Source organism: Miscanthus floridulus, chromosome 8 (genome assembly GCF_019320115.1).
Source record: "Miscanthus floridulus cultivar M001 chromosome 8, ASM1932011v1, whole genome shotgun sequence".
Lineage (NCBI taxonomy): Eukaryota > Viridiplantae > Streptophyta > Magnoliopsida > Poales > Poaceae > Miscanthus > Miscanthus floridulus.
The window spans coordinates 204,348,579-204,420,667 of NC_089587.1; the positions used below are offsets into that span (position 1 = coordinate 204,348,579).

The following is a 72,089-nucleotide window of genomic DNA, read 5'->3' on the forward strand; positions in this document are numbered from 1 at the left end:
AGCCAAAGGGTGGAACATGCATGTGTGCAATAGTGGAAACCTAGCCGCAGCCGACCGAAGCCGGCCATCGTGAGGCCAAGGCGCTGTGAGGCATGACCCGAGCGTGCGAGCTAGCCAGAGGCAACAGGCCGGCCATGGCATGAGCCTAGCACCAGTAGCACCCACACATGCGATGTCCGTGAACTCAGACCGAGAGGTATCAACTGGTGTCATGCACACATTTTAAAGCGAAGCAAAAGCCGCTAACAATCATGATCGAGGCTCAACTAATTCCCCTAACCTAAAGTGATACTAACACCTAGCTAATGAAGCAAACCTCATGTCCAAGGAGCAACCAGATGGGGAGATACAAGGATGCCAACTTGGGTTTGTCACGCTGAACGCCGGTTCAAGAACCGAGCTCCGAATCAGGGTTCACAACGCGTTCTAGTGAAGTTAGGGCAATTTTAGAGCGGACAATGTGACATCCAACACAATGTCGACCTATGCCATGCTCAAGCACTCACTTTGATGCAATCAACAATACCAAAACGTGCAACTAGTGTTTAAACATTTTTGTTAGAAATTAAATGTCAAAATAGCATTGTCTTACTACTTTTCCATACTAGGAAAGCTAAGGATTTCAATTGAGGTTAAGTAACCATTAACTCTTTTGTTGCAATTTTAAATAGATTTAAACCTTGTTAACTTCAACCAACAATTACTTTATGCAATAGTCCATACCTTATACTAACCCATAGAAGCAAAATATTTAAGCACCATTTAACTAATTCGCTCAATATAATTCGCCAAAAATGGTATTTTAACAATCGTTCAAGTGCTTGCCGACTTAACGAAAAGAGCTTATCTTAACGTCAAGTTTGATTTTTGGGCTCCCAAAACACCAGTTAACAACATCTATTTTTGAAAAGTTAAAGTTGCATTGTCATCTACCAAGTTCGTACTTCCAACTTTATTTAAGTTTCACATACATGTTCTATAGTATTTTTGCTTAATAAAAATTAGTTTTAAACCCTAAGTGATATAACATGACTATTGAATCAACTTTCGTTTAGCATTTTTATTGATCATTTTGAGTTATGGAAATTGATCTACACACTTTCACATGCATTGACACATAAACATGATGCTCATGACAGTTTAGCAAGTTGTTTAAGCGGTAACACCGAGGGTGTTACATCCTCCTACTTCAAGAAATATAGTTTTTCTACATTATTTCAAAGTATTCTTTTTTAATTGATGGTGTCTTATTTGAACTTACATCATAATCTCTTGAGAAACTAAAAATTGTTTGGTTGGTGTTCTCACTGTTTTCTTGCAGTGCTGCTTGGTCTGCCTGCATGTTAATAAACATTTTTGAGTCGATTAGTTTCCTACTAGTCATTTTGTTCTTCAAATTGTTTGTCTTCGGGTATCTCACCTCATTTCCATTTGTTGTTGTATTCTATATTTCATCAGTTGATGTCCTGTTGTATATTTGTATCCCCTGGTGGTCCCAGTTTTCCTGCACATCAAGAAATCAGGTATAACTATTAGCAAACATCAAGTAAAGATGTATTGTTGTTCCATTAGGAATATGTGTTACCACCTGTACTGTGTCCCTAATTATATGTTCTTCCTGAGAAGAAGACCATGTTTGCTACATGAGTAGTGCTGTTAGTGGTCCCTGCAAAATAGATTTTTTTAGAATTTTTGATATTTGGAGTTCATTTTTTGGGTTTTTCTTTCTTAAGCTCAACCTGGTAGATTAGCAGCTGTGCAGTTTGTGGATCATATTCTTAATTGGCCTCCATTCCTTGGTTCTCTAATTGAGTACTTGGTGTCATTGAATATATCCATGGTCCTGGTACCTATTTTGCATTATATGCAAATTTTGAAAAATTGTTAATAAGTGTGTTTAGTTGTATTTTGTAGAAATAGATAATTTTCATTACAACCTATACCTTTTTAGTTGTTGACCTATCTTGTGGATTTCTGTTGTTTTGCCCATCTCTATGGCCCTGCATCAAAAAGATATTCAGTCAGTTAGTCCATTCATCTTGTGTTAGTGTTTAGTTATGTTTTATAAGGTTTTTGATTCTTTTTATGCAATAGACAATCATACATGTATACTGAGAAAATCTTTTGATCTGATCTATTTTGTTGTTTCTATTATACTCAAAGTAGTTTTGATCTAATTGAGTTATTTACTTGTATTGGTTCTCCATCATTTTCTTTCTCTTCTCCTAACATCTTTTTGTATGCTTGATTTCAATCTGTTGTCTTCATAGATCTGATCCCCTTTCTCCCATGGATCTGGAGCTTCTTGTGTTTATTTTCTATGGTGCTTTTCACGTTGGTGCTTTAGATCTGATTGCTTTTTAGATCCAGGTACTTTATTCCTTTTCATTTTTGCATATATCCCCTTGTGTATATTTTCTTTCATGCCCTTCAAGTTGGTTCTAATGGTAACTGGGTTTCTTCTTGTGGGCTTCTTTTTATGTGGGCCTATTACTTTATGTTATGGCCCATTTTTTATGTGTTGAATCCTGTCTGTATTGGGTGGATTTGTCTATGCAGTTACATTTTTTTGTCATGTGCCTTTATTGCCCTTTCACTTTGGTTGGTGCAGTAAATGTTAGCTTCTGTTCTACCTTCCCCCATTTACATCTTCGTTCCTCTGTGATCCTTGCCTTTAAATATTTTCTTCTCCTACCTCTTATTCGTGTACTCTATTCTTCTACTTCTTCCTCCTTTTTTGCCATTTCCTCTCATGTTCTTGGATTATACATGGTGAGTTTGTTGTACTTTTTTAACCTGAATCCCTTGTGTTTGAGATTGTAACACCCTAAAATTTGTATCATTTTGAAATAGGTGAATTTGATTTAATTATGCATTTTGTGAGCATGTAAACTTAGAAAAATAATAACGTTGTTAAAATTAAAGTCAAATATAAGGTCTACATACATATTTGTGCATTCATGCTGATGCATATTTATTTTGTGATGCTTTGGTTTGATTGAAATTTTTAAAAGAATTTGAATTTGATTTGAATTTGGATTTGAAAATGTGCTTAAGAAAAAGAAAAGAAAATATTTTCCCTTTCTCTCTTTTCTATTGGTTTTTGGCCCACTCCCTCACCTCCATTCCATGGCCTGGTTTCTTCTCCCCGCTTGGCCTAGTCTGACGTCGAAGCCTAGCTTCACATCGGCCCAAGCCGCGCACCAACCTAGCGTAGCATCGGCTGTGTCCGTCCATTTTCTTCCCCACGGCCCAACAAGTAGGCCTGCCCAGCAATGCGCGGATGCCGCTCTCTCCTCTCTCTCCTATCACTGATGATCCGGGTCCACGTGTTAGCCGCACCATCATCTTCCGTTTCCACACTGGACTCTGCTCCAGAGTCCATCGTCGCCCCGCTTCCGAGCGATGTGGCATGCGCCCCACGCCGCTGTCCTCATAAATAGTGGACCCCACACCGCGTCGCCTCCCAATCCCGCCCTAGCGTCAGTTGCCGCCTCCAATCAAGCTCGCATCCACCGTAACCCTAAGCACCGCCATCGTCGTCGAGCACGTTCTGCTATCCCGAGCCACGCGCCACCTCCATTCACTCCACACCGCTGTTTTTCGCCATGGTAAGTTCGCCTTGGCCTCCTCTTGCTCTCTGTATCTTTCCCAAGTTGAACCATGGCCCATAGGCCATTTTCCGCATGCACCGCTCACCGTCGGCCATGGCACCACCGCCAAAGCTCGCCGCCGATAGCCTCTCTCCCTCGTTCTCTCTCTTTGCTATAATCTAAACCGTCCGTATCAGATCCAACGGCCGAGACCGGCCGCTACCCTTTCGCCGAGGCCTTTTTGCAAAAGAGTCCTTTAGTTTCTTAGAATTCAAACCCGTTGTCCCTGCATTTTTTCTAAAGAACCCCTGTACTTCTTCTTTATCATGCCAGATGTCCCTGGCTTAGTTTAAAATCCAATTTTATTAATTTAAATTCTAAAATCAAGTTCCAACTATTTACAGAAGTGCCACTGGTCTTGTTTTAGCCATAAAATATCTATTTTAGCTCTGATTTGACCCGTTCAAGTTGCATTAGATTCGTAATTATGTAATCTACATGTTCATCCTACTGTTAGACATGTTTTCAACTTTTGAAATTCGAGGTTAGATTTAATCTATTATTTTATTAAAGGAAATCTTGTTTAATTCATAACTTCTTCGTTATAGCTCTAATTTTCATGATCTTCGCATTTGTGTGTTCGTAGCAAGACATAGATTTGTTTTACAAACTTTTTATCTTGATTTTATGCTAGTTGGTTGTGGGGGTATGGCCCCCAAGACATGGGCCGCACCATCGGAGGTGGCCCGGCCCACAAGATCAAGGTGTGCACGGCGCTGCTCGGCATACACCGCAAGACATTATATAGTACCAAATAGGTTATTTTACTTGTAACCCTACCCCTCCAGAGTATATAAGGAGAGGCAGGGGTCCTCTACTCGACATCATGTATTCAATACAATACACCAAAGACACAGGACATAGGGTATTACGTCGATCAGACGGCCCGAACCTGTCTAAATCGCTGTCTCTGCGCCTTGTGTCACCATCCGGTTCCTAATTACGCGCATCCCCACCGACAAATCTACCATCGTGGGATACCCCTCGGTGGACTGCCGAGCATATTCTGTCGATAGTTGGCGCGCTAGGTAGGGGTGTGCGCTTGATCCATGGCGAGCCAGATGGACCTCAAATCAACAACGCGTTCTCATCGTCAATCTCATGGAGATCCATCCCGGTCCACGACGACGATTCATCGCTGCTACACCAGCCCCTGCGACAGCAGATCCGATCTCGGAACCACCTCCGAGGTCGTCTTCACCAACAACTCACCGCCCGCCAGGTGCTCACCGTCAACGCTGACCAGACAACGCCATACGCCGCCGACCAGACACTCCGTCTAAAGCTAAGTCACGTTTCAACATTCTTCTAAATATTCTCCAATCTCCGTATATCGTCATAATGTTTTTCTGAACTGTTTTCTCTATATTTGCTCTCCAAACGATTTTCCGAACCCTCGAACAGTCACGTTGATGCTCGGACGCCTCCAGAGAAGGCCCTGTCTCCGGCTCCTCCCTACACATGATACGGGCTCCGCGCTCTACGTTATGGGTGGTCGGCAGCGGCTCCTTGGTCACGCCGGTTCCTCCTACATGTGCACGGGCTCCGCGCTCGACATTATGGACTATGGGCTAGCTAGGGCTGGAGACTCAGCTACACACTAACTATTCGGGCAGTTTATATTAAACATAAATGTATTTTCACACCAACTGATCGCCGAACTGCATATGCCGTTTCATCACCATTGCTGATTTTTCTCCGGAGTTTATTTATTTGTGCATCGTGTACTACCCGTTCTACATGTTTGTATTGCAGGATCATCGTCCACCTGGTGCTCGGACTTCTCCACCGATCAACTGGTCGAACCGCTTGGTTCATGGACTCCGTCGCCGACCAGTTGATCGAACTAATCACCAGCTACGCCGGTTACTCCACGGCGCATGGATACTTCATGCTCGAGGACTAAGTGGGCACACTTCACCGCACGGACGTCGTCAGCTATGTCGGTGCTCGGACCTCGCCGCCTACGCCGGGGACTCCTCAGTGCTCGGACCTCGCCGCCTAAGCCGAGGACTCCTCGGTGCTCGGACATCGCCGCCTACGCCGGGGACTCCTCGGTGCTTGGTCATCGCCAGCGACGCCGGGGACTCCTCGCTCCTCAGTGCTCGGACATCGCCAGAGACGCCGAGGACTCCACGCTCCTCGGTGCTCGGTCATCGCCAGCGACGCTAGGGACTCCACGCTCCTCGGTGCTTGGATTTTGCCAGCGACGCCGGGGACTCCTCGCTCCTCGGTGCTCGGTCATCACCAGCGACGCCGGGGACTCCTTGCTCCTTGGTGCTCGGTCATCGCCAATGATGCCGGGGACTCCACGCTCCTCGGTGCTCGGTCATCGCTAGCGACGCTGGGGACTCCTTGCTCCTCGGTGCTCGGTCATCGCCAGCGATGCCGGGGACTCTTTGCTCCTCGGTGCTCGGTCATCGCCAGCGACGCCGGGGACTCCTTGATCCTCGGTGCTCGATCATCGCCAGCGACGCCGGGGACTCCTCGCTCCTCGGATCTTGCTACATCTCATCGGTGTGCTATCAAGCTGCTCCATGCTGTTCGGATTAGGGTGCTGATCTTGGGCAGCACGTGTGGGGTCTTGATACGCGCATGTCAGACGACGTTGGTAAGCTTTCAGACTTCTTTGACCCTGCTACAAGATTCATTATTCATCTTCTAGCAGGCTCGGGGACTAAGTGGGCACACTTCACCTTGCGGTGAATGTGCTTGTTCTCATCTCGAAGCTATGCCCGGAGACTGACTGCCTGCTCGGCTGGTCTTCTACTTTATGACCCTGGCACCACGTGACTGCGTCACCTACTGTCAGGCTCGGGGACTAACTATGGGGGTATGGCCCCCAAGACATGGGCCGCACCATCGGAGGTGGCCCGGCCCACAAGATCAAGGCGTGCACGGCGCTGCTCGACGTGCACCGCAAGACATTATATAGTACTAAATAGGTTATTTTACTTGTAACTCTACCCCTCCAGAGTATATAAGGAGAGGCAGGGGTCCTCTACTCGACATCATGTATTCAATATAATACACCAAAGACACAGGACGTAGGGTATTACGTCGATCAGACGGCCCGAACCTATCTAAATCGTTGTCTCTGCGCCTTGTGTCACCATCCGGTTCCTGATTATGCGCATCCCCACTGACAAATCTACCATCGTGGGATACCCCTCGGTGGACTGCCGAGCATATTCTGTCGACATTGGTGTACTATTCTAATCTATAGCTTTTGTTTGCTATGCATGATTGCTTCTGGATGCTTGTATATTGCTGTGATTATCGAGTATAGACGGTGAGCAATTCGTGGGTGATCAAGAGTACTACTTTGATGAGCAGGATCAACAGAAACACTTTGTTCAAGGCAAGTATAGCATGGGATCATCCTTGCTACCTATCAACTTTAATACATTTAATCCATATTTGCATGTGTCACCTTGATAGGGATTCCCTAGAATTGGACTTATACCTTGTCTCCTATGGGATATGCATTGGGTAGCTTTGCTAGTGCTCAACTAAACCATGATCTTGTAACTTGACTAATGGTATATGCAATAAACATTAAAATATGACTTTCTAGCAACTTGGAAACAGGGGGCTGAGGTATTTAGCTACTTTCTAAATGCTTTAGATTCCTCTCCCTAAGGACTTATATGTAGGTGATCATCCGGGACTTACAGTACAACTATGAGGGCTACATGGCTCTGGCTTTAGCTCAGAATGAGGACCTTTTATAGCTTGTTAGTGGTTACCTTTATGGCGTAAGAATGACTTGACGAATCGGGTATATGACAGCCTCTACTCTTATGTGTATAGCCGTGATGGAATTGTGACATTCGATAGGGGGGTTCATATATTTGTTTGCCGAGTGAATCTAATGGCCCTAACTTGTTAGACGAACCTTTGAAAGGCTTCATAGTGAACCCTGCCTACTCACCTTGGAAGTGTTTTGGGAGTAATTAACCTGGGCATATGGGTATCATGACTCACAGTGAAAGTGTACAACCTCTACATAGTGTAAAACTGGTATATCAACTGTGCTCATGGTCACGATCGGCCTTGGAACCCTTATGGAATAGATGATCACTATTAATTATCAGTTTATGCTATTCATTATTCCTGTTTACATTGATCATGTGTTTCAATTGGGGTTATGACAACTTGTTGCCACTCTTATGCTAAAATTGTGACAATTAAAAGTTGAATGTTGTTAAACCTGTGTCAAGCCTTTTGAGCCTCATGAACCCCATGTTACACTTGTTGAGTACGACACGTACTTATGCTTGTTTATTTTCATTATTTGGATAAAAATCCCGGATGGGTAACAGATGGCTATGGTAATGATGACTTTCCTATGGATTACTAGACTTGTGGTCAATCAGTTGACGTCCATGTGATATGGAGTTTCCACGAGAGATTTTTATTTATACTTCCGCTTCATTTATGTGAAGACTATGTCTTATTATACGTGATGTAATAAACACTTGTGATGATACTATCTATAATTTGTCGGCTTAAGTGTGTGACTAATCTCTGGGCGCACATAAGATTATGCATCCCATTTTATCCTTAAAATCGGGTGTGACAGAGATGCATGCGTGTAGTTTAGAAACTGCCCAATCAGTTTTAGTTGATTTCCCACTTTCCATTTTGCAATTTGTTGTGGTCGTAGTCCCCTTCCAATTCAACAGTTTCCATTTGATGGACGTGATTTCCCAACCTTCCTCTCTTGGTAATTGTCTGCACTTATTACTCGGTCCTCCTTTTGACTTTTTCGTTTCCCATTCTAACGTGTACAGTTGTGTGGCTATTTCGACTTCACCTTGTCTATTTATTCCTATCTCCCATCTGTATCTTTTTGTATTCCATTGTCTCTCTGTTCATTCTTCTTGGCTTCCATGATTCCTTCTAGTCTTCGAATAAGTGAGTTATCCTTCCTTGTTCTTGTTCCTCTTCTTTGCTATCCATCCTTTTACATGCAGTGTCATTTTTTGTTTATTAGATAATTTTTCTCTCGTCTCCTCCAGTATTTTAGGTAGTTAGTTTTCTGCCTTTTTTCAAGTCCATTTCTATTGTATGTTCTTAGTATCCATTTTTTTTGTACATGATCTGTAAGCGATTATTTCACACTCATTTGATGAGAGGCTGGATTACAATCTATGGTTAACCAATATGTTTAGTGTTTATGTGTTCATATCTAATTTGTAGGTAGTAGTATTGTAGTTCTCTTTTTATTTACATCTGAGATATGTTCTAGTTACTCTTATTTATGTGGTATAATTGTTGTCTATTATGACTGTAATTGTATTATAATTATATGTATTGATATATTTTTGTCCTGTGTATAGATTTCATATATGCATATATATTTTATGAAATTAATTTTATTTTTTGCAGGGTGCTATTTGTTGTTAGTTTTGCCCCCCTTTGTGGTTGTTTCTTCAGGATCAAGGTTTGTTTCTTTTATTTATTTTTTGTCTAATTATTTTCTTATTTTTCCTATATTCTAAGTCGTTTGTTCCTGGTCCTACCATTTTTTAGTTACTATATGTTTGTGATGATTGGTTCTCTCTTTTGGGCATTGGATCTTGTTAGTTTCTTTATTCTTGTATATTAGTCATACTCTTCTCTCCTATAAGTTATTGAATTTGATCTTAAGTTACTATGATTTTTATACTAGATTTACACTTTACTTGTATCGAAGTTATGGTGATTACTATTGTATAACTGTTAGTTCTGATCAGTGTAAATTAAGATTTATATCCCTCATTTATTTATGTTTCCGTATTTTTACATGTTTCAATATGCCTTGATTTTTTTCCTTTTTTATTTGTATGTCCATGCTGTAAAAAATAGTTCCATCAGGCACTATCAATTTTTACCTACAGATTGTCTTTTTTTTGCTCTTTTTGTATGGAGCCTCTGAGTTTTACATATTTGGGACTGCTCTATATAATTTATTTTTGTTCTTTTTTTAGATGTCTAGTAACATGGAAAACAGGCCTGTTTCTGCGTATGTGGTTGAGGTTTTAGGTTTGACTGTTGGTGAGCAGTCTCGTTTGATTGCAGTTAGGCGGTCGATGCCTAGTGGTGATGCAGTGTCTAGTGTTGCTCGTGGTTTGAAACATATTGAGCACAAGCCACTAACCATGAGAACGATGGTGAATGAGAGCAAATTCTATGTTGATGATCATAACGGTGTTGTCTATATTTTGGCTAGGTATGATCATCTTCCTCGAGTACTTAACAAGCGTATGATTCAAGTTGGTGACGGTGCTCTTCATGTGCATCAAGTGAAAAGTATTGTCTGGAGGACTGGCTCTTGTAAAGCTTTCTTGGATATTCCAATAAGGATCAAGATACTTTTCTTTTAATCTTTGTATTTTTTTAAAAATGTTCTAGAAATTTAGTTGTTTGCTTGTTGGCCTTTCTTATTTTAATTATTTTAGGATTTGTCACTGATTTATTGATAAGTTAATCTTTATTTGGATTTTATCATGTTCATCTTTTTTTTCTAGGTTGTTTCTCAACAAAATTCAATTGCTCCTGAAGTTGCAGTTCCATTTACTCTGGAAGATGAAGTTGTTTCTTTGTTTATTGTTGATAATCTGGATCTAGTTGTTTGAGAGCAATCTCAGCTACTTGCTGCTAAGGGTTTGACCAGTGACAATCCAGTTAAATTAGTGGCTCAGGTTGTTAAGCAGAACGATTTTCAGCATACTTGCAAGTTTGCATATGATCCAACAAAAGGTACTGTGTATGTAAAGGTGGATAAAGAATCGGATGCAAATCTAATGGCTGGGCGTTCTTTTGAGGTTGCAGGTGAAAGAATGTCCTTCTATTGTATTCTCAGTTTAAGGGTTCGTGCAGAAGAAGAAGATATCTATCAGACTGTGAAATGTCGTCAGTTGTTTCCTGATATTGGCGAGTAGTAGGTTGTCATCGGTAGCAGCATTATGTTTCTGGATCTTTTGTTTAAGTGACAAGTTGTTTATGTAATAACTGAACAATTTATGTTTGTGGAACTACAGTTTGTATGGAACTTTATTATCTGAGTGCTTGCAATATAAATTAGTGCTTTTTTAATTTTTGTATATTTTTCTCTGTTTGCCTACTTATGAGTTTGTGAGGTTTACATTTGTCTTTGTGATCTACTGCCTTATCAACATGGTCAGGTTATTAGGTAATATTCTATCTTTAATTTGTTTTTTTATTTTGTTTAGTACAATTGTGCTTATGTTTGCCCTGTGGATTGTAATAATGGTGGCCATGGTGATTGTGATGATGATGAGTGGAGGTTTTGATAATGATAGAGATAAGTTACTCTCTCTCTCTCTTGTGATTTCTTTTTTCTTTTATTTTAAAATGTTGATTTAAATTTGTTATTTTAGGTAGTAGTTGATGCCCTGTAGGCAGTTATGAGGTTAATCAGTTAGCTGTGATATGAGCTAACTCACAAATCCCTTGTGTTTCTTTTTCCATTTGGAAGTTTAAAAGCAATTTTGTAGTACATGTTCATATGGTTGATCTAAGCTTCTTGTGTTCCCTGTTTGTAGTACATTTGCCTTAAAGTTGGTAGTTATTCATGTATGCATAGTTGCCAAGGCAATAGAGAAAATGAGTTTGTGGTGAATATTGAGTTTCACATATTTGGGACTGCTCTATAATTTTTTTTTGTTTTTTAGATGGCTGGCATCCTGGAAAAATGGGCTATGTTCTGAATATGTTATTGAGGTCCTTGGTCTCACGGTTGGTGAGCAGTCTAATCTGGTTGCACTAATTTATATTACATTTTTTGCTATGCAGTCGTTGTTGGCGACACGGCATGTTTTTTTGTGTTCATGAAATAGGTGAGTTTTGTTTGTGTTAAACATGATTTCTTTGGTGTCCATTAGTCTGAATCTAATTACTTTTTTTGTGGTATGTTGAGCTGTATCTATAGCTCAAGGTTGAGGAAGAGGTGGTTGCACAGTTGTTTTTGAATCGTTCATTTGCTTTCATTGGTGAGTATTTTGCTCACAGCTTTCATTTCTCTTAGCTTTTGCATTTCTATTTTGATTTATGTTGTATTTTACTGTAGAGTTGAACTGTACTTATAGTTGTTGGTTTAGTGTAATTCGTAGGTATCTTTGATGTAATTTTGCTAAATTGTTAGGTTTTATTTTTTTCCAACATTGCTGAGTTCTATCTGCATGTGTATTAGAAGGCAAAGTTTTAGTTTTATCAGTAGGTGCATTTTTTTATTTGGTTTTTGGTTGTTTTTTCTGTGTATTTACTTGGTCATTTGTATAGTTGTCAAAGTTGTTTTAGGTTACTTAGTTGGATGCCCTAGTTCATTTTATTATTTTGGTTTGTCGAATAAATTTTGTTTAGGATTTCTGCCTGCGATTGCCTGTTGCTCCAGTTGATAGAATGTGTGTGTGTTATTTGGTAGTTTCGATTCATTAAGCAGCTGGTTAGTGTGCATGCCCACCTGTTGAATTCGTGTCGTTTTGCTGACTGACTGTTACCCCGCCGGGTGCAGATTAGCTTCTGAATAACTAGCATATGCGTTTGTGTGTGTTCCTGCGTGGACCTGTTTTGGCTGCTCTGAGCCTCTTTTCATGTTTGTTATTCCAAGTCTGTGTTCAACTATTAGGCAGCTGTTTGTGTGGTTCACTGATACTTCTGCTGTTTGCTTTGATTTTTTATCAGTATTTATCTATGATATATCAACTTTCTGCTTAGTGTCTTTTTATCTTGGGTAGCATCGGTTGTCTGGTGTTTTAGTGTCTATATCCATGCATATATTTCCTATTTCTACTTTCTATTATGCTATATTACAGGATCTGTGGTACTGTTCTACCTCTAAACAATGTGTTCCTTTGTTATAGGTATCCTACTTACTGTAGAGTTCAACTTCACATACAGGTGTCCATCATGTGTAATTTATTGGTATGATATTATGTAAGTTCTTTTCTTCTTTTTTATTATTATCATTCTTTCTAGTTCTCTCAGTTTTTTTAATTTGCTTTTCATAGAATATTTATCTGAGATTTATCTACATCTGGATAGTTGTTAAAGTGGTTCCAAGCAACTTAGTTAGATGCCCTAGTTGATTTTATTAGTTCTTTCCTGGATTTGTGGCTGCACTTGTGTTGCGCTCAGGGGTGGGCAATGCCTGGTGCACAATCTGTTCGAATGTGTGTGTGATTTGCAAGTTTTGATTCATGAAGCAACAGTTGGGTTTGCTGAGTGCCTGGTACCCTGCTATTGGTGGAGTAGATTTTGAATATCTTGGACATGTGTCTGTGTCTGTTTTTGTGTCGGGGACCAATACTAGGGTATCCGAAGAGGAGAAGCTAATGACCATCAACATTGATTCATCCGAGCAGTCAAGAGCGTGACTACAACTCCAACGGACACATAGGCACACAAACTCCGCCTCGCCCGACCTCTGGAGGAGGGCTCCGCCTCGCCCGACCCGAGGCCACGGGCTCTGCCTCGCCCGACCCCGAGACCGCGGTCTCCGCCTCGCCTGACCTCGGGGCCACGGGCTCCGCCTCGCCCAACCTCTGGAGGCAGGCTCCGCCACGCCCGATGGGGTCCCATACCACCCCAACCACTTAGGATCCAAGCGTATGGGCCTAGGTCAAAACTTTGACGCCAAGGAAGAGACCGGCATGCCCCGATGTAAATTGTGGCCACGACGGGCATACATGAGGATTCACATCAAGAACAGCGCCGGGCGTACCGTTACTGTTCTGCCTAACCCTCGTACGAACACTGACAGGCCATATCCCTATGAACGGGATGCCGGAGCCCCACTCGAACTAGCCCATTAACAGCTCACCGAGCACCATGATTCGTCCATAGAGAAAAAAATCATGGCATGGCTCGGCCCCTCCGTTTTTATCAGGAAAAATACTTGAGGGAAGACAATCACAAAGACAAGCCGATCCTCGACCAAACCCCTGCTACGGGCGGTGGGTTCAAGGAAAGTTGGGCTCACACGGAGACCGGACGCACGGTCGCAGAACGACAGACCCCCATCGAGATCGAAATCAGGAAAGACCCTTTCCAAACCCACCAAATCTCACAGCCATACCCCCGAAGGGTCCGACCTCAACGAAAGGGAATCACCGTCCCTGGGTCACGCCGTGGGCGATAAAAGAAGGCCCTCAGAGTCCTCCCATTTGGAAAAACCTCCGAAGGGATTTCTACTCCTCTGCGGGCTCAGAGGCTACTGTCGCGGACCAATACTAGGGTACCCGAAGAGGAGGAGCTAATGACCATCAACATTGATTCATCTGAGCAGTCAAGAGCACGACTACAGCTCCAACTGACCCTCAGTCATGCAAACTCTGCCTCGCCCGACCTCTGGAGAAGGGCTCCACCTCGCCCGACCTCGAGGCCGCGGGCGCCGCCTCGCCTGACCCCAAGGTCGCAGGCTCTGCCTCGCCTGACCTCTAGAGGCGGGCTCTGCCTTGCCCGACCCCGGGGCCGCGGGCTCCACCTCGCCCGACCTCTGGGGGCAGGCTCCGCCTCGCCTGACCCCTCGGGTGCGGGCTCTGCATCACCCGATGGGGTCCCATACCGCCGCCAACCACTCTGGGTCCAAGCGTATGGGCCTGGGTCAAAACTCTGACGCCAAGGAAGAGACTAGCATGCCCTGATGTAACCCGTGGCCACGATGGGCCATACCTGAGGATTCACATCAAGAACAGTGTCGGACGTACCGGTACTGTTCTGCCTAACCCTCGTACGAACACTGACAGGCACGTCGGTTCACCACAACATCCACCAGGACATAGTGGAGCGCCATGACCGACAGATGACACCTGCGCATGGCGCCAGTGATGGACAAGACCGCGACGTGGCGCCATCCCTGTTGACATCTATAGTGTCGGTGGGACCCACGTGAAGGAGAAGAAGGACCCAGCGATCCTGAAGGCCTTCAGCTCTATCTCTCTCGTTCTCCTCTTTCCCTCCGCTGTAACCCGTGCTTTCCCCTGGCCTATAAAAGGGAAAGCAGGGCGCTCCATTAAAAGGCATCGGATCGATTCAAGTCAGGTCCGAATAAACCCATCGAACCCCGAACACACGACTGAGTAGCAACCGAGCTCTCTCAGCACCCGTTCACTTCTTTCACCAGAGACTTGGGACCCGTCCCTCTCTCGCCCGTTTGTAATCCCTACTACGAACTTTCAGTGCTAGTAACACGAGCAGCAGCAACGAACTGGACGTAGGGACATTCTGCCCGAACCAGTATAAACCTCGTGTCCTCTAAACACAACATCCGAGCCAGACGCGCAATATTAGAAATTTACTTGTTAGTGATGACTCGAAACACCAACATTTTGTGTGTACCTGTCTTGGCTGCTCTGAGCTTGCAGGTAGCTGATTGTGTGCTTGCCTCATACCGCTGCCGGTTTCTGTGATTTTTGAACTGTATGGCAACAATGATATATGAACTTTGTACTGTGTGTCATTTATTCTTGGGAGCATCGGTGGTCAGGCGTTTGAGTGTCTATATCCATGCATATGTTCCAATTTCTACTTTTTGAATTATGGAATGTTTTTTTCAGGCAGTTCCTTCAGTAGGATGTATCTTTTTTAGGCAGTTCCCTATGTTTCTTTTTCATGTTTTCGGTGAGATGATGGCTGCATAGAATCACCCCATGGCTTGTTACTAAAGTTGTAGGTTTGTTGAATGCCTTGAATATGCCCCCACCTTCCTTTCATGCTATGAATTTTAAAATTGCAGCTCATGTGTGTGATGGATTTTTTGCCCTGCTTGACAGTTCTGGTTGGTTATGGCTTCACAATTCCTGACCTTGTAGTTTGGTTAAATCTTGCTGCTAAGTTGTGTGTTTGTTCTCTATTCTTCTTTCATTCTGAATTTTTAAATGGCGGCTCATGTTTCTTCTTGTTAATTTTCTATTTACAGTAGATTTCATTTGCACTTACTGTTGTTGATTAGTTGTAATTTATAGGTATAACTCATGTAGCTTAGGTTTTAGTGAGTGTGTTCTTTTGTACATTTTCTGTATTAGCTTGGTTGACTTTTATTTTTTTTCTTGTTTCTTGTCATATTTTCTTTGCTTAAATTATCCTTTGATCTTGGATTTAATTTGTATTAATTTTTTACTTATAGTACTTTTGAATTTCAATTACAGTTGTTCATCATGTGTAATTGATAGGATATTTTGTAGTAACTAGTACCATTAATTTTTTCTTTGTTTTTTCTTACTTTTTGGAATTTGGTATTTGCCCTGTTTGTTTCATGAAATGGTCTCAAAGAGTTTTTATTTTTTGCAATGCATAGAAATATTTGGTTTTTGTTTATTTGCTTTTCTGATATTTTTGTGGAATTTGTTATTTGCCCTTTTTGCTTCCTGAAATGGTCTCAAAGAGTTTTTATTTTTTGCAATGCATAGAATTTTTTGTTTTTGTATTTATTTGCTTTTCTGATATTTTGTGGAATTTGTTATTTGCCCTTTTTGCTTCCTAAAATGGTCTCTAAGAGTTTTTTTTCCATTGCATAGATTTTTTATTGTATTTTATGATTTTTATGTTATTTTTGCTATGTTTGGCTATTCGAATGGTCTTAGATTTTTTTTTGTTTTTTTGCAATGCATAGTATCTTTTCGTTTTTTTTTCATGTCCTATTTTTTTATTTTATTTCTGGTTTTTTCCTTCCTGTAATGGTCTCATTTTAATTCTAGTTTTTTTATTAAAAAAATCGTGCTTCAAGCTTGCTTTTTTAGGGAATACAGAATTCGTGTGATTTGGTTCTTTGTTTCACTCGAATTCTGTCCTTTTTGTGTGTGTGATTTGCCCCTTCTTTTACTCGTGTGACCAAATGGAATGAATCACACAGTTTTTGTGTTTGGTCTAACATTTGTGTGATTTGTACCGTCTATTTTCTTGAGTGATCAAATTGGTCAAATCACTCAAGTTCCAAGTAGACAGATCCATTGTTTTTTATAGGCTCCTTCCCAACTTTTGTATGACCCATTTTGAACGGAAAGCTGCTTTGGCTTTCAGTTTCGCTAAACACCATACAGGTAACGCTTTAGCATACTTGTACTAAAAACTAGAGAAGACAAATGCTCGGTGATGCACGAAAATTCTCCAGATTGTGCCAGTTTCTTTCGAGGAGCAAAAGGACAAACACCATAGCCATAACTTCGTGCGCTAAAAAAACACATGAGATGAGAAATAGTCACCCAAATTTAGTCCTAGAGAGGACTTGAACCTGGGTGGTTTAGATGCATGACTACACCTCTCGCCCAACTAGTTGAGCTAGGCTCACTTCCTCACGCTTAGAAGCACCATATGTGTGGCGTAGCTGGTTTTGTCATTTTGATGCTGTTGTTAAAATCCTCTAATTCTCCTCTAACCCACTACTACTAATATTTGACGCAACCAAACTGAACTCGCACCGCATCGGCATGATGCATGCACAACACTACGTTTATATTTAGATCGTAGAGATCAACTTATAGCCACAAGTTTGTAAGGGCATGCACCATACCTAACCCCAACGCGATCATCGGTTGAGCAAATATAGGTAGATGGCATGCTAGGGGGCACACGCGGAAGGCCTGGCCGGCCGGAGCCCGGTGATCCATCGTCGGTTAATTGGATGAGATGGATGACGAAGCCAAATGCTCCGTCGATGTCGCCGAGGGCGCCTACATCATGGCCAGCATCATGGCCGTCTCCGGCATCATGGTCACCGTCCTCGTGCTCTCCAGCCTCTTCCATTCTGTGCTTCGACGTCTCGGACAGCCCAGCGTTATCTCGCACATCCTGGTGCGCACGTGTTTATTTATGTTGATTGCTGGTTGATCAATCCACGAAATTATTATGCTCATCATTTTTTTCTTAATAATGACCATATGGGCAGGCAGGCATCGTGGTTGGCCCGACGGTGCTTGGCCGTGCCATAAACCTCCGCCAGCTGGGCATGCGCGACGCCGGCGACGCGCTTGGCGGCACAATTCGCTTCGTCCGCATGGTGTTCATGTTCTTCATCGGCCTCAAGTTGGACCTACGCTACTTGCGTCGCAACCTACGTCGCTCGCTAGTTGTGGCCTGCGGCGGCTCCGGGATCTGCTTCGTCCTTGCCGTGCTGGCTGGGCCCTTCTCCTACGGCTTCTTGCACCCGAGGCAGGGCCACTTCCAGCCCAGCAACATCTATGCCTCCACCGCGCTCTTCACAATCGTGCTCACCAGCACCGCCTCACCCGTCCTCATCCGCATCGTCACCGAGCTCAAGTTGACCGGTTCCGAGACCGGACAGATCGCCATCGGCGCTGCCTTCGCCAATGACATGGCCAGCCTCACCGCTCTAAGCATCATCATTGTCACCCACACCCTGTACGGCAAGGTGCCCACGGAGAAGGAGTCCTCGCCGCCGGCCAAGGCCGCGGTGGTGGTGTGGATGGCGCTGACAGTGTGGATGGTTGTTAACCTTGCGGCATGGGTGGCTCGCATGCTCAACCGGCTCAAGCGCGGGAGGCAGTACATCAGCAAGTACGAGCTATGTGGTATGCTGCTCCTTGTCGTGGGTCTCTCGATGCTAGAGCAGATCATGGGCTACAGCACCTCCATGACGGCCTTCCTCATCGGCCTCGCCATGCCACGCGAGGGCCCCACCGCGCGAACGCTAATGGACCGCCTCGCCTACCCTGTGCACCAGCTCTTCATGCCACTCTGCTTCGGTGCCATCGGTGCTCGCCTCGACTTCGCTAAGATTGGGAACTTCACGGTGGTCCAGCTCGTTGTGGCTGTTACCTTCACCGCGTTGTTGAGCACGGCGGGGAAGGTGGCCGGCACCGTGCTGGTAGGGCGGGCGTTGGGCATCACCACCCGAGAGGCCGTCGTGCTGGGTGCACTGCTCAACGTCAAGGGTTACTCAGATATCCTTGCCATCAACTTTGGGAACAAGATCAATGTATGGGGCGAGACCATGCAGGTGGTGCTTCTCATATCATCCATCATCAACACATTCATGGCCGGGCCTGCGTCCGCCACCATCGTCCGCCAGCAGCATCGCGCCTCCTGCTATCGCTCGCGTTGCCTCGAGGACCTTAGCGTGGACCATGAGCTCCGCATGCTCGTATGCATTCACGACGCCACTAGCGTCTACTCGATGCTCACGCTCAGTGACCTCTCCAAGGGCAGGGCACCGGTCACCGTGTACCTGTTGCACCTTGTCGAGCTCATGACATCGCACAAGTACGCCATCACGCAACAACTGTACCATGCCCGAGACGGTGGCTAGGATGAGGACGAGTGGGGCTACGCGCGTGAGATCGAGCAGGTGGCCTCCGCCGTGGCGACCTTCACCTATGACAATGCCATCCTCGTGCGGCAGATGACGGCCATATCCAACTTGGGTTCCATGGATATAGATGTGCGCAACTGTGTGGAGGATGCGCGTGCGTCGCTAGTGATCATGCCCTTCCACAAGGAGCAACGTTACGATGGGCGCATGGTGTGCCGGCATGAGGGGCGGCGCCAACTGAACCAACGGATCCTACATAGGGCTCCATGCACGGTGGGGATCCTTGTGGAGCGTTGTTTTGCTAATGAGGTCACGGGAGAGAATCATCATGTGGTGGCGTTGTTCCTAGGCGGTGCTGATGACAGGGAGGCAGTGTCATATGCAATACGCCTGGCAGTGCAACCGTCAGTGACAGTGACTGTGTGCAGGTTCCTTCTTCCAAGCGGAAGGGGTTTATCGGGCAACCCGAAGGTGATGGAGGAGGCCATGGAAGATGAGGAATTCATGGCAGACCTATACGCGAGGTTTGTGGCACCAGGTCACGTATCATACATGGAGAAGTACGTGAGCAATGGCGCGGAGACAGTAAATGCGCTTAGCTCCATGGTGGGTACATGCTCACTCTTCGTCGTGGGAAAGGGTGATAGGGCCCACGGCAGCAGAGGTGTGATGACGAGTGACATGGGAGATTGGGATGAAGAATGCCAGGAGCTAGGGCCCATTGGTGAGCTCCTGTCCTCGGACGACTTGGTAGGTTGTGGTTCCGTTCTAGTGCTGCAGCAGCATATCAAGCACAAGATGAAGACATGGAACAAGGACAACCAACAACAACAATGTCATCAAGCTCAGGACCACCAAGCTAGTGTAGTCGATGCCGATGCTGTTGTTGACATCATTGGATCCTTCTCCAGCAGAAGTAGTAGTAGTTATTATTCACAGCAAGCAAATTGAACTTGCTGCATGTACACGAATATGTATTATATTTAGTTAGTAGAGATTATTTGAATTGTAGCCACAAGTTTGTAAGGGAATTTACAATCCAACCTAGCAATGTACATCCATTGAGTAAACTAGAAGATGCCCCGCGCGTTGCTGTGAGGATTGCGAAGCATTTGGAAAAAAAAATTAAGTGAAGATGATATGGAAAGCTTGAATTATTTGGAGTGAAATTAAGTGGAGATGATATGGATAGCTTGAATTAAAAGGTTGAAAATTAGTAGGATGACATGGCTATTAGTGTGAGATAGACTTCTAGTGGCGCTTAGCTATATGGATAGCTTGCATTTGAGATAGACTTCTACTGAGGATTAACTTTATAAGAGGTAGATATAGGGGGCGCATGACGCCGCATGTACTATAGAAGGGTTCGCAAAACCAGAGCTGAGGTTCCATTTTCATTGATTGGAAACAGTTGCGGTCCCTTTTGTATGAAAACAGTGAAACTGCTGCAATGCTTAACTTTGGTTTTCATGGGCCATGACCCAGCCGATTTGAGGTCCACTACAGCCCATGCCATGACGGGTCCATGGTATGAACATGCTTTTGGTAATTGGCTATATATGTGGCTAGTTAGTTTTCGGCGCAGAAATGCAATTCTACCGCACGTCATGTTTTAGTATATTATGTCTGACCAATTATAGATAAAATAGTAGTAATAACTATGATATCAAATAAATACTATTAGATCAACTATGAAATATATGTTCATAATAAATAATTTAGACTCGTAAATGTGAATACCATTTACTATAAATTTGGTTAAACATAAACCGCTTTAACTGGCAATTAACCCATAATTGCATTCTTTTTTGACAGAGGGAGTACGTAAAGAATCACTTTTGTCACGGTCAGAGTCCTTGATTCTTTTGCGATGCAATATAAGTATGCTTTTGATTTAAGCTGGAACAATTTTGTTTAAATAGAATATTTCTCTCACAAAGCAGAAACATTTTGTTGTAAGGATGGGGCATTCTCACGTGAAGCGGGAACATCTTATTGTGGAGTTGGTACATGTACATTTCCTGATGAACCTTGAACATTTCTATAGTCTCTTTACATATGCAGATTTAACATTTTTTAGTTAAGTTATAGCATTATTTTTATTGAGTTCAAATCACTCACCAGGCTCTTGATCCGTGCTCGTCACATTACAACTGATGCTCTTGGTTAAGGAAAAAGTCCAACTCTATAAGCTGGCGCACTCCCCCAAATATTTCGTGCTAAGAGTAGTCCTGCTAAGATTTTTGTTCGGGATAGGTCTATGGTCAATCTGTTTAACTGTTAAGAGGGTGTGAGAATGCTTGCATGTATCCACCTAGTTATAGCTATTCCCTTTTCATCTATTTCATTTTCCTTTTTCTTGTTATTTTGGTTGTGCTCTTGTTGTTCCTTTGTGTGCAGTGTCTTTTCATCCTAATATAAAACCGCTAAGCAAATCTCTTGCTGAGTTTTTTTTTTTGAAAAAGGGATTTTGGGGACGGTTGTGAGGGAAATAGTCTCTTCCAAGGACTAACCGATCCATTTGTACTGTCCTGTCACGTGATCCAAATGCTAAGTCCAGTTAAACACGTAAACTGCTCTGATCTACTTTTTTTTTTAGAGAGGAAACTGCTCTGATCTACTTGGGTATGCGGTTTGCCGTATGCGAAAAGCATTTCAGTTCCCATCTCGGCTTGCACTTGTTTACTTCGCGCGACTTCCATGGACCACGGTGTTGGGGATTCGACCCTCGCGCTTGACCAAGGCCGCTACGCGTTGCTACCAAAATCGTTCATCCAAACGCAATCCGTTAATAAATAATCAACGCCCATGATGATCAGCGACGTGTTAGTAGCGCTCCCTAGTACTAGTTTTCTAATTCGTTTTTCGGCCGCCGTGCAACGTACTGTGAATCGCTATATACCCACTGACACCTGGGCCTCACCGGCTGCATATGCTACGCTCGGGCCCATGTGTCAGTGGCGACGAGACCGGGGCGAGACTGTTTTCGGCTGGGAAGAAGCCGGCCTGTTCGGCTTATTTTTCTAGCCGAAGCAGTGTTTTTCTCTCACAACGTTCCAGCATAAACAGTTTTCTTGAACACAGTAAATAATATATACAAACCGAACACTCTCGTCAGTTTCTCTTGTACGGAGACGGAGCACCCCCGTTTTCTACTGGACCTCCAAGTCCAACTGTCAAACAGCTTCGGCTGACGCGCACCACCACAGCCACCAGTCGGAACCCACGCATACAAAATGCCAAGGTGTTTGACCCGTTTGACACAAGGCTCCAAGCCCTGTACGCTGTACCAAAGCGGTGGCTTTCAACTTTCAAGATGGCTGTTCATCACGTACGTACACACCGAACTGACCAACCAACAACACCATCATATGCCGCGCTAGCTGTAGCTGTAGCTGTAGCATCATGTTTCGTCAAAAGGCACAAGCACACTCCCATTCCTTTACTCGATAATACACAAACCTCACCCAGGCACGCACGTCTCAACCCTCAACATGGCCGGGGAGAAAAATAATGCAGCTGGGCCTGCGTTCCTGCTCAATTGCATATAACACCTCCTAGCTCGCACGAAATTGCGAACAAGTACCTGTGTTTTTTTTAAGGGGGGATGGGGGCTTGGTTTAATTTAACAATGATAGTGGTTCACATCGCACCCCCAACTGCGTCATTAGATTATGCAGCCGGATGAGAAATCTGTTGGAAGAAACCGGGCTGAAAGACGAGTGTTATGTAAGGGAACAAAAGCCAAGAACAAAAGAGAAGCATCCAGGAACCACTATGCAGTTATCCACTGCCGTCCCGTGTCACAAAACAAAAGACAAGTCCCCCCACATCCATAAATGCTATGTTCACTTGGCTGATAAACCATGACTGAAAATACTGTTGACTGATTTGTTGTGAGAGAAAAATATTATTCATTGATTGAAAAAGTACGATTTATAAGCCTAACGAACAGGGTGAAAGAAAAGGGTGGTTTCAGACGTTTTTATGGTCCTGCTTGTATGGTCAACCCCCACATTTGGCAGTCCTGGAAGGACTAGCCTGTTCGCTTGCTCGTAAACGATCGTAAATTTTCAGCCGAGAATAGTGTTTTTCTCTCACACCAAATCAGCCAGCAGTAAATAATCCACGATCGTTTACGGCCTCCCGAACAAGCCGATGAAATATTGGCAGGAACCTTTTCTAAAATTTAAAAACCAGCTCATCCAGGAGCCATCAGGGGCGAGGCACCCCTCCCTCTCCGTCCCCATCCCTGCCTTCCTCTCAACAACCTGCACAGAGCTACGTATATGCCTCGATACATAATTTTGCTTGAGAGCCACCACAACATTAGCACTAAGAGCATCTCCAGCATGGCCTCTACTTGGGCTCCATAGCTAAATATAGGAGCTCAGGTAAAAAAATCCAACTCCAGCAGGGCCCCTACTACGGACCCCAAATTTGTGTGGGCATCCAAATCCTCTCACCAGACCCCATTTTGGTTGGGCCAACAACCCGGCCCCCATCCGTGCGGGCGCTGCAACTCTCCCTCCGGTGGCTTCCTCCGACGAGCGTCGCGGTGTCCCAGTGCGGCAGCGAGCACTGGCGGCGCGGCTCCCTCTCCTCCCTCGCGCGGAAGCGAGATCGAGCACCGGCGGCGCGGCTCCTCTCCCTCCGGTGGCTTCCTCCGACGAGCTCCGCGCGACCAGATCCACGGAAGTCAGGGACAGAGGGCTCGGCTCCTCCCCTTCGCGCCGCGCCCCTTCTCCTCCACCCGGGCATGCACAAGCTTGAGCGCGCGCCCCCTGCCATGGCGTCCGCGACCTTTCCTCCCCGGCGTCGGCCCCTTCTCCTCCGCCGCCGCCGCGTGCGCACGGGCCCGCTGCTCCCCTCTGCTCCGCCGTGCGGGCCTCCCTCTACTCCGCCGTGCGGGCTCGGTACCCTCTGCATGGCCGCGCGAGCTCGGCCCTCGCAGCCCTGCCGGCACAGGCGAGCGCTCGTTCTGCACGCGTCATGGTATGTGGGGTGGATTTCAGGGGAAGAAGATAGATTTGACCCAATGACAAGTAGGCCCCTTATGTCATTGTCTACTAATATGAATTTGGGGGCCTTTGTTTTAGGGCTACTGCTGGAGTGGAAGCACAAATTTAGACCAATAAAAATAGGGATAGGCACCCAAATATAAAATGGGGGCTCTAATTTATGGGCTACTGCTGGAGTTGCTCTAACAAATCCCAAAAGTCTAGCTACAGCAATTCTCCAACGACCCCAGAGGCCAGAGCTTAGATATCTGCATATATGCAGAGCTGAGCGCTGCCATTAATTCTCCCTCGCAGAGCTCCAAGATCGATGGAGGAACATATGGCTCGGCCGCTGTACCACCTCCGACATCGCCGGCTGATGGACATAGCACCTGCAAGCGCAAGCGATTCAGGTACACGTACATCCCAGAGTTCTTCCTTGCTGCCGATCGATGCTACAGTGTTTTCCGGAATTTGGGTGATTGAGTTGTTGAGGGTGTTCTTGCTGCTGCTCCAGGGCATTCCGGCTCCAATGGGATGACCATCATGGTGTCGATTCTGGCGATGGTCATCGCCTGCACTCTCTTCTACTGCGTCTACTGCTGGAGATGGAGGAAGCGCAACGGTGAGCTACCTTTCATCAGTTCGTCGAACATGATGCAATTGTTGCATTGCCAGTTTGCCACTCGCATCGCATGCACCTACAGCTGTACCGGTTGCTGTCATGCTAGAATTATCCTAGTAATGACGAGAGCGTCTCATGACATGGTCCTTGTGCAGCTGTCAGGAGAGCTCAGATAGAGAGCCTGAGGTCGCTGTCCAACTCAGACCTGCCGCTCATGGACCTGTCCTCCATCCATGAGGCCACCAACAGCTTCTCCAAGGAGAACAAGCTCGGAGAAGGCGGTTTCGGGCCCGTCTATCGGGTAACTAAACTAAATGGGCAGCACATGCAGTCAATTTCTAATCCGTTTGTTTTGCAGTAAAACTGTTAGTTCTTTGGACGATGAGATTAATTAGGTCGATCGATCGACTGAATACGGTTAAGTTTCTTGGATTGGATAGGGTGTGACGGGCGGAGGCGCGGAGATCGCGGTGAAGCGGCTGTCGGCGAGGTCCCGGCAGGGCGCGGCGGAGTTCCGGAACGAGGTGGAGCTGATCGCCAAGCTGCAGCACCGGAACCTGGTCCGCCTGCTGGGCTGCTGCGTCGAGAGGGACGAGAAGATGCTCGTCTACGAGTACCTCCCCAACCGAAGCCTCGACTCCTTCCTCTTCGGTTAGTCGTCAGTCATCACTCTGCTGGGACTGGGGATATTCTTCTCTCCAATTATATTCCTGCGTGAATTTCTTTTCTCGTGACAGATTATGCGTGTGGAGTCGTGGAGCACGAACGAATATGGCTGAGATTAGCTCGACCATCGGTATTGCAGAATGTACAGACTGTCAGATTTGGGTGATGCTTGGTTTGAATCTGAATATCTGACTGATACGCGTGTCCATAGGAGATGCACATGGCTACACCCATATTTTTAGCTCATTGGGCTCTGAGCTCTGCACATAGTTTACTGATTCTGAGTCAATTAGGTCGTATCAAGCTACTAGACCGATGCCAAATAGGTCAATGGTTTTTTTTTTTTTTTTTTTTTTTTTTTTTTTTTTTTTTTTGCTTATAAGCTGGAATTTTTCAGCCAATGAACAGTATTTTTCTCTCACACCAAATCAGCCAACAGTACTTTCAGCCATAGCTTATCAGCCAAACAAGCCCAAACGAACAGGGCGATAGCATGAAAAATCATGTAGCGTCATGTGCGTCACCTGTGTAACCTTGGTCACAATTAGAAGCGGTTGGTGATTGATAATCGATCTAATAAGAGGTTTTTGTTGGCCGCCTAATTAAGAATTCTGAAACCGAAACTGTGAAGCGATTTTTGGTGAGCTAATTTGATGAAAGCTTTGTTGCCTAACACTAATCTCAGATACCAGGAAGAGTGGGCAATTGGACTGGAAGACGAGGCAGAGCATCATCCTGGGGATCGCTCGTGGCATGCTGTACCTGCACGAGGACTCGTGCCTCAAGGTCATCCACAGGGACCTCAAGGCCAGCAACGTGCTTCTCGACAACAAGATGAACCCTAAGATCTCCGACTTCGGCATGGCCAAGATCTTCGAGGAGGAGGGCAACGAGGTTAACACGGGGCGCGTGGTTGGCACCTAGTAAGTGTAGTGCAGCGCAGTGCAATGCCACACATTTACATTACATTACATAACTGGATCGCCGAGTAAGTAGTAGGTGCTGACCTGAAGCTCCCAACAAAAATGCAGCGGGTACATGGCTCCGGAATACGCGATGGAGGGCGTTTTCTCGGTGAAATCAGACGTTTTCAGCTTCGGGGTCCTGGTGCTAGAGATCCTCAGCGGGCAGCGGAACGGCTCCATGTACCTCCAGGAGCACCAGCACACCCTGATCCAAGAGGCCTGGAAGCTGTGGAACGACGACAGGGCGGCGGGTTTCATGGACGCGTCGCTGGCGGGGTCGTACTCGAGGGACGAGGCGGGGCGGTGCTTCCACGTCGGGCTGCTGTGCGTGCAGGAGAACCCGGACCTCCGGCCCACCATGTCCAACGTGGTGCTCATGCTCATCAGCGACCAGACGCAGATGCCGGCGCCCGCGCAGCCGCCGCTGTTCGCCAGGCCCAGCAAGAAGGCGTCCGTGTCCGATTTCTCGCTGGCCATGAAGACGGAGACCACCAAGACGCAGTCCGTCAATGAAGTGTCCATCTCCATGATCGAGCCACGATGAGTGAGATGATCGAGGGCCTTAATCGCCTCTGGTCCTCTTTTTTTTAACTCCTTTTATTTATCTCTTGACTTGATATAAGTAATACTGTAGTTATTGAAGGTGGAAGTCGAGAGATGTATTTATCTCTTGACTTGATATAAGTAGTCGAGGGCCTTAATCGCCTCCGGTCCTCTTTTTTTTAACTCCTTTTATTTATCTCTTGACTTGATATAAGTAGTACTGTAGTTAAGGATGAAAACGGTCGGAAACGGTCGAAAAACTCCTAAATTGTTTTCTACTTTTACATTTGAAATACGAAAACGAAAGCGAAAACGGTAAAACCAGACACGAAAACGAACGCGAACTTACGAATTATCGAGAATTTCGAAAACGAACCAATTTGAGCGGATTTATGTCGAACACGGTCGATATACGAAAACTCAATACGGAATACCGACCCGTAGACCAAGTGTATGACTAAGTGCATACATGATCAAGTTCAAGTGCATATAATAATTAACAAGTGCATATTATAGAAACATGAACTCGAACTGAGTCAGAATAATTTTATTAATCTTTTTAGAATAGATGTAGTATTTTATTTTAAAGATTTATTCAGATTTTTCTTTTGATTAACAAAGATTTATTCGGCTGATGCAAAAACTATCAAATGATTGACTTTGCAGGTGGGGGTTAAACCGATAAGATTGATGGGCTATGGCCCAGGTGGGCTTTCGTGTAGATGTTGCTGGTTTCCTGATATTTAGCACCATCTCATGAGGTGAAGAGAGATGAGGCTGGACGCCGTCTATAAGAGAGGGCAGCTGGCCACCAGTAGAAAGAACGCAGCTGCTTGGTGAACAACATGTAATTGGGCTGTATGACCTGTGCATTTGGCCAAATTCGGTTTAAACCGAATTTTCAATTCGGAATATTTTTCAAATTAAAAGTAGAAAAATAGAAAACGGTCGAAAAATATCTAAACCGTTTTCTACTTTTACATTTGAAATACGAAACATCTGAAATGCGAATGCGAAAACGGTAAAGTCGGACGAGAAAATGCGGATTCGATCGGATTAAATATAGAAAACGATGCGGTTCGGTTCAAGATATTTCCGTTCCGTTTTCATCCTTAACTGTAGTTACACACACAAGCGCAGGATGACAAGGCCGAGAGAGAAAATACCAGCATCCATCCCAATCCACAAAAGAAATCCTTGCAGTGGCAACAAGCACTTTTTGTAAATACACTGTGTGTGATCTTTACAGATATCTTGCAAGCTGTAATCGCACATGAAAACTCCCAGCCTTTATCGCAGGAAAATCTTCCAACCATGACATACGCAGCGAGAAAATGCATTGAAACTAGAAAGAAAAGGATCACATTCCACGACGGAGGCGAGGGGGATAACACATAACCTTTCTGAATTTTCAATGGGACCATGGATTGATACTTATATACCACTAAAAGAGGAAGTGACCGGAGCCGACTTGTTGGACTTGTTTCCTCACATTGTCAAAGAAAAATCCGCAAGCATCCAAAGCACGCGCACCACAAGAGGGCTAGAACGAGCACCTCGCCGTTGAGCCACCTCACGTACGTCTAACCAACGCCCCCATGACGCCACCGTCGCGGCCACCACGCACCTACCCCAACTATCCGCCCGCCCGTCCGTCCACACTCCGCGCGCGCGCGCGCGCACTGCGCAGTGTAAAAAACACACGCGGGTAGATAAAAATCTGTTGCCGGTTCAGCCGGACAGGCGTCGTCGTCGGCATCTCCTTCGCGCATGCGGGTGACGGCGACCCGAGTCATCAGCGGCGCGTCTCGTGCTCGGTCCGATCGACCTGTGGCGACCTGCGAGTTCGTCGTCATCCAGGGCTCACACATATCATAGGAGTACGTCGCGGCCGTGGAAGTTTCATCGGTCAGCGGCAGGCCTCCCGACCCGCTGATTGTCCGGCCGCGATGCGCGATTCCGACGCGGAGAAAGGGACCTCGCATGTTCTCTTCCCCTGTGCGCCGGCCTTAACTGCGCTTTGCCTTCGTAGGGATGATACAGCCAATAGGCTTGTCAGTGAACAGTTCCATTCCATCTCGATTCTGAAATAAGTTGGGCGGACGGACAGCTCTGAACTCCAATCGGTGCCTAAAACGTCCGTTCATGGATCAGAAATTCAGATACTGCAAGCTGGTTCTGGGCAGGCCGGGCACGAGCAACGGCGAAGCGACATCCCACCTTGCCACTGCCACCGGGGCTGCAAAGGCGGGGGAACGATAGGAACGTCAAGGACAGTTTGGCATCCCGTACACCTACCCGGCCCGTCGTCCTGTGCGATCGGGATCGCCAGATCATGGATCCATAATCAATAATTAATTAGTAATTAAATTAATTAATTATATGTTCGTGTGCGTGCCCTCGCCAATCACACGCCCCCAATCTTTTCACTTGGGTCACTGGTTGCTTGCCTATGCTTGAGAGTGGCGTGGCAGGGCGGCCACATGGTTGCTGGTTGAAATGGTTATAAAACAGGAAAAAGTCTATTAACTCCTACCTATCATACTTGGTCTACTTCACCCCCTCAACTATGAAACCGTCTGTTTTACCCCCTGAACTATCTAAAACCGTCTGTTTTACCCCCTGAGCGGTTTTTCAGCGGCGGTTTGCTACAGTACAAAATTAGATTTTCCAATTAATCTAAAGCTACAAAAAAATTTTGTACGAAAGCATACCGTATTATATATTCACTGTGTAGATCTACTCATGTGGAGTCCAATAAAATTAGATTTTTCATTTTATGATTTTTCTATGATTTACTATGATTTTTCAAAAATTCACCGAAAATAAATAAAAAAAAAGAAATTCAAAACCACGGGCACTGTAGCAACCCACCGTTACCGTAGCAAACCCGATGTTACTGTAGTAAAACCGCCCAGGGGGTAAAACAGACGGTTTTAGATAGTTCAGGGGGTAAAACAGACGGTTTCATAGTTGGAGGGTGAAGTAGACCAAGTATGATAGGTGGGGGTGTTAAATAGACTTTTTCCTTATAAAACATGTTGCCAACGATTAGGACATTTTTCTCTTCGTCTCTTATGATCAAAATAGTAGATAAAAGTAAAACACATAGACACAAGGGATAGATAGACTATTCTTTATTTCTCTGAATATTAGTGATTACAGCTTCCACATATATATAATCCTACCAAGACCTAAGAGTTTGGTAAGAGCGCACATACTAACTGCATATTTATATTCATTTCATTTGTCAAAGATATAGCAAAACATTTATTTCTTTATAGTAGGAGATTCAACCTCAATTGCTTTCTTCATTGACCCGATCTAATTGCTATAGACGACTTTGCCATGGACTTTGTTTTCCGGATCTGGGTTCTCAAAGGAGAAACATTTGCAATTATAGAGGTAACGTTGTCGACAACTATTATTTTCTCCCAATATTCTCATAATATGAGATTATTCTATCTCTTTGTTATTTTCCAAACAAGAGATGATTCGTTATTTTGCATATCCAACACAAATCATGCGCGCGCTTAGTGCGTTGGATCTCATCTTCATGATGATCCTCTTCATGAGGTGCCTAACCTTCTTCGTGAGGTGTTCTCTTCGTGGGAATGGAGGAGTTTGTTCTTATTTTATTTCATAAGTATACACTAAACTAGAATCCACAGGCGTCTTCATAAATTTTAGCTTGATAGTATACAATATTTAGTTTACTACTAGTAAATACAACTTCTGATTTATAACTTTAAGTTACTCCTCTTATTTTTCAAAAATATCTGGCATATGCTTTGCTTCATGCTTCACAAGAGCATTAGTCAAACTATTGTTTGATTTAGTGCGTGATATTATTTTAGCTTCAAGCTTCGAGGAATATTTTCTTTAGATTATTTTCCTTCTGTGGAAATAATATTTGGCATTCAAAATAGGCTTTCTCTTCCCCTAATGCCAATATTAAATCTTTAATAGCATACTTCAAAAGATATCCTCTATCATGGGCTTAAAATAATTCAAATTTATGTATCTCCTTCTACAAGTGGAGGCCCACTCATGTATGCTATGATGAAGTTTTATGGGAAATATTCACACATAATTTAAACAGGGTTATTATTCATTAAATGCAACGAGCTAGAATACATATAGTGCACTTAAGAATGTTCAACATTCCTACAAACTCAGAGATGTTCTCCCCCTGATTTGCACATATCATAGTTTAGAAAACTATTTCATTGTCTAGCTTCTTTATTGTTTAGCCAAAAAATTTGATCCAAATACTCATACATTAAAAATAATAGACTATACACTTCAAATGTATAAAATACCCAACATTCAAAATCACATGGAATGTCTTCTAGAAATTTCTAATTGCTATTAATACAAAATTTCCCTAATGCATTTTCTTCAAAAATCCTAAATCATCTAAGTGTGTTATCCACCATCTTAATTCCACAATTATTCATCCCATCAATTGGATCACTTCTCCATTTAGCTAATTTCATATTAACCATCTCCCCCTAATCTTAGGCTACTTCGCCATAGGCCAATATAATGCTTATGCATGCAACGCATTGAAAGTAAAATATTTCTTAGTTCAACAAGAACTACTAGCATGCTAGCTAGCCAATTTAATTATGAGGGAAAATATACTAGCTACAAGCTACGAATATAGCTTCTATGCTAATATTATGTATGAGTGGAGATAGTTGCAGCTCAACAAGAGCACAACATAGTGATACACATTCATGTGTAACGCGGAATGTTGATATTCAATCCAACGTAACAGATAACAACAAAATGCAAATCTACAAGCTTACTTACAATTAGTGCAATGTATAGAAAATTAACCCGGATGGAAGGGACGCGGCTAGAACTTCAAGTCCTGATACATGCACTTAAAGATAGATTTAGGAAGGCTATGCCTATTAAATATATATTACCCACATTTTCTTATGTCTTTACCCAAAATTCCTCCCTCTTTTTATGCCATAATTACTTCAAGTAGTAATAAGCTTTATGCATCTATGAATAATCATTTCAAATGTTCCATAAAATTCAATCATACTTCTCGTATTCAATTATTGTGGCATGAAATTTACATATCTAGTATACTATTTAGTGTACAACAACAAATTTAGGGTATGGCATAAACTTCTAGTTTCTGTGCTAAAGTATTAGATACTTAGTTTTAGGATTATACAATTTCTTGGCTAAATTGATTCTTCCAAGATCAGTTAATATGCCAGTATAGTCCAATTGTTCATGTGCTTCTAGGAAATTCAGTTTTCCTTCTACCTACATGGTAATAATACACAAAGAACTATAACCTTGATGTTTAATTGAGGCTTCTTTGTGGATAAAATTAATGCAAAACTTATTTAGATAGGCAAAAATAGGCAATTGTTTATATGTGAAACATATAAATCTAATATATTCCATGAGAAATAAACACATATTACTTCGAGTAAGAATTGCAACTAAGAATATTAAATATTTCATATTAGTCTTCAAGTTAATAAAATAACCATTAACCACTTAATTCAACAGAAATTAAAACTTAATGCACCACCGCTACTATAGTAATACTTCTATATAGTATAAGTTTAAAGACAATACAAGTAGCACATGGTTTAAGTTCTTCTAGAGAAACCTTAAAAATCCTGTCAGTGCGAAATGTGGCCAACAAGTAAATATTTGTAGTTTTGTCATGTGTTGTGATCGGATATGACCTAGCACTCAATGACATAGGATTTATACTAGTTTAGGCAACAGGCCCTATGTCCAGTTGAGATCGGTTGGTGACTTTATTCCTAAGCCTAGGTGCTCAAAGTTTGTTGTGGGGTTACAAACAAGTGAGGAATGAAGTGGGGGTGTAAAAGGCTCGGTCGAACTCTAATCCAAGTGGAAGAGAGTGACAGGGGCTCAAACATATGCTAAGTGTTAGAGCGTGTGCTCTGTGTGCGTCTCTATGTGCCTAAGCTTGTGAGCTGTTGAGACTGTTGAGACCATGTTCGGTAGCCTGTGTAGCCGTTGAGTCGTCGAGTCCTCGAGTCCTCGAGTCCTCGGGTCGTCGTCTTTTAGAAGAGAGTGCATCCCCTTTTATAGTTAAAGGGGATGGCCTTACAAGTCAGAGAGAAAGAGAGAGAGTGTATATGGGTGCTACCTAGTCTTGTTGCCCACGCCATCAGGTACGGGATGGCCGCCGTCACCCGCCATACTATTTACGCCGCCATCGCCCACCTTACTGTTTATGCTCTGTTGTATCTGGCAGGCTGTACAGTGTTCACCTGGTACGACAAACAACGACACCCACAATAATATTTATGCTCTGATGTGTCTGGCAGGCTATACAGTATTCGCCTAGTACGGCAAATGATGGTGCCCACAATACTATTTATGCTCTGACACGTCTAGCAGGCTATACAGTGTTCATCTAACATGGCCCGATGGCACCGTCCTATAGGTGCGCAGGGCATGGTAGGGTACGGTCCTCGGTATTGTGGTTGACTTGAGCGCCTTACCTTATCTGCTCTGCCTGCTCTTTGGGCCCACACCGAGCGGGCGTCCCCGGTCAATCGTTCCTAGTCAGCCCTAACCGTGTCGATCGGGAAAGAGCAACTAGTAGAGGTCTGGCGTATCCTCGGTTGGAGAAAGGGGGTCGAAGTCAGACTGTGGTCCCACCATAGACAGGCCTTCTGGTTGGGGCTCTAACTAGATCTCCTGGCCGAAGGTGCTTGTCGGGGACCGGATCATGGTCTTGGCCTATCATTATGTATCTAGGCCGGCCCAAGCGAGGGTTGTCGCTATGTCGCCTGCTGGGCTGAGTTTTGTAGGGAAGCGAGTCCATTAGGGACCCTAGGTTTCTTCCTGACCGGTTGTGAGTACGGCGACAGTGGTGGTGGCAGCGGCGGCAGTGATGGCGGCCATCCCCATGGTGTTGGTAGAGGCCGGGTCGGGGGTAACTCTTGTGGTCCCTCCCCCACCGGTTGTGGAGGAGGAGAGGAGGGAAGTTGGGCTCCCTATCTCACCTGGCGGAGGAGCGCACGGTTCGCCCGCCTGGTTAGAGCTGGAGGGGGTCGGAGGAGCCACGGCCAGGCTAGAGGTAGAACAGCCGGCGACAAGCTGTGGAGTCTTAGTGGTGGACATCCCCTTCGATGGCAAGGAAGACACCAGGGTGGAGCTGCTAGAAATCCTGTTGTCCTAGGAGTTGGTGATGATCCGGTCGTCGCTTGATACTACGATGGCTAGATCTTTCGATGGGTCAGGGGCAACCCGCGAGCTGGTGTGGCCTTGTCCCGATGAGCCGGGAAAGGCCCAATTCGTCCTTCATGATGAGGAGGAGATGAAGCTTTGGCACCTACTCAGGGAGAGAGGACTGTCGAGGGAGTCCAATCTCGCCCTTACTAAGGCAAAGCTCAAGGAGGCCTTGGAGAGGGTTGAGCTCGTCCATTAGGCCATGACTGTCGACCTACCATGCGTTGCAGAGGTAAGTTTTCTGCGTTCCTAGTGTTGTCTTTGATTCCTTGGCATTTAAACGGTTGTCTCAGCACGCCTGCTTCTTGTCTCGTAGGACCTAGAGATGATGTCGATCCATAAGTCCTGGTTTCTCTAGGAGGAGCACGATCGAATGGAGCAAGAAGCAGTGGCGTTGCGGTGGGTCAATGAGCTTAGGCATAGGCTGGAGTCCGCCCACTGTGAGTCCCAAGACTAGGTGGCCAAGGCGACGGGAGCACAGGCAGTGGAGCTATGTGTAGTCGTGCAGGTGACTTCTATCGAGCAGAAACTCGAAGTGGCAAAGGCCCACTTGGCGGAGACCGAGGTGGTGCTTTGGAAGCCCTTAGAGGCTCTAGAAGCAGAGTGGAAGACCCGGTCGAACGCTGAGCGAGAGGTCATCATGCTCTAGGGGCAGAGGCTTAGGGTAGAGGAGTCTAACACTTGGCTGCTCGAGAGGGTGACCCAGCAAGGGGAAGGGCTTTCCATTCTCAAAAGCGCCCACCTCGGTATGTACCTGTTCTACCCTCGGTTGATGCCTTGAATTTTTCTTTTCCTTGCTTCTAAATTTGTTGTCCGTTTCTAGAACTAGGTGGAAAGATCGGCTCTCTGAAGCAAGAGCTGGAGACAGTCAGAGCACGGAGGTGCTAGCCCAGTCCCCTAAGGAGTGATGTGCTCTTGAGAGAGGGCTCGACCTACTTCACAACATTGCGTAGGTGGTGGTCTCTGAGGTGTTCGGGTCAGGACCGAGCACCAGTACGCCCACCGTCCAGCTGGTGGAGGTCTCGAATGAAGTTCGGGCGCTCATCTCCAACAGCATGTTCTATGGGACATTAGGGGTGCTGACCTTAGTGGTGATCCACTACCCTGATCTAGACTTCATGGCCATCTATAGAGGATATGCCAATGGGTGGAGCGCAGATGAGATCCATGTGCTGGGGGAAAGTTTGGTGCTGCATGCATAAGTGGTCGCTGAGCAGGTCACCACATAGTGGGTGATGGAGGCTCGCTATTTGATCGTGGCCATAGATGTGCGTTGAGAAGACATCATCCAGCCTACGGAGGCAGCGGAGGCCGGGTCGGAGGCGAGCGTCGTCCCACCCCAACCGAGCCAAACGTCGTTCCAACCGCAGCCAAGCCGAGCGCCATCGTCCCAACCACAACCAAGCTACCTTCGTTCTCGCCAACCACACCATCAACCAACAAAGTCGGGGGGCCACAATAGAGTTAGAGTAGAAATAGTCAGTTTATGTAAAAGATGAATTCATGGGGGAGCCCCGTGTGAATAGTTTTACATTGATGAATATTTTAAGTTTGTTTTGTGATGAAATCACTCATGAGGGGAAGCTTGTCACGTCCACCCTTGTTTTTATCCTTGTGTAGCTTTGTTTTTTTCCTTTCTTTTTTGCACCTGCCCGTTGACCCGTAGGATACAACCTTAAGAACCTGGGCATGGCCCACGAGGCTCAGCTGCTCGTAACCATAGGTCATGGCGGGGTGTGATCGGTCAGGAGGCTAAAGCGCAAGTTACGTAGGGTAATTAAAGGAACAGGATGCCCTTTCGTTTGGGTGATGCCCTTTTGTTTGGGCAAAAAGTGTTACTACATGATAGTAAAAAAGGGGTGGTATCACACCCCCATGGAGCCCCTGAGCGACCTAGGCCAAGAGTGCTCGGGCTAGGGCACGGTAGGAGCAAGCATTGCATGGAAATAAATGGTAAGACCAAACTTTAGGGAAAGAAATGATGTAACAGTTTGATGTTCCATGTGTTGGTAAGAACGTTGCCATTGTCATCCTTCAGCCAGTAGGCACCCGGTCAGATCACCTCGGCCACCGCATATAGTCCTTCCCATGGTGGAGAGAGCTTATGTTTGTCCTTGGTTGACTGGGTCCTCCGGAGTACGAGATCACTGATCTCGAGGATCCTCCCCCTGATTTTTCTTTCATGGTACCTACGGAGAGTTTGCTAGTAATGAGCGAAGCGTATGACGATCATCTCACGAGCCTCCTCGAGCAAGTTGACCATGTCCTGTTGAGCCTCCATGGCTCGATCTTGGTCGAAGGCCTTTACTCTTGGGGCATCATGATCGAGGTCGAATGGCAACACTGCTTCAGCTCCATATGTTAGGAAGTAAGGGGTGAACCTCGTGGATCAATTTGGGGTCATTCTTAGGCTCTAGAGGATCACTGGGACCTCTGCAACCCATCGCCCAGCATACTTTTTGAGTCAGTCGAAGATGTGGGGCTTTAGTCCTTGGAGGACCATGCCATTGTCCCGCTTGACCTAAGCGTTAGTACGCGGGTGTTCGACCGAGGCCCAATCGATCCTAATGTCGTATCCATCATAGAAGTCCAGGAACTTCTTCTTAGTGAAGTTTGTTCCATGGTCGGTGATGATACAGTTAGGGACACCAAATCGATAGATGATGTTGAGAAAGAACTTGACCACCTCATCCGAGCAGATATTGGTGATGGGCTTTGCCTCTATCCACTTGGTGAACTTGTCCACCACTATGAGTAGGTGAGTGAAGCCACCCGGGGCCTTTTTGAGGGGTCCAACCATGTCGAGGTCCCAGACCGTGAATGGCCAGATGATAGGGATGGTCTAAAGCTCCTGCACTGGTAGGTGAGTTTGTCGAGCATAGAACTGCATCCTTCACACATGCAGACCACCTCCTCTGCATCTCGTAGCGTAGTGGGCTAGTAAAAACCTTTGCGAAAGGCTTTCCCGACCAGCGACCTTGGGGCCACGTGATGTGCATAGATTCTAGCATGGACCTCGAGGAGAAGTTGTTTCCCTTGGTCGGTCAGGATGCACTTCATGAGCACTCCCGTCGGAGTTCATGTTTACACCAAGATTTAGAAAGAGGAAAGTAGGAACTTGAATCTCCCAAGATCATGTCATCAAGGAATTGATTGCATAAGGTCTATATCAAGTGATTCAAATGCAGCACTAGAATTGGCTCTCTTCAGATAACGCCAGCAGATAATGACAAAAAGCTACGGTTGGCATGGGGAAAAAACATGTCGGACTCTACAAAAAGGGAAAGATTAGGGTTCAAATTATATTAAATTAGGAATGTTTTATGCCAAAGATTATAATGAGTCATGCTTAAGTAGGATTCATGCTTAGGTTCTAGGTATAAATAGTGGACCCTGGCTATTGTAAAAAGACATCCAATCAACCAATACAAGTTTCTTTCTTTTTCGGCTCCGTGCCAACTCTTAGGAGTAGGAGTAGAGTATAATCTGGTGAATTCTTCAACAAGCAGGGCTGCATCGGTCCAGCTGACCTTTGGCTTGTCTGTAAGTACCATCATGGCTTATACTTTGGTTTGTACGGCTGCATTGATCCAGTCGACCTCCACTGCGAGCTCTAGTATAAGCTAGTTATCGACTCTTATCTAGTTCAAGTATGGCTGCATCGATCCAATCGACCTCCACTACTCAAATTAGATTAAGGTCAAGTTATCGGCTCTACCTAAGGGTGGCGTCCTTCGAGAAAATTCATTAAGTTATCGATCTTGTTGATGATCTTATTGTTATTAGTTTTGCAGCAACATCAACCTGTCCGATCGAGATCGATCAAGATCGGCCACATATCCTTTTAATCCCTCGTTTATCTTATTAAATTGCAATGGTTCTTACTTCAAATAATGGATTATGTTTTATTAGTTGTTCTACTTCGATCTTGATTGTGCATAGTATGTGGTCAAGGCATGTATGATCTTGAGGGGGTTTACTAGCTAGTTGAATCTAGTCTATAGCCCACTATCACGGCTGCATCGATCTGATCGACCCCCATTGTTAGCGCTCTAGATCATAGGATGCTAGCTGGTAGGTTTGCTTTTGACTAGGCATGACCCTGGCTATTTGCTATGCCTGCATCGGCTAAATAGCCGATCGCCCGCATTTCAACGTTCATAGCGTGTTTTCATGATCCTGTTAAATATGAGTAGATCCGTTTTCTTTAAGGATAGAATATGTTATCTTTATTATGGTTGTATTGATCCAGTCGAGCCCCACTGTTAAAGATGATAGGTCTGATTTGAGGAGTTGATAGGTCTACTCGTGTTGAATAGTCTATTGTTCACATGCTATGATCCTTCTTCTACCTGAATTGACTCTTTTAGCCGATTCATCTGCGCTTTCACAGATATGACATGCTCCCATGAATCTATTGAAGTATGGTCATGTTGATAGAATATCGTCGGCAGTCCATCAAGGGGTATCCTGCGATGGTAGATTTGTCGGTGGGGGTGCACGTAATTAGGAACCGGATGGTGACACAAGGCGCAGAGATAGTGATTTAGATAGGTTTGGACCGTCTGATCGACGTAATACCCTATGTCCTGTGTCTTTGGTGTATTGTATTGATCTGGATGACCAAGTAGCTTGATGTAGCCTATCCACTAGGGGACCCCTACCTCTCCTTATATACTCTGGAGGAGGTAGGGTTACAAGTAAAGTAGCCTATTTGGTACTATACAATGTCTTATGGTGCACGCTGAGCAGCGCCGTGCATGCCTTAACCTTGTGGGCCAAGCCACCCCTAGGGGCACAGCCCATGTCTTGGGGGCCATACCCCCACAGCTAGTCCCCAAGCCTAACAGTAGGTGACGTAGTCACGTGGTGCTAGTGTCAGAAAGTAGAAGACCAGCCGAGCAGGCAGCCAGTCCTAGGGCATAGCCTCGAGATGAGAACAAGCACATTCACCGCAAGGTGAAGTGTGCCCACTTAGTCCCCGAGCCTGCTGGAAGATGAAGAATGAATCTTGTAGCAGGGTCAAAGAAGTCTGAAAGCTTGCCGACATCATCTAACATGCACGTATCAAGACCCCAGACGTGTTGCCCAAGATCAGCACCCTGATCCAAACAGCATAGAGCAGCTTGATAGCACACCGACAAGACACAACAAGATCCGACCAAAGGGAGCACCGAGGAGTCCCCGGCATCGCTGGTGATGACCGAGCACCGAGGAGCGAGGAGTCCCCGGCGTTGCTGGCGATGACCGAGCACCGAGGAGCGAGGAGTCCCCGGCGTCGTTGGCGATGTCCAAGCACCGAGGGGCGAGGAGTCCCTGGTGTCATTGGCGGTGACCAAGCACCAAGGAGCGAGGAGTCCCTGGCGTCGCTGGCGATGACCGAGCACCGAGGAGTCCCCGACGTAGGTGGCGATGTTTGAGCACCGAGGAGTCCCCGGCAAAGCTGGCGTTGTCCGAGCATCGAGGAGTCCCCAGTGAAGCTAGCGAGGTCCGAGCACCGAGGAGCGAGGAGTCCCCGGCGTAGGCGGCGATGTCCGAGCACTGAGGAGCAAGGAGTCCCCAGTGTCGCTGGCGATGACCGAGCACCAAGGAGCGAGGAGTCCCCGGCGTAGGCGGCGATGTCCGAGCACCGAGGAGCGAGGAGCTCCCGGCATCGCTGGCGATGACCGAGCACCAAGGAGAGAGGAGTCCCCAGCGTAGGTGGCGATGTCCGTGCACCGAGGAGTCCCCAGCATAGGCGATGATGTTCGAGCATCGAGGAGCGAGGAGTTCCCAGTGTCACTGGCAATGACCGAGCACCAAGGAGCGAGGAGTCCTCGGCATCACTGGCAATGATCGAGCACCGAGGAGCGAGGAGTCCCCGATGTCGCTGGCAATGACCGAGCACCGAGGAGCGAGGAGTCCCCAGCGTAGGCGGCAATGTCCGAGCACCGAGGAGCGAGGAGTCCCCAGCGTCACTGGCGATGACCAAGCACCAAGGAGCGAGGAGTCCCCGGCGTAGGCGGCAATGTCCGAGCACCGAGGAGCGAGGAGCTCCCGGCGTCGCTGGCGATGACCGAGTACCAAGGAGAGAGGAGTCCTCGGCGTAGGTGGCAATGTCCGAGCACCGAGGAGCGAGGAGTCCCTAATGTAGGCGGCGATGTCTGAGCACCGAGGAGTCCCCCGCGTAGGCGACAACGTCCGAGCACCGAGGAGTCCCCGACGTAGGTGGCAAGGTCCGAGCACCGACGTAGCTGATGACATCCGTGTAGTGAAGTGTGCCCACTTAGTCCTCGAGCACGAAGAATCCGAGCGCTGAGGAGTAACCGGCGTAGCTGGCGATGAAGCACGAGCGGCAACCAGTCTGGTCAACTGGTCGGCGGCGAAGTGAGCATTGAGTAGAAGCGACCAATGAACAGTTCGATCAATTGATCGGTGACGGAGTCCATGATCCAAGCGGTCCAACCAGTTTATCGGTGGAGATGCTCGAGCACCAGGTGATCCGATCACCTGGACGATGATCCTACAATACAAACATGTAGAACGGGTAGTACATGATGTAAAGATATATGAACTCTAGAGAAAAATCAGCAATGATGATGAAACGACGTATGTAGTTCGGCGATCAGTTGGCATGAAAATATATTTATGTTTAATATAAACCGCCCAAACAGTTAGTGTGTAGCTGAGTCTCCAGCCCTAGCTAGCCCATAGTCCATAATGTCGAGCGCGGAGCCCGTGCATGTGTAGGAGGAACAGGTGTGACCAAGGAGCCACTGCTGACCACCCACAACGCAGAGCACGGAGCCCATAGCACATGTAGGGAGGAGCCGGAGATAGGGCCGTCTCTAGAGGCGTCCGAGCATCAACAAGACTGTTTGAGGGTTCAAAAAATCGTTTGGAGAGCAAACATGGATAAAACAGTTCGGAGAAACATTATGGCGATATACGGAGATTGGAGAATATTGAGAAGAATATAAAAGCATGACTTAGCTTTAGATGGAGCGTCTGGTGGGCGGTGAGTTGTTGGTGAAGACGACCTTGGAGGTGGTTCCAAGATCGGATCTGCTGTCGTAGGTGCAGGGGTGGTCGGCGTAGAACCGATCTGCTCCGGCTCGAGGAGCTCTCTGACTCCGTCAGCGTTGATGACCCACGAGATGGATCCAACCATGAAGATCTGTCCGGGCTGTGGAAGGGACGAAGAGCCTATGGAAAAAGCATCTTGTTTAATAAGGAAACAGCATGCACACCCCTACCTGGCATGCCAACTGTCAACAGAATATCGTCGACAGTCCACCAAAGGGTATCCCATGATGGTAGATTTGTCAGTGGGGGTGCGTGTAATCAGGAACCGGATGGTGACACAAGGCGTAGAGACAGTGATTTAGACAGGTTTGGGCCATCTGATCGACGTAATACCCTACATCCTGTGTCTTTGGTGTATTGTATTGATCTGGACGACCAAGTAGCTTGATGTAGCCTATCCGCTAGGGGACCCCTACCTCTCCTTATATACTCTGGAGGAGGTTGGGTTACAAGTAAAGTAGCCTATTTGGTACTATATAATGTCTTGTGGTACACGCCGAGCAGCGCCGTGCATGCCTTAACCTTGTGGGCCAGGCCACCCCTGGGGACGCGGCCCATGTCTTGGGGGGCATACCCCCATAGGTCGATTCCATGAATTCTTTGGATTTAGTTTGTTGTTATCATCATAGCTGCATCGATCTGGTCGAACCTCACTATTGATGGTAATGGATTAGGTCTAGATGGTTTTTGGGTCTGTCTGTATCAAACAGTCGATTTTGTGCATGGCATATCCCTTTTTCTTACTAAATTCATTGGCTCTACATCACGTATTGATCAAATCTAATTTAGCTAGTGATGTATCTCTAACACATACATGTTAATAGCTCAAGGGAAAATCATTAAAATTGGGTACATTGCAATCATCATTAATATATCAGTCACAACCCGCGAGCGTTACAGTTCTTAACAGCCGATTTTCTTCTCGTATCGGTTTATTTGATCAATTTTCCTATTTGGCTGTCAGCCCACTGGATCACCAAGCACTCACCAGCGTTGTCGATCACCACTAACGTTGTCCGACCACACACTATGACTAGAGGTAAAATAACGATGGTTCATGGTCAGCATCACTAGCGCATGCTCGGCAACACTAGTGAGTGGTCAGATATCTCCATGATCCAGTGGGCTAACACTGGCTGCTCCCGAAGTGGCACACTTGGAACTGTCTAGGCAAAGACTGGCATGTTCCACCTTAAATTACTGATAAACTTTCTCTCCTTGTCAATTGTAGGTCAAATTGACTGGCACGCCTCGAGAGAAATTCGTAGGGTCGACTGGTCCTATGTTGAAGCCAAGCGGATCTCCTTGCTCCATCAAACAGATCCTTCTGGCTTGTTGTGTGTCGATGTATTTTTGTGCCAACACATGTTTTGTCATGACTGGTGGGACCCCATAATCATCATGGCAACTTACAACAACAATGACATTCTTATGATGCCTTATGAAGACCTACCAGATGAAGATAAAGATGTTATCAGCAAAGCTATAGAAGAATTTCAAAACAAGTGTTTGTTGTCCTACACCAAGACATGTGACAATAAAATTGTTTAGAAATATCCACTACCAAGAGTTCTGTTGTATGGGCAGATAGATGTAGATGAAGCTAAAGACAGGCATTTCTTTATAGAAGCTATAAACAAATCTGTTCATAATGCCATATTGAGCCACAATGTAGTTTTCTTGAACACATTTCATAACACCATGAAAGAGTTGTTTCATGGGTTTCCAGTTGATCAGATCGGACTGGCTTATTACAGCATTCCATATCCATCGACTCAGGGGAATAATCGAGTCGGTACTAGCCATCAAGAAGCAGCATCAACTGGTAATGATGATGTCCAGGTAGTTTAGAGCTCATCTGAGTGGATTCAAGGTACCATCACCAATCATATATAGCATAATCCTAGATTGTCAGCTCAGCATGTGCAACAGCCGACGGGGCAAGGTCAGAACTAGATGGTTAATTTTGGCACAACAGACAAAATACCGTAGTCGGCTAAAAAATAGCGCCATCGATTCAAAGGATTCGTTGAGATATAGATCCTAATATCTATATCTAGAGACTTCAAGCAGCAAACCAGCAAAGGACCCAGTAGATAGAGATTCTACAAGGGTATCATTATGACATAGATTACAACACCCTTCACATGATTCCAAATCTAGGATATCTAAGTATCCAAAATTTTAATCCACAGATGGGTCAACAATTGCAGAGAAATTCAAATTCAAATGTTGATTAGTTATTGCTTAGAGTGACCGAGATGATAAAGAATCAGTTCGGTTTGAAGCCAAAAGGGTAGACCTTTTCGTATAAATGCCCATATCCAGAGTGGTATGATTTGGTCGCTCTTCCTATAAATCACAGGCTCCTAGAGTTTGCTAAGTTCACTGGCCAAGATAGCATAAGTACAATAGAGCATGTCAGTCAGTATCTTACATAGTTGGGCGAACCATTCATTGAAGAGGCTCATCGAGTTCGTTTCTTCTCCTTCTCTCTGTCAGGGCCAGCCTTTACTTGGTTTTCATCACTGCCAGTTAACTCCATTGCTAATTGAGCTGACCTAGAGAAGAATTTTCATACATATTTTTATACTAGGATAGGAGAAAAGAAAATTACTGATCTGACGACTATAAGGTAGAGAACTAATGAATCAGGCACCGAGTTTCTTCAGAGGTTCTGAGAGACCAGAAATTTGTGCTTCTCATTGAACTTGACTGATGATCAGCTAGCTACATTGGCCGTTCAAAGAATGTTGCCAACGTAGAGAGAGAAGCTACTGGGGCAAGAGTTTGACAATTTAGGTCAGTTGGCTCAATGAGTGGCAGCACTCAATAGCCAATTTCACAACATACGCAGAGATACCCAATTCCAGAAGAGTACCGCAATTGCTGAAACCTATAATCTATATTCAGTTGATGATGGCTATGAAGATGATGAAGAAGAAGAGGTTGCCGTGACTGAATGGAATTGGGATAAGAAGACCGTAATGGTGCCAAATTCTTGGGGAAGGGGAGTCAAAGAAAGCTATGATTTTGATGTCACAAAATCAGACAAGCTCTTTGATTTCTTACTTGAGAAGGGACAGATTAAGTTGTCCGACAATCATGTTATGTTGCCTCCCGACCAGTTGAAGAATAAGAAGTTCTGTAAATTTAACACCGCTACTTCTCATTCTACTAATGAGTGCAGAGTTTTTTGGAAACACATACAGAGGGCTATTCTGCAAGGAAGGCTCAAATTTTATACACCTCGAAAGATGAAAGTTGATGATAATCATTTCCCAAGAGATCAGAACATGGTTGATGCTATGCTGCTCAAAGGAAAGACTAAAGTCCTAACATCAACCAGATTAAGAGAAACTGAAATAGTCGATCCGAAGATGCAAATATCGGCTGATGAATATAGAGAGGTTAGAAGGCGTTGTGACCAACAAAAAAGCCGATATGAGCGGGGAGAGACATCAAGAGATGGGGCGACAAGGCCGCGTGTTATATCTCAAATTTTGTTGAATAAATGGCAGTGGCAGAAGAAAAAGGATTATCAACGTTGGTTAGAAGAGCAAGAATATCAGCATCAACAAGAAAAAGAGAGGTATGGGAGAAAGCAAGCTGAATTGTATTGGAATTGTCCTTTCTTTAGACATTGTTGGAATGAAGGTTTGAAGTTGCCTACTAGAAATAACTGCTCGGAATGCAGCGAATAATATTGGAAGTTTAGGGAATCTCAAGCCAACCGCCGGTCTATCCTGCTCGAGATGAGTATCATCATAATAATATGGATCAGCACTTAAAAAATAAAAGTGTTCATAATCAGCTAGAAAAGCGAGTTGTTGATCAAAACTAGGCTGATTATGAAGAAGAAGATGGTGAAGAAGAATATGTTTGGCTGGAAGGGCAATGGTGTCCAGGAGGTTTGATAAGAAGCCAAAAAGAAGGGTATAATGCCTAAGGAATAGAGGACTAGAACATGCTTAGGCGCCTGGTAGACCTCAAGTGTGGCGTGCTAAATAAACAGCTGGTAGGGGTCAACCATCGGCTAATATTCAAATGGCTTTTTTATTACCATCGGAATTTAGAGCTCCAGTAGACCAAAAAGTCTATTCAGATTTTGATGAATCAGAGTATGAAGAGATAGTTGCCAAGTTGATAGTTATACATCAGGCTATATTCGATAAGCCAGTCAAGCATCGACACTTAAAGGCTTTATATGTAAAATGTTTTATTGATGGGAAGCCGATGAGCAAGATGTTGGTGGACGGAGATGCTTCTATCAATCTTATGCCTTACACCACCTTTCGTAAACTTGGTAAGGAACCAGGAGATTTGATTGAGAATGACATGATGCTTAAGGATTTTGGGGGTAATTCATCTAAGACCAGGGGGCAATGAATGTCGAATTGACAATCAAAAGTAAGACTTTACTCACCACATTCTTCGTCATTGATGGAAAAGGTTCATACAGTCTACTCCTTGGCCGTGACTGGATTCATGCAAATTATTGTGTGCCATCAACCTTGCATCAATGTTTGATTTAGTGGCATGGAGATGATGTTGAGCTTGTTCACGCTGATGAATCTATGAGTATCGCAACAGCCAATCCAGTATTTTGGGAGCTAGAAGACTTTGAGTGTTTTTCTGGCAAGCCATGGGAAGGAGGCTTTATTAGAGTTAATAATGAAAACCAATAGCCGATCCAAGCAGTCGGCTTTGAAAATTTGTTTTAATGGATAATCCAATAGATGGTACAGATGGTAAACTAGGACATGGCTTTACGTCGACCGATGAATTAGAAGAGATAGATATTGGTTCTGGAGATAGGCCTAGGCCAACATATGTGAGTGCCAAGTTGGATCCTAAGTATAAAACAAGAGTTAGCGGATTTGTTGAAGGAATTTAAAGATTGTTTTGCTTGGGAATACTATGAGATGCCTAGTCTAGACCGATCGATTGTTGAACATCGGTTGCCAATCAAACCTGGATATTGGTCGTTTAAACAAGCCTCGAGGAGATTCAACCCAAACATTCTTGATGATATCAAAAAGGAGACTAAAAAGGTTGCTAGAAGCGAAATTTATCCGACCGTGCCGATATGCAGAATGGATATCGAATGTTGTTCCTGTGTATAAAAAAAATAGGAAGTTAAGAGGTTGCATTGATTTCAGAGATCTAAACAAAGCTACACCCATGGATGGTTATCTGATGCCAATAGCCAATATGTTGGAAGATGTAGTAGCCAGACACAAAGTTATTAGTTTTATGGATGGCAATGCAGGGTATAATCAAATTTTTATGGCTGAGGAAGACATACCAAAAATAGCTTTTAGATGCCCTGGCGCAATTAGTTTATTTGAATGGGTTGTGATGACCTTTGGTTTGAAGAATGCCGGTGCAACTTATCAGAGGGCAATGAATTATGTTTTTCATAAGTTGGTCGGCAAAATTATTGAAATATACATTGACAATGTGATGATAAAATCCAAAGGGTACAAGGAACATCTAGCTGATTTGCGGGAGACTTTGGAGTGCACAAGAAAATATGGTTTAAAGATAAATCCTAATAAGTGTGCCTTTGGAGTATCAGCTGAACAATTTTTGGGTTTCATGGTCCACGAGAGAGGAATCAAAATTGGTCAAAAAAAAGTATGAAAGCAATTGATGAAGCAGAGCCCCCGACCACTAAAACAGAGTTACAATCTTTGCTTCCTTAAGATTAATTTTATCAGGAGGATTATTTCAAATTTGTCGTAAAGAGTTCTGTCATTTTCTCCCTTGTTGATGTTGAAAATGATCAAGAATTTAAGTGGGGTGACGTACAACAAGAGGCGTTTGAGGAGATAAAAGAATATATGAAATGCCCACCTATGTTGGTCCCTCCTCAATAAGGTAAGCCTTTTAAGTTGTACATATCGGCCGATAACCATACGATTGGATCGGCCTTGATGCAAGAGTTTGAAGGAAAAGAATGGGTTGTTTTCTATCTCAGTAGATAGTAGAAGGCTTTTGGATCTAGAGACAAGATATTCTCCCGTCGAGAAGTTATGCTTATGCTTATATTTCTCTTGCACTAAGTTACGACATTACTTGTTGTCGGCTGAGTGTACAGTTGTCTCCAAAACTGATGTGATCTAGCACATGCTATCAATGCCAATATTAAATGGAAGAATGGGAAAGTGGATTCTTGCGTTGTCAGAATTTGACTTGAGGTATGGATCGATTAAAGTAGTCAAAGGGCAATTAATAGCTGATTTTGTCACCCAGCATCATAAGCCAAGTGTTGGCTATGTAGAGCCGGTACCCTAGACGTTGTTCTTTGATGGGTCATCATGCAAGCAAGGTGGTGGCATTGGTGTTGTTATTATTTCACCTCAGGGGGCAAGTTTTGAGTTTGATTTTCTAGCTGAACCAATCATTACCAACAACCAAGCGGAATATGAGGCTATTCTTAAGGGGCTTCAACTTCTTCATGAAGTAAAGGCTGAGGCAATTGAAGTATTTAGAGATTCATAGTTAATTATTAATCAGTTGATCGGCCTATATGAATGTAAAGAAGATACTCTGAGGGGATATTATGATGAGTGCCAAGGGTTGCTTAAGGAATTTCCTTATGTCTCTCTTCAACATATTCCAAGAGCACAGAATCAAGAGGCTAATCATTTAGCTCAAAGTGCATCAGGTTATCGAGTGTTTTAAGAGGTCTTAAGTAATGAAACCTCGAATAATGAGTGGAGAGTTGAAATAACTGATTAACTTAGGAATCCATTATAGAAGGTTACCAGAAAGCTAAGGTATAAATCGACTAAGTATGTTTTACTAGATGATCAACTATATTACAAAACAGTCAATGGGGTGTTGCTTAAATGCTTGAATCAAGAAGAAGCTAAGGTGTTGATGGGTGAAGTACATGAAGGGATATGTGAAGCTCATCAATCGGATTATAAGATGAAATGGATTATTCGTAGGACTGGATATTTCTGGCCAACAATACTGGAAGACTATTTTGAATATTATAAGGGGTGCTAGGACTATCAACGTTTTGGTAATATTCAGAAATCACCAGCATCGGCTATGAATCCAATAATCAAACCATGGTCATTTCGAGGTTGGGGAATTGATCTAATTGGCCAGATTTTTCTGCCTTCAAGTAAAGGACATAAGTTCATATTGGTACCAACGAATTATTTCCCTAAGTGGGTTGAGGCAATTCCTTTAAAGATGGTAACCTCAAAGAACATGGTTGATTTTGTCAAGGAGCATATTGTGTATCATTTTGGGATTCCTCAAACTATCACTACCGATCAAGGAACAATGTTCACATCAGAAGAGTTTGGAGATTTTGCTGCCAGTATGGGAATTAAGCTGCTAAATTCTTCTCCTTACTATGCTCAGGCTAATGGCCAGGCAAAGGCATCTAATTAGATTATGATTAAGCTGATTAAGAAAAGATTGAGGAGCAGCCGAGGAAGTGGTATTCAATGCTTAATGAGGCACTATGGGCATATAGGATGGCCTATCATGGATCGATTAAAACGTCCCCTTATGAACTTGTGTATGGTCATAATGCAGTCCTTCCTTGGGAAACTCAAACTCAATCGAGGCGTGTCACATTGTAAAATAATTTGTCAGCCGAAGTCTACAAGAATCTTATGATAGATGACCTAGAGGACTTGAGTTGCCATCGGCTGCGTGCTCTTGAGAATATAGAGGCTAATAAACTGAGGGTTGCAAAGTATTACAATAAAAAGGTCAAGAGCAAACAATTTTCTAAAGGAGACTTAGTCTAGAAAGTGAAATTGCTGATTGGGTCAAAGGACAGCAAGTTCGGTAAATGGTCACATAATTGGGAAGGACCTTATCGGATTAAACGTTGTGCGCCTGGCAACGCTTATATTTTGGAAACATTGGGAGGACAAGAAGAGTTTGACAGAGCAGTTAATGGAAAGTATCTAAAGAAATATTATCCTAGCGTTTGGATTAATACTTGATAACTGATTTGTTCAGTCATCAGCTCTAATAGCCGATAACAGAAGGGTATCGCCTCTAGTTCAAAAATAAACCTGAAAGGGTAAAAGCCGGTATGATATGTATCGCCTATAGAGCAAGAATAAACACAAATTGGTGCATGGAATATGAGTTCAAGAAACCAATTAAAACAAGGAAATTGTTTGCCAAGTTCTCCTATTACAAGCTAAAGGCTGGGGAACACTTTATTCACTATGTCATCGGCCTGGGAAGCAAGGGCTATGGAGTTGGCGATGTCAAAGAAATCCTCAACCAGGTGCTCATGATCCCCAGAGTGTATGGTGGATGGAAAACCATGGGGAAGAAGACAAAACTCATGGCTAGAGCAAGCTTGCGCAGCAGCCAGTGCCATGGCAGCACCATGATGAACACCATGAAGAGCAACCTCTCTGACATAGTTTGGGATGTCATGCAAGCGAACCACCAGCACAGCACCCCTGGCATTAACAAATTCTATCTCGTACTCCATAGCTGATCGAAGGCTTTCCAGCTGAGCTGATAGATCTAAAAGATTCGAGGAAGGGATGATAAAGATCTTGAAGACAAAAATTAAGAAGAGATAGAAAATTATGGTAGGCATCTCACTGATGATTCTAGCCTCAGCCTTGGCCAACCTCTCCTCCACCTAGTCAGCCTCGGGGGGTGATCGGCGTTGAGCCATAGCCAGAGCCAATTCCACGATGGAGAGGCAGTCGATGAGCTTCTGGCCAGCCCAATCGATAGAGGCGATTAGATTGTTGTTGTCTATCTGCTTCCTCGGGTAGTGGGGGAGCTGACGGTGAATTGTTGGTGAACACAACCCTAGAAGTTGAGAGGAGTTGGCCCTAGGCTCTAGGATGATGAGAGCATCCTAGGTTGCACCCTCCTAATGATGAGGACGCTAGCATGGTGACACGGACCCGTTGAAGGCCTCCTTAGTAGACCTCTTACCGTTCTCCATGCCTTCAAGCCTATGGAAAAGCAGAAACACACCAAAGATACAGAAGGTTTGGGACGAAGCAGGTTGTTTTTTGATCCACAGCCGTGGCCCGTATATATAGCCCGAGAGATGAGAAGATAGGCTTCATCGGGGTTATGGAATTAAAGTCAGATATGGAAACGGATCAACACTCCAGAAATTCAGGGAATGGATCACGAAGAGACAACAGACTCGGACTTATTGCTTCCCATAATTACAAAATATATCGTGGGATTGATACCAAAGGTTTACATTAACTAGCGATCAACCCACTAAGACTTCTTTGGATTGAAGGGAGTCCGGATCCCCACAAGGCTGAAGGTCATCATGGACCAAGTCATATCAGCCCATTGATAAAATTGCATCAGGGGAAAAGAAAGCTGCCTACTAAAAGATGCCCATTTCTCGGTGACTGGGAAACCACAGGAAAGAAGTATGTGGTTTTCCCAATGGGCATTTGATGAAGCAAACAAGGGGAAGGTGTCCACACATTTTAGCCCTTGCAAACACTAGAACAGCTCTATGATTATGGTGAGAAAACTCAGGTGATGTCACAAGAATTCCTCTAACCGCAGTAGCTGATCCTTTTGCTCGACAAGGCGCTGAAATGATCGACACAATCACCCTATGCACAAGAATTCTTCTAACCACTCAAGATCCTCATAGCAAGGAATTAGACCATGGAGGGTCTAATGGAGCTAGGGGAACTCGAGGAAGCAAGCAGAAGAGAAACATAACTGAGTTGTTGAGTTGCTCTCGCCAAAGTCGGATAGACATTTATAGTCGGCCTAGAAAGATGGATCCAAGCGCCCATGAAGCAATGATGCTCTCATCAAGCTTTGAAGCATTGGCTCATAAGCTGACAAAGACGGTGACAGACAGTAGACCACAGATCAAGATTCTCTACCCATGACTACGGACCTATCGGAGGTACAAGCATGGTAATTTTGGAATAAAATTACTTTTATCCCAAAATTGGGGGGCATGTGTTTACACCAAAATTTGGGAAGAAGAATGCGGGAACTCGAAGCTCCCAAGATCGTGTCATCAAGGAATCAATTGCATAAAGGTCCATATCAGCTGATTAAAATGCAGCACTAGAATCGGCTCTCTTCATATAACGCCAGCAGATAACGACAAAAAGCTATAGTTGGCATCAGGAAAAACATGTCGGACTCTATAAAAAGAGAAAGATTAGGATCCAAATTATCTTAAATTAGGGATCTTTTATGACAAAGATTGTAATGAGTCGTGCTTAAGTAGGATTCATGTTTAGGTTCTAGGTATAAATAGTGGACCCCAGCTATTGTAAAAAGACATCCAATCAACCAATGCAAGTTACTTTCTTTTTCGGCTCCGTGCCAACTCTTAGGAGGAGGAGTAGAGTAGAATCCGATGAATTCTTCAACAAGCAGGTCTGCATCGGTCCGGCCGACCTTTGGCTTGTCTATAAGTACCGTCATGGCTTATACTTTGGTTTGTATGGCCGCATCGATCCGGTCGACCTCCACTGCGAGCTCTAGTATAAGCTAGTTATCGACTCTTATCTAGTTTAAGTACGGCTGCATCAATCTGGTCACCTCCATTGCTCAAATTAGATTATGGTCAATTTATCAGCTCTACCTAAGGGTGGCATCCTTTGAGAAGATTCATTAAGTTATGGATCTTGTTGATGATCTTATTGTTATTAGTTTTGTAGCAACATCAACCTACCTGATCAAGATCGATCTAGATCGGCCTCATATCCTTTTAATCCCTCATTTATCTTGTTACATTGCAATGGTTCTTACTTCAAATGATGGATTATGTTTTATTGGCTATTCTACTTTGATCTTGATTACGCATAGTACGTGGTCAAGGCATGTCTGATCTTGAGGGGGTTTACTAGCTAGTTGAATCTAGTCTATAGCCCAATATCACGGCTGCATCGATCCGGTCGACCCCCACTATTAGCGCTCTAGATCAAAGGATGCTAGCTAGTAGGTTTACTTTTGACCAGGCATGACCCTGGCTGTTTGCTATGCCTGCATCGGCTAAATAGTTGATTGCCCATATTTCAACATTCATAGCGTGTTTTCATGATCCTATTAAATATGAGTAGATCCATTTTCTTTAAGGATAGAATATGTTATCTTTATTATGGTTGTATCGATCCTGTCGAACCCCACTATTAAAGATGATAGGTTAGACTTGAGGAGTTGATAGGTCTGCTCATGTTGAATAGTCTATTGTTCACATGCTATGATCCTTCTTCTACCTGAATCGGCTCTTTTAGCCGATTCATCTATGCTTTCACAGATATGACACACTCCCATGAATCTATTGAAATATGGTCGATTCCATGAATTCTTTGGATTTAGTTTGTTGTTATCATCATAGCTGCATTGATCCGGTCAAACCTCACTGATGATGGTAATGGATTAGGTCTAGATGGTTTGTGGGTCTGTCTGTATCAAACAGTCAATTGTGTGTGTGGCATATCCCTTTTTCTTACTAAATTCATTGGCTCTACATCACATATTGATTGAATCTAATTTAGCCAGTGATGTATCTTTGACACATACATGTTAATAGCTCAAGGGAAAGAATCATTAAAATTGGGTACATTGCAATCGTCATTATCATATCAGTCACAACCCACGAGCATTATAGCTCTTAACAACTGATTTTCTTCTCGTATCGGTTTATTTGATCGATTTTCCCGTTTGGCTATTAGCCCACTAGATCATAGAGCACTCACCAGCGTTGTCGATCACCACTAATGTTGTCCGACCACACACTATGACTAGAGGTAAAATAACGATGGTTCATGGTCGGCATCACTAGAGCATGCTCGGCAACACTAGTGAGTGGTCGGATATCTCTGTGATCCAGTGGCTAACACTAGCTACTCCTGAAGCGACACACTTGGAACTGTCTGGGCAAAGACTGGCATGTTCCACCTTAAATTACTGATAAACTTTCTCTCCTTGTCAATTGTAGGTCAAATTGACTGGCAAGCCTTGGGAGGAATTTGTAGGGTCGACTGGTCCTACGTTAAAGCCAAGCGGATCTCCAACCTTGCTCCATCAAGCATATCCTTCTAGCTTGCTGTGTGTCGACACATTTTCATGCTGACACTTTGCTTGTAAAGTTTGTTACTAATGATGACGAATGTCTTGGTGCATCGAGCGATTTGTCGTGCTTCAGTCCTTTCTGGTGGGAGAACCTCCTCATGGAGGTAGGCGAGCAGTGGTGCTCTCTAGTTAGCTAGATCGAGTGCTATCACGGTGATGTCGCCGAGCGATGTTGCCATGGAGGCGCTAAGGTCGGAGCCCCCGAGCGCTTGGTCGGGGTCGGGGCACATCGGGGGGTCGAAGCCCTTGAGTGCTAGATTGGTGTTGGAGCGCATCTAGGTTAGATCCTCTTGGATGCAAGCAGATGGCTCATGGAGGTCATTTACAAAGACCCCATCAGTGGGTGGTTCCTGTCTGGCCACCAATTTTGTGAGGAAGTCAGCGGTGTCATTGTCCTTTCGAGGGGCATGATACAGTTCGATCCCTTAGAACTTGTCCTTGAGCTTGTGCACCTCCTAGCAGTATGCCGCCATGAGAGGGCTCTTGCAGGAGGACTCTTTCATGACTTGGTTGATGACCAACTATGAGTCACCGTGGACATACATCCACATGGCGCCGAGCTTGATGATGATTCATAGTCCATTGATGAGGGCCTCGTACTTCATGGCATTGTTCAAGGTTGAAAAATGGAGCTGAGTCACATAGCAGAGCCTGCTCCCATCTAGGGAGATCAAAACTGCTCTAGCCCCTGAGTCGGGTGCCATGACTGACCCGTCGAAGTACATTGTCCTGTACTCATGGGTGATGTCTAGGGTCAGGAGCTAGACTTCTGTCCATTCAACGATGAAGTCGGCAAGAGCCTAAGACTTAATAGTAGTGCGGGGGACATACCTGATGTCATGGCCCATGAGCTCGAGAGCCCACTTGGAGATTCGGCCGGTGGTGTCCTGGTTACGAATGACCTCCCCAAGTGGGTACGAGGTGATGACCATGACCTCATGGTCCGTGAAGTAGTGTAGAAGCTTCAGGGTCACCATCAGCACGGCATACAGAAGCTTTAGAACCTGGAGGTAGTGAATTTTGGCGTTGGTGAGTACCTCACCGATGAAGTACACTAGTTGTTGGACCTTCAGGGGGTGTCCTGGCTCCTCCCTCTCGATGATGAGGGCAGTGCTCACAACATGGTTGCTTGCCACGATGTAGAGGAGGAGGGATTCTCCCTGTTCAGGAGCGACGAGGATTAGGGCCGATGTTAGTGATTCTTTGAGGCTTTCCAAAGCCTATTGTGCCTCCTTTGTCCAGACGAATGTGTCTGCCTTCTTGAGAAGTTTGTAGAGAGGCATCCCCCGTTTGCCTAGTCGGGAGAAGTACCGACTTAGGGTGGCCAAATAGTCGATGAGCCTCTATACGCCCTTGACATTGCGTATAGGGCCCATGTTGGAGATGGCCATTATTTTTTTGGGGTTGGCTTCGATGCCATGCTCAGACATGATGTATTCGAGCAGCTTCCCCTTCGAAACCCCAAAAACACATTTTTTGGGATTCAATTTGACGCAGAACCTTTGGAGGTTCGCGAATGTGGTGACCAAGTTTGCGATTAGGACGCTAGCCTGAGCCATTTTCACCACTATGTCATCTACATAGATCACGATTGTTGGTTTTGGCCGCTCGACTTGGTCAGGTTGGTCGGGTGGGTCAATTTGGTCGGCAAAGCATCATTGCATGCATCGTTGATAGGTGGCGCTAGTGTTCTTCAGAGCGAAAGGCATGATTACGTAATAGTATGAACCATGTGGGGTGATGAATGAAGTCACGACCTAGTCGGACTCTTTCATCATGATGTGCTGGTAGCCTAAGTAGGCATCCAGGAAGGAGAGGATTCCGCACCCTGAGGTGGAGTCGACTATCTGATTTATGCGTGGTAAAGGGAAGTGGTCCTTTGGGGACGCCTTGTTGAGGCTAGTATAGTCAACACACATTCACCATTTCCTATTCTTCTTTTTCACAAGAATAGGATTAGCTAGCTAGTCGCAGTGGTATACCTCTTTGACGAATCTAGCTACCAGAAGTTTGGCGATCTCCTCGCCTATGGCCCTACGCCTCTCGTCATCAAAGCAACATAGGCGTTGCTTGTTGGGCTTTGAGCCCGAGATGACACGTAGTGCATGCTCAGTGACCTACCTCGGTATGCCTAGCATGTCAGAAGGCTTCCATGCAAAGACATCATGATTTGCACGTAGGTAGTCAATGAGCTAGCTTTCCTATTTGGCTAGGATCTTGGTCCAGATCCGCACCATCTTAGTTGGGTTGCAAGGGTTGATCTCTATTGCCTTGGTTTCCTCGGTCAGATGGAAGGTGCTTGAGGAGATCTACCCGTTGCGGTCGGGGATTACTGGAGTCATCGAATTCTGGAGCTCCAGGAGCTCGGTGGAGTTGATGACAGTAGTGGCAAGCTCATAATGCTCGTGGTTGCATGTGTAGGCATGCGAGAAGGTGCTACCTATGGTGATGATGCCGTTTGGCCCCGACATCTTTAGCTTGAGGTAGGTGTAGTTGGGGATCGCCATGAACTTGGCATAGCATGGCTGCCCAAAGATAGCATGGTAGGACCCCAAAAAGTCCACTACCTTGAAGGTTAGGACCTCCAAGCGGAAGTTGGCACAGTCGCCAAACATGATGGGCAGGTCGATCTGCCCGAGTGGGTATGTCTGCGTCCCTGAGATCACACCGTGGGAGGGAGAGCTCATTGGGTGAAGCTCTGACCGGGGCATGCCCATGGCATCGAGGGTGTCGACATAGAGAATGTTGAGGCTGCTGCCTTCATCCATCAGCACCTTCATGAAGTGCTTCTTGCGAATGATGGGGTCGACAATGAGTGAGTAGCGACCCGGTCGGGCGATGTGGGAAGGATGGTCTCTCTGATCAAAAGTGATCGAGGAGTCTGACCAGCTAAGGAAAGAGGGGATGGCTGACTCGGTGGCACAAGCCTCTCTGTAGTGTACCTTATGCCAGTGCTTGGAGTGGATGGCGTCAGATCCCCCAAAGATCATGAGGCATTCCTCGAGGTTAGGGAAGCTGTCTTCATCGTTGCTCACCACGCCTCATTTCTTGGCCTCCTCCTCCTTGCCTTTACCTTCCTTTAGCTTGGCGGCTTGCCACATGAAGCGCTTTAGGAGCTCAAAGTCCTTATAGAGGTGTTTGATGGGATAGGCATGGTTGGTGCATGGACTCTCCATGAGCTTGTCGAAGTGGTTGGGCTAGTCCTGCTGGGGCTGCTTGCTCGCACGGTCGGCCATGGTGACCAAAGCTAGGTTGGCCGATCGACGCCGGTCCTTCTTGTTCTTCTTACCCTTTTGTGTGTAGGGGCACTTGCCTTGGTCCTCGCGCTTGGCCTTGCCCCTATCCTGATCACCGCTGAAGATAGCCCTGACCCCCTCCTTGCCAGAGGCATGGTTCGTGGTGATGTTAAGTAGGTTGCGGGTGGTACGGGGCTTCACACGGCCAAGCTTGTGGATCAGGGACTTGTAGGTTGTCCTAGAGAGGCACATGCTGACGACGTCCATGTTGATGACATCAAGAAAGGAGTTGCACTGCTTTTGAGAACATGTAGATGTAATCCCGTAGGGACTTGTTGGGCTTCTACTGACAGCTCTTGAGGTCCTAAGAATTCCCAAGATGGACATACGTCCCCTAAAAATTTCCGACAAAGACCCTCTTGAGATTCGCCCAATCGCAGATGCTGTCAAGCAGAAGGAATTCAAGCCATGCTCAAACATGTTCCCCCACGCACATAGGGAGGTACTGGATGATGAAGTAGTCAACATCCACTCCTCCGGCTCAGTAGGCGAGCCGAAAGTCTTCGAGCCATATACCAGGGTTTGTCTCCCTGGTGTACCTGGCGATGTTGATGGGCGGTCGAAAGCGCTATGGGAACGACGCTTTCTAGATGCGACGACCAAAGGCCCGTGGCCCCTGGCCATCCGGGCTAGGGCTCTGGTCGTTCGGTCAGCCACCATGCCCAAGGTGCATGTCCTCGCACTCCTCGATGATAGGGCTAGGGTCCACGCCGCCTGCTCTCGCTGCCATTCGATGGGCGTCATCATCGTGCTAGGCATGGCATCAATGGTTGATGACGCTACAAGCGTCATAGTTCGTCCCGAGCCATTTGCGCATAGGTGGTTGGTGTGGAGTGGGCTCTGGGTTGGGCTACGTCGTAGCCGCGTCCTCCTACTCCACGCCCAGCAACAGCTGTGGTGAGTGGATGGAGTGATTCGACTGGTGCGGCCCTAGTCCCCTGGCTGGTTAAGATGTCATGTGCCGGTATCGTGACACAGAGCTTTCTGCCTGCTGAACGGCGGTGGTCTCCACCAGTGCCCGGGGGTTCCGGTGGATCATCTACTTCTGCGGGTCGGTAGGCTCGGGGAGGCTGCATAGAAGCAACGCCGTAGCAGCGATGTTCTAGCCAACCCGAGCAAACTAAGAGGGATTGTCCCCTCCATCTAGGATGTTATGCTAGACCTAATGGGCATGACCCCAAGCACCACTCACTGGGTTACGCGTGTGTGGCGTAGCGTGCTGCGCCGGGCACATCAGCACAGGTGGCGGCTGGCTCTACTGCCTTTGTTGTAACTCCTCACCATGCTCCTATGCATGGGGATCCAGAGGGGTGTGAGTCTGTAGAGACTCCACCACCTCTGGTAGCTGTCCCAGGGCGTTCATCATAGCGCACTCCCAGGATAGAGTGTGGTTAGGTGCCATAATGTTGCCGATGCTAGAGCCGTTGCTTTCGACCTCAGCATCGACGAGGTCATGGAAGGACGCGGGGGTGTAGCCCGCCATCCCCACGAACTCGGATGTGAGAGGCGGCGGCGGCAGCATCCTCCAGAGCCCCCGTGCGCATGCGTCCATGGGAGACACGAAGCCATAGGGGAACCGGTCACATAGCGGTCATGGTGGGGACAACGGGGGTCCCTCCAAAGAGCTAGCAGAAGGTGTTAAACAATGAGTAAAGAATAATATCTACGTTACTCACCGTGGGGTTTGAGCCTAGCATGGGCTCGAGGTGGAGCGTGAGTGTCTCGACATCGAGGTCATCGAGTGACCCGGGGCCGGTGGAGGGTGCTCCTCCTCCAGTGGACGCCAGGACGAGCACCTCCTCACGGAGGCAGAGTACGCCAAGCTGGTCAGCGATGAAGTCTAGACTTTCGAAGAGGAAAGTCTAGAGCGGCTTGAAGATGGGAGGACCCCACATTCCAACAAGTGGGAGCTTGGGAAACTCCAACGAACCGAAGCGAATCATATCGCTTGAGCCCGCCAAGCCGAAGATGGTGGAAAGGTGGGCCATCCGATGACCAAAAAATGCACGGCATCCTCCCCATGGACGGCGTCAACTATTGGTGCGAAATGTGGCCAACAAGTAAATATTTGTAGTTTTGCCATGCGTTGTGATCGGATATGGCCTAGCACTCAATGACATAGGATTTATACTAGTTTAGGCAACAGGACCTACGTCCAGTTGAGGCCGGTTGGTGACTTTATTTCTGAACCCAGGTGCTCAAAGTTTGCTGTGGGGTTACAAATGAGTGAGGAACGAAGTGGGGGTGTAAAAGGCCCGGTCAGACTCTAATCCGAGTGGAAGAGAGTGACGAGGGCTCAAACGTATGCTAAGTGTCGGAGTGTGTGCTCTGTGTACGTCTCTGTGTGCCCGAGTTTGTGAGCTGTTGAGACTGTTGAGACCGTGTTTGGTAGCCTTTGTAGCTGTTGAGTCATCAAGTCCTCGAGTCCTTAGGTCACCGTCTTTTAGGAGATAGCGCACCCCCTTTTATAGTTGAAGGGGATGGCCTTATAAGTCAGAGAGAAAGAGAGAGAGGGGGTGTATACGGGTGCTGCCTAGTCTTGTTACCCACGCCATCAGGTATGGGAGGGCCACCATCGCCCACCTTACTGTTCATGCTCTGTTGTATCTGGCAGACTGCACAGTGTTTGCCTAGTATAGAAAACGACGGCACCCACAATATTGTTTATGCTCTGACACGTCTGGTTGGTTGTACAGTGTTTGCCTGGTACGACAAACGATGGCGCCCACAATACTGTTTATGCTCTGACGCGTTTGGCAGGTTGTATAGTGTTCGTCTGACATGGCCCGACGGCATCGTCCTACAGGTGCGCAAGACATGGCAGGGTACGGTCCTCGGTATTGCGGTTGACTTGAGTGCCTTACCATATCTGCTCCGCCTGCTCCCCGAGCCCACCATGAGCAGGCATCCCGGTCGATCGTTCCTAGTCAGCCCCGACCGTGTCGGTCGGGAAAGAGCAGCGAGTAGAGGTCCGGCGTATCCTCGGTCGGAGAAAGGGGGTCGGAGTCGGACTACGGTCCCACCACGGCCAGGCCTTCCGGTCGGGGCTCCGACCAGATCTCCTAGCCGGAGGTGCTGGTCAGGGACCAAATCATGGTCTTGGCCTGTCATTGTTTATCTGGGCCGGCCTAGGCTCGTGCTGTCGCTGCGCCGCCTGCTGGGCCAAGTTTTGTAGGAAAGCGGGTCCATTGGGGACCCCGGGTTTATGAACCCGACAAATTCATTACCCATTCTTACATGTCTTAGCTTCTATGCTTGACATTTAGCAGCTTCATGCATGCTTTATTTCATAGTGGTGATATGTAATCATGATCCTTCTAAGAGTGTAACATATGCAAGTCATATATCTAGGTTCATATAGTTGTCTAAAAATTCTAACTCAACTTCCATTTGAGTAATTTCTGATGATAAATTTAATACTTCATGTATTACATTGCTCTTTGATATTCTATACACAAGAGACATTTCTTCGAGAATATACATTGATAAAATTTTATTTACCATCTTGTCTTCTAGACATTTAATACAAAGCTTCAAGCTATTGTTTATAGAGCAGCATTATACCTCGATCTATAGGCATACAAGCTTGAAAATCCGACTTTCAATGTAAGATGATATTCCATAATCATAATTTGGGATTTTTCTCATGCAGTGAGTCCTACAATGCATTTGATATTTCTCCTGGCCATATACTCATTCTATAGAGTAATCAGGAAATATATCTGAGTTCACTACACTTCAATGATAACAAAAAATCCTACATGGATTTAATAATGACCATAACAAATAATTCTACTATTCAGAGTAATTTCAGGAAATTTCTTCTTCTTTTGACGCATGCATATGTTAACATAGATTGGACCATGTGCATATAAGTTTACTACATGTAAACAGGTAGCAAGGTGCAAAAAGATAGTGGATGGTTATTCAAAATATTCTTAGAAGCATCTAGTATTTTTTAGGATTATGGTATATGCTAATTTTTAGGATTTATACTAGGCATTCGTTCATTCCAAAATTTCTTATGCTAGGAAAAAACAAATATGAGCCTCTCAAAGGTTAGTCTAAGGTCTGCAAGATTTAGATAGCTCATATACCTTATACCATGTTTGTAGTGTAATAAAAAATTATTCTTGCAATTACATGGTATAAAATGTATAGAGGAGTTGCACTAGCATTTTTCTGAATTAAATTGAAAGCATAGAAATTTTCAGAATCAACCTATTATTTAATTCAGAAAAATACTAGGCAAAACAACAACAAAATGAGTTGCTGAGTTAAAGTTGTAGGCAAGTTCTTATATATAAGGGATATAAGAACATATACAGTTGATATGTATAAACATAGGGTCTAGCCGGCCCGATTTCTATGAATTTAAAAATTCATTACTAGTAGGTTGACTTCAGGTTTCCATCTATTACGATGTTTCCCTTCGGTCCATCATGCATATATGCTCAAGTTTCCTGTTCCAACTACGGACGCCATCTCGTTTCTTGCCTGTGCACGGATATACCGATGGGATGTTACCCACGTGGAGCTGCGAGCATGCGGGCCCACAGTCCGATGACAAAACATGCGAGCATGTGAGGCAGAGATTCAGTTTAGGGGTGTGAGGTAGCGGCGTACAGGCCACGGTCCATGGGCATCGAAATCGAAGACAACGGTTTGGTAGCCGGGAGATACGCGGCCGGTTCGGGAGGCCGTAAACAATCGTGGATTATTTACTGTTGACTGGTTTGGTGTGAGAAAAAAACACTGTTTTCGATTAAAAATTTACGATCGTTTACGAGCCAGCGAACATGCTGACGGTTGTGAGCTGCAGGCGTCACACCGAGAGTCCGAGACAGCCTGTGAGTCGCATGCAGCGCGATAACGGACATCGATACGGTTTGCATGGTACGCTTCCTCGTACTGCGACAACTAGTACGTTCGGATCAAGGGCTTTCGATCTCCTGGTCGATGCGGCAGCGGATGACGGGTGATCATGCAGCGAGAGGCCTAGAAGGCACATGTGTGCGTGCAGCCACGCTATATGAAAAACGGTTTGTAGCAACTGATCAAATTTTTTTTAGAGATGGTTGATGATAGAGCCGCCCCTATAGTAGCGTGCTCGAGATCCACGAGACCAGCCGCCCCTACAAATGGAACAATATGGGCGGCTGATGATACGAGCCGCCCCTACAAATAGATAGGATTTGTAGGGGCGGCTCACTCACCAGCCGTCCCGGTGTTGCTATTTGTAGGGGCGGCGGGTGATTGAGCCGCCCCTACAAATGCTTCACGTATAAATACCTAGAATTTATAGGAGCGGCTCAATCACCATCCGCTCCTACAAATGTCTGCTGTATAAATTGTTGCAGCCCACTTCTTCTTTTTCGGGTCACTCACACCAACCCGTGAAAGAAAGGTGGGGAGGCTTTGAGTATCTCCCAAAAATTGCTCTACTAAGGAGGGAAGGTTTTGATCTCAAATCCTTTGGTGGAGAGGTCGTAGAAGGTAAGAAAATGTTATGTCACACTTTTTTTGAAGTTTTAATGGTTGGTTAGTGAGTAATTAGAGTTTTGTTTTTCTCTCTTTTTTATGATGCTTGAGCTACTTATGAAGCAAATTAGACCAAGTTTTGAATGTACAAGGGTAAATTAGGTAGGAAAACAAAATCATACCCTTATTTGGTCCATGTTTCTTGATTTTAGTGAACAATTAGTTAGTTTTATGGATGTTTCATATGCATGTAGATCTAGATTTAGGGTTTGGTTTTTTTATTAATTTTGTTTATGTAAATTTATGTTTGATGAAATTGGACTAGGGTTTGCATGAAAGATATTGGGTAAAATATAATTGTTGCTAATTGTTGTCTTTGAAATTATTTATTGTAATCAATAAATATGTATTTTAATTATTTATGAATAAATGAGCAATTAATTAATTTTCTTCTACCATGGTGTGTTTGTATGCTTCATGTAATTATATTTGATTTATATTCATATATATCTAAAGTATATACAATTATTCTCAAGTAATTATTAATTTGATTTTTTTATATATATTTGAATAAGTAGTCCTTTAATGTTTGTTTTGTTGTTGTTGTAAAAGATGGAGTACAGGAACTCTTGAATGTATGGTTCATTAAGGTACAAGGCAGGTTTCCGTGAAGAGGTGGATAAATTTATTGAAGCCGCAAAGAAGCATGCAACGACGTTGATAGAGAATAAGAATACAATTATTTGTCCCTATAAAGATTACAAGAACCGTATGGCATGGACAGATGTGACTATCATCAGATCACATTTGATTATGCGAGGATTTGTTGAGGACTACACAGTGTGGATTCATCATAGTGAAACGGTTATTGTTAACGACGAGGATGAGGAGGAATACGACGACAGAACCCTATAATCCCTGTTCTAATATTCAGCAGAGCTTGATGTACGAATGGATTCCGAGTTTGGCAATGAACAAGGTGGTGATGCTGGTGGTTGGAATGGTAACGACGAAGGTGGTGTCATAATGATGGTGGAGCATATGTCGGGGATGAAGATGATTTGGAGGACATGATTCGAGCCCTTGGACCAGAGATTTTACTAAAGAGTCCGAAAGATCTAGAAAATTTGGAAAAGCTGACAAAAGCATCGAAGGAGACTGTGTATGGTGTTGAAAAGAGTTGTCCGACACATTGGATATTGCTACGTTTTGTGCTTGAGCTACTCATCCTGAAGGCTAAATACGGCTGGTCAGACTATAGTTTCAATGATCTATTGCATCTCCTGTCATGGGTGCTGTCACAACCAAACTCAATTCCCGCCAACACGTACCAAGTGAAGAAGGTCATAAGTCCATTGACAATGGGGGTTGAAAAAATCCATGCATGCCCCAACCACTGTATACTTTTTCGTGGCGATACGTTCAAGTCACTGGATAAATGTCCCCGGTGTGGGACCAGCCGGTACAAGAACAATGACCTTTATGGTGGGGACAAAACCTCCATGGGAAAAAGAGGAATAATAAGGGTACAAAAAAGGTGGTACAAGAATCTCAGTCCCTAGAGGACACTCCATTAGGCAACGATGCAAAGCAGAGAAGAATTTTTGTCTTGGTAATATGGTACCTGCCAGTGACCGACTACTTGAGACGTATCTTCCTAAACCAAAAGAAGTCATACTCATGACATGGTGGGATGATGAGCGCAAGGTGGATGATGATAAGATTCCATACCCGGCTGATTGTAGTCAGTGGCAAAGGTTCGATGAGAAGCACAAAAAATTCAGCGATGATCCAAGGAATGTGCGGTTTGGCTTGAACACCGATGAAATGAATCCCTTGAATGAGAGGATGAGCGACCACAGCACATGGCCAGTGATCTTGACCATGTACAACATCCCAACATGGTTGTGTCAGAAGAGAAAGTACCTTCTCCTCACTATTCTTATTTCTGGCCTTAAACAACCAGGCATTGATATAGACGTGTTCTTCGAGCCTTTGATGCAAGAAATGGAGAGGCCATGGAGGCATGGGGAGCCGATGTACGATGCGTTCCGAAAGGAGGGCTTCATATGTAGAGCAATAATATTTGTTACTATCAATGATTACCCCGTGATGTTTGCTTTGTCTGGACAGATCAAAGGAAAGACGGGATGCTTGGTTTGCTTGGATTGCTTGGATGGTACTATATGGGTGTACCTAGATGCATCCAATAAGATAGTTTACCTAAGGAACCGATGCTTCTTAAAGACAAGTCACAAATACCACAGCAAATTGTTCTTTAGATTTTATGACAACACCTCGGAGATTGAACCCCCTCCAGAAAGACGTCATAATGGAGAACACATGTACAGAATGGTGAAAAAAATACATGTCGTCTATGCAAAGAAGAATCCAGATGGGACTAACAGAGATAGAAGCACACCTCCTATCGAAGGCATACCTTTCAATAAACAATTGATCTCCTTTCAGTATCTGCCTTATTGGCCAGACTCGGAGGTCCCCCATGCCATTAATGCTATGCACATACAGAAGATAGTCTTTAAGAGTCTCATTGCTACCTTGATGGATACAGGCAAGTCAAAGGATGGTCTGAAATCACGAAAAGACATGGTGTAGTTAAACGTGATGCCACACCTTCACCCGGTACCTAAGGCTAATGGAAAATACACTCTGTCCACGAAGTGCTTCAACCTAACACTAGACAAGAAGAGAGCTATATGCACTTTCCTGAGGGGGGTCAAAGTCCCAACTGGGTTTTTAGCGAATGTGAAGAAGCTAGTATCGATGAAGGACTTGTCAATAACACACTGCAAGGCTCATGATAGTCATGTGATGCCGACAGTGTTTCTACCTATTGCAATCAGAGCTATAAAGCCAAAGTTCTTAAAAATGGCCATCACTCGCATGTGCTACTTCTTTTCGAAGATCTCACAGAAGACGATTGGCAAGCAAGAGCTGAGTGACCTATATGAATTTGTGGTGGAGACACAAAACCAACTAGAGATGTGTTTACCTTCTGTTTTTTTATATAATGCCACATCTCATGATTCACATGGTTCATCAGATACAGGCGCTGGGCCCTTGCTACTTGCATGAAATCTGGTTCTACAAGCGGTTCATGTCGGTTCTAAGTCAATACATGCATAATCGAGCATACCCAGAGGGCTCCATGATAAAGGGCTACAGTACTGAAGAAGTCATCGAGTGTTGTTAAGAGTACCTAAAAGTACAAAAAGGGATTAGTAAACCCGATTCTCGTCACAAAGGTAGGCTGGCTAGGAAGGGCACCAGTGGTAGAAAAGTGTTCATCGACCATTATTATAAAGAGGTGAGTCGGACACATTACAGTGTCTTACAAAGTACACAACTAATGCAACCGTACATTGATAAACACTTGGCTATCATTATGGGAGAGAGAAATGGTTGTTCGGATGGTTGGGTCATGAAACAGCACAAGCAACGACTAACTATATGGTTGAAGGACCAAAACATATCATCTGGAGAAACCATAGACTTTGTTACCATCAGTAGGTTGGCGGAGGGGTCATCGAGACAAGTGACATCTTGGAATGCTTATGACATCAATGGGTATACGCACTATACCCACGCAAAGGATAGTAAATATGTGAACCAAAACAACGGCATTGGAATAGAGGCTCTCGATGGATTGGGGTGAAAGATCTAATAGTTTGGCATCATTGAAGAGATATGGGAACTTGACTATGGAAGGGATATAACGGTGGCCCTGTTTCAATGCCGCTGGATCAAACAACACCAACTGAACGAGATCAGATTGAGAGTCCTAGACCTCGAGAATCTAGGCTACCAAGATGACCCTTGGATGCTCGCTTCACATGTCGCACAAGTTTTCTATATGTTTGACCCACAAAGTAACATTCCCTCGAAAAAGAAGACAAAGCATGTGGTTGCCTTCGAGAAACAGCACATTATCGGAGTTGATGGCGTGAACGATGTTGAAGCTTATAATAACTACGATGAGATGCCGCTATTCACAGATTTTCCTAAGAAGATCAGTGTTGTAGAAAAGAATCTGCCCAAAGACATATTGTAATGGGAACGAAAATGTGTCAAGGGAAAAGTCGTTATAGCAGGCTAGCTAGTTGTTGAACGTGGAGTATTTGTGTAAGTGTGTGTTTATAAGACTTCATTTATGCATGCGTGTGAGACTATATATTTATGTATATGTGTAAGACTATACATTTATGTATGTGTGTGAGACTACATTTATGCATATGTGTGAGACTACCCTTTGCAACATCTAGATGAATCTATTTCAATATCCACTCTATTACTACTAAAATATTATGAAATCACTTAACATTTTATAAAATGAAGAAATTGCCAAAATAAAAGTAGGAGATCTTGACGAGTTATACAACTTTTATATTCATCACCTTTATAGCTGAAATCATTGTGATTTAAAATCAGGTTTGAAGCTGTCATTTTCTGAAATTCAAAATTTGAACTATACAAATTTTTTCAAATAAAAAGATGATCAAAATAAAAGTTGTAGATAGTGATGTGTTCAACAACTTTTATATTCATCATCTTTACCGCTGAAATCATTTAGTGGATGAAAATCAGGTTTGAAACTGTCATTTTCTAAAATTTAAAATTTGAACTGTTCCAATTTTGTCAAATAAAAAGATAACCAAAATAAAAGTTGTAGATAGTGATGTGTTCAACAACTTTTATGTTCATCAACTTTACAACAGAAATCATTTAGTGGTTGAAAATTAGGTTTGAAGCTGTCATTTTCTGAAATTTAAAATTTGAACTGTTCAAATTTTGTTAAATAAAAAGATGACCAAAATAAAAGTTATAGATAGTGATGTGTTCAACAACTTTTATATTCATCACCTTTACAGCTGAAATCATTTATTGGTTCAAAATTAGGTTTGAAATTGTAATTTTCTGAAATTCAAAATTTGAATTGTTCAAAATTAGTGACAAAGATAGGTGACTAGACTAAAATGATAGAGCATGATTTTAGAAAATTTTAGAAAAAAACATCATATTTGGAGTTAGTATGAGGAAGAAAAACTAGTTACAAGTTTCAGCCGCAGATTAAAAAGAGAAATCACACTTGTTCATCGTTGATCGTCATGAACAGTTGTGATTTTTTTTTAATCTCTGGGTAAAATTTGTAACTAGTCTTTCTCCCTCATACTAACTCCAAATTTGATTGGTTTTTTCCAAAAAAAAATTTAAAATCATACCCTATCAAGTTACTGTGTTGATTTGGTCATTCTTTTCGTTTGACAAAGTTTGAACAATTCAAATTTTCAAATTTAAAAAAATGACAAGTTCTAACAAGATTTTGAAACACCAAATGATTTCAGCTGAAAAAGTGATAAATACCAAAGTTGCATAACTCATAATGATCTACAACTTTTATTTTGGTCATTTCTTTATCTGATAAAGTGATAGTAAACATTGTTCACAAATTAACATGTCTCTCGTATAGTTTATGAAACTATGAGTGATACGTTGATTTGTGAACAATGTTTACTAACACTTTGTTAAATGAAGAAATGATCAAAATAAAAGTTGTAGATAGTGATGAGTTCAACAACTTTTATGTTCATGACTTTTCTAGTTGAAATCATTTAAGGTTTCAAAATCTTGTTTGAAGTTATCATTTATTGAAATTCAAAATTTAAACTTTCCAAATTTTGTCAAATGAAAAGATGACCAAAATATAAGTGTATATCTTGATGAGTTCTACAACTTTGATGTTTACAAAATTTTCAGTTAAGATCATTTCGTGTGCTCAAATTATATTAGTTATTTTGATATTCAAATTTCCAATTTTTAAAATATTGTTTTAGTAAAGAAGAAAATATAGAATTATATCTATATATATAATAAAATTGTTTATATATACATATATTTATATATATAGAATAATAAAAAAAAACTAATATATAAATTTACATTGTGTTCTTTATATATTTATGAATTACAAAATTAGTAATTAAAATAAATTGAAAAATATTTGTAGGGGCGGCTAACTCAGGAACCGCCCCTATAAATCGATTTGTAGGGGCGGCTAACTCAGAAGCCGCCCCTACAAATGAACTCCAGTATATAAACTAGAGCCCGCGAGCAGGTAGAATTTTTTCTAAGTCTGAGCGCTATTCTCATCTACGACGCCAGCAGGCTACCGCCTCTATGCCCTACCTCCGCCGCCTCTGTGCCCTACCTCCACCGCCTCCGTGCCCTACCTCCATCGCACCATACCTCCCTCAATCCGCCTCCAACCCCGGTCTATCTCCTACCCTACACGCCACCGTTCCCCTGACGGCTAGGGTTTCCGCTGTCGTTCCCCTTCCCACGGCAGCTAGGGTTTCCGCTACCGGTGCCTGTGCTCCCTCCCCCCGACTGCCCTAGTGCCCAAGTGCCTATGCACTCTCCCTCCACTGCCTTTGTGCCCTACCTCCATCGCGTCATACCTCCTCCAATCTACCTCCAACCCCTGGTCCATCTCCTGCCCTACGCGTCACCGTTCCCCCCGCGGCTAGGATTTTCACCGTTGTTCCCCTTCCCATGGCAGCTAGGGTTTCCGTTGTCGATGCCCGTGCTCCCTCCCTGACGGCTCTGGTACCTGGCTTGCCATGTGATCTAGTGTTCGCTCTCCCACTGCCAGCCCTGGTGCTGGTGTGCTTCGACGTCCCTACTCCCTCCCTGGCAGCTGTGGTACCCGCCGTGCACTCCGGTGTCTGCTCTCCCTCTGCCGGCCCTAGTGCTGGTGCGCCCTGACGTCCCTGCTCCCTCCCCGGTGGCTCTAGTACCTGCCGTGCGCTTCGGTGTCCGCTCTCCCTCCACTGGCTCCAGTGCTGGTGCGCCCCGATGTCCCTCTCCCTCTCTCGACCATTTGGAAGTCCATCGCCCATTGTTGGCTTATAAGTAAGTTGCTTCTTTAGCATGAGATCATTGATAATATTATGGTGTTCAATCTTTTTCCCCATAGTATTATGGTATGCAATAATAATTAAAGCAATGGCCAATGGAGCATGAATATTCTTTATTAAGTCAATTCTCCATATCTCTCATAGTATACTGCTGCCGTTGTTTTGTAGTTTATCTATCGGTGTTTTAGCAGTAAATGGGACACATATTTTTATACTAGTTCAAATAAGAGGTGTCATGTGTCATGATGTTTTATATTCGGGTTAATCGTGAGTAGAAGGGTTGCAACTATTGTCTATTATAGGTATTGGCGTATTGCTATAGATGGGCTCCGTAGCTCTTCTTGTAAACTATGAAATAAGGGTAAAGATATAGTCTTATCTTGATTGGTTTACAAGTTGGTTATAGTCTGTTACAAAAAATTCAATCATTTTTAATGTATATATATCTTTGTTATGCTTTATCTGCTAAGTCGATGAGGTAACCTGAGCCAGATTTGCTCTTGGCCAATCAACCTGCTCTACACCCTCCTGAGAGTCATTTATGACCCTCTTGAGAGTCATTTATGTCTCTAAGCTCATACCTGTTGTGCTTCGTCTCTGAACTAGATCACCAGCCAAATCACTATCAGTGTATCCCACTATTTCTTCCTCCTTTCCACCTTGAGTATACACCAACCCAAGATTCATAGTTCCCTTAAAATATCTTAGTATCTACTTTACTGCTCTTTGATGCTTCATAATAGACTTCTCCATGTACCTACTGGCCATCCCAACTGAGAAAGATAGATCAGGCCTGGTATGCAACAAATATCTCAAACCAATGACCCTCCTGTACTCAGTGGCATCAACTCTTTCTCCACCCGTTATCTTCATCTAGTTTAGCTCCTGGATCCATTAGGATCTTGGTAGGATTGCAATCCTCCATACCAAACTGACTCAATACTTTCTTGGCATAGCTAGACTGTTTGAGTGTGACAAAATCTTTCTGTTGATCAACCTCAATCCCAAGATAGAATGAAAGTACCCCTAAATCACTCATCTCATACTCTGAGGTCATATGTTTCTTAAACACATCAATCTCTACAGAATCCTCTCCTATCACTATCAAGTCATTAGGTAAAGTTTCCTAAAAAATTCACTCCTATAGAACTGCATTAGACAGCAGCAGAGAGTGCAGAGTGGAAGTGTACCTGTCCATTCACAATGAGTGAAACTAGGACATACTTCTTGTAAGCTTCTATAGCAATCATGTTCAACATTGACATTAGGGCAGTAACAGCCTAAAAATAATACCTTAGTAAACATCAGATGCAATCCAAGTAGCTAATTGCATCACCAACACTATATTATTATGGTGCTTCAGTCTTAAATTGCTTTCTGGATTGGTATGCTCGCTTGCTTCCATGCACCCATCTGGTTCGTCCTCCGCTGTTGCTTCTCTAGTTCTGTCGGCTGATGATGCAAACTATAGCAATCTGAGGTGATTGTGGGTATTCTTCATGTTGGTGCTTTTTTGTCTTCTTGTGTTATCTCATGTCTTTCATCAAACCATGGGATACGTCCATTCCCAAGCAACTATTGTAGGCATACCTACCTGATGGCTAGGATGGACGTGTCCCACGCTTCCATGGGAGTCATGACCTTGCCTCAGCAATTTGTGTTCTTATTTGCCACCTGGGATGATTGCAGTTAGCTTGTAAGATGATCATAAGTTAGTTTGTAGTTAGCTAAGGCCTACATTTTTTGTGCCTATGATGTCCACCATTTTTTTGATTGAGGCTAATATAATTGTGAGATCCTTTTTATGCCTATGAAGATAACAGTGCCAGTTGAGTAATGGATTATGCACATTAATGACCTTGGACTTGTGAGGTACTCGAGCATTGTTTCTTCTATCTTCTGCTTATGCTTCTCATGGCTGTCATCAAACCATGTGAGACATCCATGCCCAAGCAATAGCTGGGCGGTTGTGATAATCTAATGGCTAGGCTAGATGTCTCTCATGGTTTCATGCCTATCATGATCTTGGTTTTCAACTATCTGTTTGAGGTTTGTTGCTGTCTATGTTTCTTAAGCTCCAAGTTCAAGGTTAAATGAAAAGGCAATTAAATCTGAGGCAAATCGATTGAACTAACCCTCATCTTATCAACATTTTATACTTTATTTCATCGATCTGCATCTATCTATCTATCTTCGATCCATCCATCTAGCATTGGTTCCTTCCTTCATCATGAACTACCACTGCTCATGTTTGTAATGATATGAGATGGATTCTACTATCATATTATTCCTTCCAACTGTTGGTTGCTGTGTTCATCAAATCTTACCTTGTGTTGATCAAAGCTAGCTACTGGCGATGCACCCCCCTTCTCTTTTTTTGTTTTGTTTTGGTGGTCGGTAGGTGGGGAGAGGTTTGGGGGGTTTGAGGCTTACTCCAGTCAACTCCCCCCTGTGCAGAATTGCAAATTGTTGCCATCACATTTTGATGAGATTGCTTCTGAGGGCAGGGGCGAAGCCTCATGGAAGCGAAACTAGGCACACCTCGATCAGTCATCGGAAAGATTTTCAATGCCCAAACAAGCATACCTCATTATTTAGCACCAAAGTTAGCAAAGCTTATTAATCTCATCTCCCAGCTCTCACATTCCTATCCCATCATCTTCTACTGAGAAACCAAGAGGAAAAATTGTCGTCGCATCGCACACAAATTTGTCCTTGTTCCCACCTTGTATTGCTCCCTCTATTTACTCTCTTTTTACTCTGGCTGCCATCCTCTCTGATCTGGACCAGTTGTCGGCACCTAGAGCCAAAAGAACAGAGTGACATTGCGACCGTCCCCAACCCCCAACCCAAACAAGCATTAGTTCAGTCGCTTCTCACTTCACTTGTGATAGTTCTCTCTCTCATTTTTTTCATTTGATGGTTGGTGGTCTGTTTAATATTAAAAAACATGGATAAATCCTACTCTATAGTATTCCTACTGTCTATTGTACTACTAATCCTACTCTACACTACTACTGTCTACTGCTAATCCTACTCTACACTACTCCTACTGTCTACTGTACTACTACTCTACACTACTACTATCTCCTCCTCCTCCTACTCTACTAGTACTACTAGCTACTGGTGCTAGCTACTAGCTGCTGGTGCTGGTGCTGTCAATTTTTTCTTATACTCCTACTGTCTCCTCCTCCTACTACTATACTAGTACTAGTAGCTGCTGGTGCTAGTTGCTGGTGCTG

At 44.6% G+C, this 72,089-nt stretch overlaps 1 protein-coding gene and 1 pseudogene across 1 annotated transcript; both read left to right on the plus strand.

Annotated features, from left to right (window-relative positions):
• The first annotated feature begins 17,237 nt into the window (after positions 1-17,237).
• Positions 17,238-20,003, plus strand: LOC136474652 (cation/H(+) antiporter 15-like; annotated as a pseudogene).
• Positions 20,004-24,136: 4,133 nt separating this feature from the next.
• Positions 24,137-26,883, plus strand: LOC136474654 (cysteine-rich receptor-like protein kinase 10). Its single transcript, XM_066472216.1, has 6 exons — positions 24,137-24,340; positions 24,445-24,552; positions 24,708-24,853; positions 24,993-25,203; positions 25,904-26,141; positions 26,250-26,883. Exons 1-6 carry the CDS (start codon positions 24,256-24,258, stop codon positions 26,725-26,727), a joined length of 1,266 nt encoding a protein of 421 aa, XP_066328313.1. The 5' UTR covers positions 24,137-24,255; the 3' UTR covers positions 26,728-26,883.
• Positions 26,884-72,089: the final 45,206 nt, after the last annotated feature.

Coding starts and splice junctions, on each gene's coding strand:
- LOC136474654 (XM_066472216.1), top strand. CDS start 24,256: ATGGAGGAACATATGGCTCGGCCGCTGTACCACCTCCGACATCGCCGG. Junction 24,341..24,444: donor TGCAAGCGCAAGCGATTCAG/GTACACGTACAT, acceptor CTGCTGCTCCAG/GGCATTCCGGCTCCAATGGG. Junction 24,854..24,992: donor GTTTCGGGCCCGTCTATCGG/GTAACTAAACTA, acceptor TGGATTGGATAG/GGTGTGACGGGCGGAGGCGC.